General features: G+C 38.3%; 2 protein-coding genes across 2 annotated transcripts; one reads left to right on the top strand and one right to left on the bottom strand.

The window, feature by feature from the left end:
- Nucleotides 1-19,704: 19,704 nt before the first annotated feature.
- On the bottom strand, nt 19,705-33,553 carry LOC145623839 (vacuolar protein-sorting-associated protein 37 homolog 1-like). The gene is made up of 7 exons (XM_081676717.1): nt 33,383-33,553; nt 27,419-27,643; nt 26,719-26,806; nt 22,935-22,974; nt 22,791-22,837; nt 22,572-22,692; nt 19,705-20,244 (listed from the first exon to the last, which is right to left on the bottom strand). The coding sequence occupies exons 1-7, from the start codon at nt 33,397-33,399 to the stop codon at nt 20,090-20,092; spliced, it is 693 nt and encodes a 230-aa protein (XP_081532843.1). The 5' UTR covers nt 33,400-33,553; the 3' UTR covers nt 19,705-20,089.
- A 20,550-nt stretch (nt 33,554-54,103) lies between these two features.
- Nucleotides 54,104-55,570, top strand: LOC145624850 (uncharacterized). Its single transcript, XM_081677937.1, has 3 exons — nt 54,104-54,424; nt 54,566-54,907; nt 55,136-55,570. Exons 1-3 carry the CDS (start codon nt 54,104-54,106, stop codon nt 55,568-55,570), a joined length of 1,098 nt encoding a protein of 365 aa, XP_081534063.1.
- Nucleotides 55,571-72,089: the final 16,519 nt, after the last annotated feature.

A 72,089-nucleotide genomic window follows, 5' to 3' on the forward strand; every position in this document is an offset into this window, starting at 1 on the left:
GAATCATAATCGAATGAAACGAAAGTGTGGAAAGGTCTAGTGTTGCGGAAAGTTTTATTTCTTTTCTCTTCTCCCTGTTTTTGAAAACTTTATTTTAAGAAAACAGCCAATCCAATTTGGTTGGTCCATGATATGGGTCCAATAGTGGTTTAGTTGGATGGGGCTTGCAAAGACCTTTCCAACGATATATTATAAGCCCAATTCCGATGAATATTGAGGAAGTTATGGCCAATTTACTAAACTGGGCCCGGTTTGAGCTTTATGTACGGCCCAATGATCTAGGGGAGGGCCTAATATGATTTATCATTCCTAATGCAACTAGGAATGGTTTTGGTCTTCTAGAATCTTCTAGAAGGTTCTTTTTATTCCTAATTCAATTAGCATTGATAAGTTGACTTTGTTGACTTTTCAGAGTTTTAATCAAGATCAAATAGCATTTTCAAAGAAATTATATTATTTTATCTTTCAGTACGGTAAACTTATCGGATTTTCGAAAACGCGTTAGAATCAAGACTGGCGTCCAACCCCAGGCCTTGGCGCCTGGAACCAGGCTTGGCGCCAGGCGCTAGCCATTGGCGCCTGGCGCTAGCCACTGGTGCCTGGCGCCAGCTAGCCAGGGTTGGCGCCAGCTATCCAGGGTTGGCGCCAATCCTGTTTTGCGATCGTCAGACTCTATTTTGTTAAATTATCTTTTTTGGCTGATTTTCTCTATAAATATCGTATCAAAAACTCCGTTTTCATTCACCTACAATCTTCATCTACAATTCATTCATCATCTACATCTTTCATTCATCATTCTCAAGTATTCTTTAGCATTCAATTCTTTCTTGCTTTTTCATACAAAATTCCGCATTCACAAGATCTAGAAACACCTAGCCATATTCGAAGTTGCCTTCGCCCTAGACGTGAAAGGTTATAATTTCTGAGGGTTTGGTCCCACATCTCTTTTTCAATTATTTAATTTAATTGTTTTGATTATTATTTTTCCTTGAAGTTACTAACGTGTGTATTTTGTTATTAGAAAGAGGTACGAGGCATCAAAGTAAGTACTTTAATTGATTAATTGATCTATTATCTAGATATCATGTTTATATTGTTATTATGATATTCCTAGTATCATGTCTAGGGTATTTTTAATATTAAATATGATTGCTATGATGCCTTTTATTCTCTTCCTAATATTTATTCATGTTAGTATCATGTTAGGATTAAGGGTTTGATTTTTATCGCTTAGTGACATGCTAGGGTTTGTTATTAATCTTGTTAGTATCATGCCTAGGATCTTGCTATTTTTATTATGCTTTAATATTAACATGAACATGGTTATGAATATTATTGTTATAATTATTTTGATGATGATTATTTTATTCATGGTTGATGTTGATTATTTATTATGTTGCTTGATGCTTATTCTTTATTGCTTGATCACCTTTATTGCATGTTAAAGGGAATTTGTACTTGCAATCACGCTTAATAAGATAATTAATAATCTTGTTAGGGTAATTGTGATTATAATTCAAGTGATCGCCAATAATAGTTTATTTGTGCATTAAATTCAACCAACATAGATTAAACAGGTTTAGGGTTAAACCTATTGATTGCATGTTAGTCAGAAAGCGCACATGAATACAATCAGAATAAAGTAGAGGCCTATTATTAGGGCAGGTTCAATCTCTTTTAGGTTGAATTTGTACCTTCGTCCCCGAACCCTTATTTGGTTCTAGACCTTATGGAGTTGACGATCTCTTGGATCGTTAAGGGGTGTAACCTTCATCCTATGAACGGTTTACAAGTTCCTTAAAAACTTGTTGGCGACTCTTTTGCTCTATCTTCTTCCCTTTTGGACGCCACCGTACTTTAGTGTATGATCACAGTGGGGTTCGAGCTAGTGGGATTTTAAAAGCTTGAAATTATTCCCTACAGTTTTTGGTGACTCCACTGGGGAAGATTTCTATTTTAATTCCTGAATTTGTTTCGGCAATGATTTAGAATGAGTGGATGAGACTCGAAAAGTTCTAAGTATTTCATGTGCGTAATTTTAATTAACATTATTGTCATATGCATAAAAAGGTTCTCATTGGAAAGACCATCCGTAATGAGTCAAAAACATAGGATTTTACACGTACGAAATTTGAGAAATGTCTTTCACAACTAGGACTGAAATAACACCGCGCGAAACTGGAAAATTTTATCGAGCACAGAAAGCTGCTGAGGCATGTGGGAAGTAGCGTCAGAGGCCAGAGCTTGACGCCACACTTTTAGCCGTAGCGCCAGACGCCAGTATTGGCGCCAGGCGCTACAGTTAAAAGTTGGCGCCAGTCTCTGTTTGCTGGCGCCAATTTCCCCCAATACCGAGCCAGAAATATGCGTTCTAATTTCGACCGGTTTTTCGTATTGTTTGCTCGATCCTACTTCCTGATTGAATTTTTTCTCACTTTTCTAAAACCCATATGTGTTCTACATATGGACATAACCCTCTGGGAATTCATGCTCCATCTACCCAATTGAACGCACCTGGCAACAAAGGGTACATCCGAGATGTTGAATTCACCAAACCATGGAAGTGAGTTTTTTCTAAAACTCGCGGTGTCCCATCCACTCGCGCCAACCCTTCACGGTTAGGCTTCCGCGCGGTGCATCCGGACAATTAACCATGGACCCTCTATTGACTAAACCATATCCCGAACTTTAGAGAACTAGAGCCATGGTTAGGTTGCGAACTCATTGCATCATATTGTGCCTACTTGACTAATTGTGCATTATTTGTTGTGCATATATATTCTATGTCTCTCTTAACCGTTTGTTGATTTGTGTTGAGACTAAAATTAATGACTTAAAGAACTTTGCCTATTTAATTAATTAATTAATTAATTTGAGTCAATAAAGTCTTTTTTTTAATCGGAATTGACCTAGTACGACTTTAGGCATACCCCAGTTGACTAATAATACCGAAAACAGTCCCAGACCGAAGCTCCAATATTGGCGCCAAAGTCTGAGCTGTAGCGCCACATTATAGTGTGTAGCGCCAGGCATTAACTAAAATGTCTGGCGCCAACCACCATAGTGTGACGCCAGTTCTGTCGCTTGGCCGACAGTTCGGATTATTTGTCGATTCGTTACCTAAAGTATAATTAACCAGTTTACTAATTAATTTGGTTAATTTTCGCTGTCAATAACACCTTGTCAAGTCATTAATCGAGTCTTGGTCATATAGTCTATCCACATGGTCATAACACGAGTCTCAACATGTCACCTACACTCACTAGTCTTAGCACACACTTTGAGTACACATCACCATGGCCATGTCTTAGGTTCATGCATGAGTCGGTCTTTTCCGTCGTTTAAGTTGGGGGTACATTTTATTCCTAGTTCTTCATATCCCTCCATCTAAATCTTTCTTCACATTCTTCCATCTTTCTTCACCTCCTCCATCCATTGCATGTTGAATAAAGTTTGAGTCAAATAATTAACAATAAGTATCCCCAAATTCCTTTCCCACAGTACTTGGTCGAGGAGAGAAGGGCGATTAATCAAGGACAACCGCTTTATTCAAGTCTCGCTTTTTGATAAACCGATTCGTCAAAAGAGGAAGGCTAAGAAGATAATGGCAACTCAAGAAGAAGTCAATGATCTTAAGAATCAACTGGCTACTATGACTGAGAAACTTAAACTTCTCGCACTTAGGGTCGATGACCCCGTGAAGCAACAACAGATGAACCTCATGCAAGAGAGTCTAAGCAAGCTATCTAGTAACTATAAATTTCAGGGCATGAGTTCGCAAGGGGTCTCGCTGGACAAAGAACTTCTTCCGCATAAGTTCAACGCCACTGACATCCCTAAATTCAAGGCAACAGATAACCCTTACTTCCATCTAAGAGCTTTTGAAACTATAATGATCATTAAGGGTATCGATAAGAAGGTTTTCCCCTCTCTGTTCCCACTATCTCTCGAAACCGTTTGTCAACAATGGTTCTTTTCTCTCGAGAAAGAAAAAAACCTCTTCTTGGGAGTCGATAACAAACGCTTTCATAGATAGATATAAGTGCAACATCCAAGACGAGACAGACCACAGACAACTTGAGATGTTAAAACAAAAGGAAAACGAAGGGTTCACTTCTTTCTTCAATAAATGGAGGGAAACTTCTGCTAATATGGTCAAGGCTCCTACCGAAAAAGAATCTGTGAGGATGTTTATCAAGAATCTCCAAGGGAAGTATTCAAAGCACTTAAAGTACCAACACAACTTGAATACTTTCAAAGCTGTCTATAATATAGGCATTGACATTGAAGATGACCTTCTGAAAGATAATAGTGCGAGAGGAAAGAAGAGCGACCATCCTTCTTCTTCCTCTAGTGAGGTACATGCTACAAACACCTCTAAACCACGAATCCAAAGATAAAAAAGGGTGTTCACTCCACTTGGTATAAGTTATGAAACGGCTTTCGAGAAGCTACATCACAAAGGACTAGTCATGCCCATAGGGCCCATCAAAGATCCGGTTCCAGAAGCTAGGCCACCTAAGTGGGACCCTAATAAGCACTGCAAATATCATCAAGGAAAGGGTCACGACACCGAGGAGTGTTGGAAACTCAAAGAAGCCATTCAAGATCTGATCGATGACAATGAAACTTCCGAGATTCTAGCCATCAAAGATGACCAAGCATCCTTTGATCCATCACTTCTTATCACACCTGTAGGAGAGCCTATGATCGAGACAGCTTATATAACCTCTCTCGATGAAGTGGCCATAATTGAGGAGGATGAAAGTCTTTTCTTAGATAATACCAAGGAAGACTCGTCAAGTCTAAAAGAGGAAATTCGAAAGCTGCAAGATGGCATTGCCATGCTCTTGAATGTGGTAGAAGGATTAGCAAATCGGGTGATGGCCATCAAACAAAATTCTCGCCAAGAGTTTAATGAAGAACTCAATGCTCCTAAGCCACAAGCAAAACGGACCATTGTAGAATACACACCAATAGGAATGACTTACAATGAAGCTTTTGACTGTCTTCACGATCAAGGTCTTATTCACTCCATTGGTCCCAGTCAAGACCCTCCATCTGAAAAAAGTTCTCCTAACTGGGATCCAAATTCCTATTGTTGATACCATAAAGGTCGCGGTCACACTACTGAAAAGTGTCTCGCCCTCAAGGATCGTGTTCAAGACTTCATTGATTCAAATCTCCTTCATGTTCCTCCGCGCGACAAGAAGGCCAAGATTAGTAACAATGGTAACAGTGGCTGTAAAGGGAAGAAGAACGACTATCCTTCTTCTTCCGAAAACACCTACTCTAGTAATAGTGTTGGTACTTTCGACCTTAGTGATATCCTAGCCATGGGTAATCGAAAGCAACCAAAAAGGGAATTTACCCCTATTGGAACTAGCTACGATGATGCTTTCAATCGACTCCATGCCAAGGGAATCATTACTCCCATAGGACCTATTAAAGATCCCCCACTTAAAAAAAGATTGCCTGGTTGGAATCCAGACGAACACTGCAAGTACCACCAAGGTAGGGGTCATACTACTGAGAGCTGTTGGAAGCTAAAGGAGGCCATCCAGCATTTGATTGATAAAAACAAGCTTCCCATACCTCCAGTTAACAAGAAGAACGAGTGATGATAAGGGAAGCAACACAACACAAGAGACGAGCTTCAACGACAAGATTTTATGACCTCTTTTTCTATTTCTTTTTAATTTTACCCCTTCCCCAATAAGTCTAGCCACTGGTGCCTGGCGCCAGCTATCCAGGGTTGGCGCCAATCCTGTTTTGCGATCATCAGACTCTGTTTTGTTAAATTATCTTTTTTGGCTGATTTTCTCTATAAATATCGTATCAAAAACTCCGTTTTCATTCACCTACAATCTTCATCTACAATTCATTCATCATCTACATCTTTCATTCATCATTCTCAAGTATTCTTTAGCATTCAATTCTTTCTTGCTTTTTCATACAAAATTCCTCATTCACAAGATCTAGAAACACCTAGCCATATTCGAAGTTGCCTTCGCCCTAGACGTGAAAGGTTTTAATTTCTGAGGGTTTGGTCCCAAATCTCTCTTTCAATTATTTAATTTAATTGTTTTGATTATTATTTTTCCTTGAAGTTACTAACGTGTGTATTTTGTTATTAGAAAGAGGTACGAGGCATCAAAGTAAGTACTTTAATTGATTAATTGATTTATGATGTAGATATCATGTTTATATTGTTATTATGATATTCCTAGTATCATGTCTAGGGTATTTTTAATATTAAATATGATTGCTATGATGACTTTTATTCTCTTCCTAATATTTATTCATGTTAGTATCATGTTAGGATTAAAGGTTTGATTTTTATTGCTTAGTGACATGCTAGGGTTTGTTATTAATCTTGTTAGTATCATGCCTAGGATCTTGCTATTTTTATTATGCTTTAATATTAACATGAACATGGTTATGAATATTATTGTTATAATTATTTTGATGATGATTATTTTATTCATGGTTGATGTTGATTATTTATTATGTTGCTTGATGCTTATTCTTTATTGCTTGATCACCTTTATTGCATGTTAAAGGGAATTTGTACTTGCAATCACGCTTAATAAGATAATTAATAATCTTGTTAGGGTAATTGTGATTATAATTCAAGTGATCGCCAATAATAGTTTATTTGTGCATTAAATTCAACCAACATAGATTAAACAGGTTTAGGGTTAAACCTATTGATTGCATGTTAGTCAGAAAGCGCACATGAATACAATCAGAATAAAGTAGAGGCCTATTATTAGGGCAGGTTCAATCTCTTTTAGGTTGAATTTGTACCTTCGTCCCCGAACCCTTATTTGGTTCTAGACCTTATGGAGTTGACGATCTTTTGGATCGTTAAGGGGTGTAACCTTCATCCTATGAACGGTTTACAAGTTCCTTAAAAACTTGTTGGCGACTCTTTTGCTCTATCTTCTTCCCTTTTGGACGCCACCGTACTTTAGTGTATGATCAAAGTGGGGTTCGAGCTAGTGGGATTTAAGGCTTGAAATTATTCCCTACAAGACCAGATCTGGAAAGTGTTCGTGGATGGTAGTGCAACAGTTACTGGTTGTGGTGCAGGTGTCATATGTAAGTCTCCTGAGGGAGATAAGTTTGAGTACGCTCTAAGATTCCAATTTCAAGCCTCTAATAATGAGGCCGAGTACGAAGCCCTCCTGGCCGGCCTTAGAATGTGTAAGGCGGCAAGAGCAACAAAAATTGATGTAAGCTCGGACTACCTACTTAGTCGGCCAGGTGAATGGAGACTTTGAGGCGAGGGAGCTGGCTATGATGAAATATTTGAAGATTGTGAAGGAGGAGGCTAATATCCTAGATCATTTTACTCTACAACAGGTTCCTCGTTCGTCCAATCATCAGGCAGACGCCCTCTCTAAGTTAGCATCCTCAACATCATGTGATACTCCCTGGTCGGTATTTTGGGAAGTAAAAGAAAAGAGGAGTATTGATGCTGAGCCAGTACATATCATTGATAGAAGCTCCACTTGGATGGACGGGATCATATCTTACCTAAAGGACGGATTACTTCCGGCCGATCCTAGAGAGAGCTGGCTGATGAAAAAGAGAGCGGCCTGGTTTGAAATGAAGCAAGGACAGTTGTTTAAAAAGGCATTTGTGAAGCCGTACCTGAAGTGTATCACTCCTGAGAAAGGGCATGATGTCTTGGACGATCTTCACCGGGGGCAGTGCGGCTCTCATATTGGAGGACGGGCCTTGGCTGAAAAGTCTGCCCATCTGGGCTACTACTGGCCGAGTTTAAAGTCGGACGCCATGGAAATGGTAAAGAAGTGTGACAAGTGCCAGAGGTTTGCAACCTTGATCCACCGACCCGCCAACAGTCTTTCGGCCATCAGTAGTCTGCTCCCCTTTGCCAAATGGGGGATGGACATTTTAGGACCGTACACACCAGCGTCCGGTCAAAGGCGTTATGTGTTCGTAGCAGTAGACTACTTCACAAAGTGGGTAGAGGTCAAGGCTGTCCGGGGCATCAAGTGGACGGATGTTTCAGCTTTCATATGGAAGAGTATCATTACACGCTTTGGTGTTCCTCAGTCTATGGTGTTCGACAATGGACCCCAGTTCGAAACGCCTCAACTCAAAGAATGGTTGGAGGACCAAGGCATAGCTCATTGCTTTGCTTCAGTCGGCCGACCACAAGCCAATGGTCAGGTAGAGGCATACAACAAGTTAATCTCCAATGGAATTAAGCGCAAGCTTGAAAGGGCAGGTGGCTTATAGGCTGATGAGTTGGTTAATGTGCTATGGTCCATATGAACCACGGCCAAGAGTTCCACAGGAGAAACTCCATTCTTCTTGGTCTATGGTGCCAAGGCTGTCCTCCCAATTGAAATGTATGAGCCCACCCTTAGGGTGATGCTATATGATGAAGCGGCTAATTGGGAAGCCATGAAGACCGCCCTAGACTTCCTTCCTGAAGCTAGGGGCAACGCGGCGCTTAGACACGAAATCTATCGTCTACGGATGACAAGGGCATACAATCGCCGAGTGTCAAAGCGGCCGATAAAATTGGGAGATCTGGTCCTAAGGAAGATGGAGGCTGTGGGACGAGCAAATGAGGATGGGAAGCTGACCCCAAACTGGGAAGGGCCGTATCGAGTTAGGGAAGAGGTCCGAGATGGGACTTACCGTCTTGAAGCCATGAACAACCGACCTATTCCGCGTACATGGAACGCTGACAATTTGAAGAAATATTATGTTTAAGTAATTAGCCAAAAGTTGTATATACAGCTAGGTCTATTGACCGAGCAATGTAAGCCGTACGGCCACAACAATGTAATTTTGACAAATTAATGAAAAGTCAAACATTGTTATATTATTTTCCATTCAATTTATGCTTATTTGCACGGTCATAGTCTACATAGAAATGTCGCGTGAAATCTGTGAGTAGGTTGCTTGCAACACAGCAACCCGGTCGCAGAATAAAGTAAATTAAATAAAATAAAAACGAGCGACTTGACCCTGAGTCGCATGTATACGTCCGTCCCTCACTGAGGCGGACAGAAAAGGTAGGGTACCCGAGGAAACCCATCTAATGGGGCAAGGGCATACCTAGGCATTCCAGCCCAGCCAAACTTAAAAATTTTAGGTTGAGATCATACTTGAAATTTTCCGAGCGCGTCCGAACGATAGTTTCAACGGACAAACTCGCATAAAGCCAATCAAACGGCCAAATAATGTGTTGATTCGGCGTACCACCTAGTCCAAGGGCAATTATTACTATGATTTGATTGACTTGCTAGTAGTCATACCCCCCCAAGGTATAAATTCTACCAAGTCAATCAAACCGCTTAAAATATGGACTAGGCGAACGCCGAATAAAGGGGCATACCCCCCCCCCCCCAATTGTAAGTATGTACAGAAACGTAAAAAAAAAGAGACGCGTACGAAAAAGCAAAATTTGCAAAGTATAAAGCAAAATCTGAAAGCTGAATTAATAAAAAGACCGCTCAAAAGGTGGTAAAGTATCTTACATAAAACCGCTCGAAAAGGCGGCAGGAAAAGTAAAAAAAACATATACATAAATAGAACTTGAAGGCAGAAAAAGCTGAAAATCAGGGGGCGGCTGGGGTCGAAGCTGGATTCTGGACTGGGGTGGGATCCTGAGAAGCAGCAAGAGATGCGTCCTCAGCTGGCACCTCTTTGCTTTCCACTTCACCAACATTGTCGGCCGCCACTACTTCATTTTCCTCATCCTCTGAGGTTGTTGGTGTGGCGTCCAGCTCTGGAGAAGGTTGTCCAGCCTTCTTAGCTTCTTCCTTGAGGCAGACGAAGTTGAGGCGTTTAGTGAAGCGCTCTTGAAAATAGGCAGCCTCCCCTTCGTCCACCATGATCTCGAACGCCTCGAAGAAGTGGCTCTTTAGCCTGTCCTCAGCGTTCTGCTCAATACGGACGACCTCATCTGCGCTAGGGGCCCGAGGCATCTTCAGCTGAAGAGTCAGGTCCTCAACAGACTTCTTCAAAGTCTCCACCTCGGCCCTAAGTGCGTCCGCCTCGTCCAGGGACTCTTTCAAATGTTTCTGGGCCAAGGACACCTCAAATCTGAGCTTCTCTGAAGCCTCAAACCCTTCCTTCCAGCGCTGGCCATCCAAGAGGGTCTGATCCCTCTCCTGCCTCATAGTGTCCCTGGCTAAGGCCTCTTGTTCGAGGGCCTTACCCAGTTTCACCAGATCCTCCGCCTGCCGCGCTGCTTTGTCGGACAGCGCGTTGATCAGGGTATCAAAATATCGGCGTTGGACGGCCGTTTCCCCAGTAACAGCATCCTGGGCCTTCTGGAATTTTTCCCAGGCGCGCTTCAGCTTTTCGTTTTCTTTTTCCTTCCATTCAAGGAAAGCGGTCAGCCGCAAGAAAATCTGCGCACAAGAAAAATGGGTTAGTGGATCAGAAAACAAAGAAAGGTCCTCAGTTTGAGGGTTGAAAAAGTTACCTCAGCGCTGCAATTGATCATGGGGCCGAGGAAGCCCTCATGTATTCCCCGCAGCTTATCTCGCTGCTCAGCAGGGACGGCCCGGGCCATGGCCTCCCACATGGCCTTCCTGTCCGCCCCAGTAAGGGACTGGCCAGGCAGCTTCATCTATAGCTCCTCTGTAATATCTACACGCGGATGCAAAGAGTTTAATTTAAGCTCAGTAAAAAAAAACGAAGTAGAGAATTCAAAATTACTCGGACTGACTGTCAGAGAAGCTTGGAGGGGTAGGAAGGTTGAAAGTGAATGACGGGGGCGGCGCAGGCTCGTCACCCTCCTCCCCCGTCTGGCCAGGCTGATCACCGGCCGATTGAGAGGCTTCAAGCCAATTAGATTTGTTGACTCTTTGTACGGGCGGAGTCACTTCTGGCCTGGTCGGTTTTGCCGGGGTCGACTTACCCCTATCGTCCGACTTCTAGGACCTGTCATGATCCGGCATGGCAGCCGGATCGATGGACTTGGAGGCCCCGCTATCACTCAGCCGGGGTTGTTCTCCTTTGGACTGCTTAGAGGCAGTCCGCGACGTGGTCTTGGCCGCAGTAGTGGAAGTAGTCTTGGATGCGACCGTCTTCCTTTGCTTGGACGCCCTACCGTCCTTGTCCGTCTTGGATGCAGGGGACGACTGCTTCCTTTTGGACCTTGGGGTCGGAGTTGACAGCTGCAGAGGCAAAAGTTAGTGAAAAAAGATTAAGGTAAAAGTTGACCGTGTCAAGTTAGGAAGAAGATCTCTTCCGTAATGCATACACGGACGAAAAGAAGAAATGGAGATGGGTATACTTACTCCTTTAGATTGCTCGTACAGCTTCTGACGAGCCTTGTAGCGGGCCAAGTCAATCTCCGTCATGTTTACCTCCCCTTTCTGCTCTAGGTCAAGCATCTTGTACGCCTCAGCTGAAAAAGAAAAGGAAAAAGTGTTAGAAAACTCTTCAACGCTAAATAACCTATGTATGTGTAAAAATATGCATCCATGCGTCCACCTTGGGGCAAGTTCTAGTAGAGGCCATAGGCGGACATGAACGTGGGATCCCGCAGCCAACTGGATAAGGGGACCCAGTTGCTTGGAACGCGCTCAGTTTTGTCGTTCCTCTTCACCCTCTTGACTTTGAAGTATTCAAGCTGGTGCTCTTGTTTGGGGTGGACGGGTGGCTTATCAGGCTTAAGGTCCCCGCGTCCAAGCTGAATTGGTTCAGCATTGAACCGATTCATCCGCAGATTGAATTCAACATCTTTTGTCTTGATGCGGTAGAATCGGTGCTTCCAGTCACGCCATTTGGAGACGCGGTCGACCACCATCATGTAGTCCCTGTTGGTACTCAGAATAAGCCAGCCGTCCGTTTCAGCGTCCAGCTTGGTCAGTGAGTGCATCTCACAGAAAACTGCAAAGTCTGGATTGAAGCCTTTGCAGATGCACGTCACCAAGTACCCGAAAATATTTAACCAGTTGTTCGGCATCAGCTGGAAAAGAGTCCAGAACGGTGCGGACGAAGGGGTGAAGAGGAAAGCGCAGTCCGACATCTAGGGACGCCCTGTAAACGCTGAAAGATCTTTGGCGCGGCCTCTCTTCCTCCCAGGCAGCCACGGCATGTGACTTCCTTAGGGGCTGAATTTCAAACCCCTCCCCAAGGAAGAGGAACGCCTTGTATTCCTCAAAATTGTCATTTAGGTAGCCCAAGGCCGTGCTACCCACCTTACAGGCGTACGGGTCCTCAAAGTTGTCGGCGTTGGCGACGTCTTCCTCGGCCGCCGCCTCGCCCTAGGCCACTTTCTCGACCTCTTCCTCCTCCCGTTGAGGAGCGCTCCCAAACTCAGAGGACAGCACTATGTCCAGGTCGGCTGCCTCCGCTGAGCTGCGGCTCCTAGAGCTGTGGCCGCCCCTAGGGGAGATAATGTCTTTTAGGGGCCGTTTGCCTTTGTCTTTGGCATCGGCTGCCTGACTCCCAGTAGGAGGTGCTCTGCGAGGGGGCATGTCGGACGGTTCAGTAATTAAGACCCCAGTTCTTGGCCAGTCCGACCTGCCATATCGGAGATAGTGTTCTGAGGGAGTAGGGACGGACGGATCAGCGTCCGCCCGAGAAGAGGAAGGAGGTCCTTCACAGAGTAGCAACTCGGCCCTATCCATGACTGAGTTGGCATATTGGGGGAACCTTTACCCCGGAGTACGCCCGAACGTACCCCCTGCAGTAGAAGCGCCCTGAGTTCTTTGGCGCTCCTCGAAAGAGGAGGTTACTTCCACGGCCGAGCAGTGAGTGCCCGTGGAAGTGGTCGTAGGAGAAGAAGAAGGGGTCTCTAAGTTAGTGTTATTAGGGTCATAAGGAGGCCTAGGGTTCACCAGACTACCGTCTGGATTTCTGGCCTCATGACGACCGTACTTCTGCATCGTCCGTGCCATGTTCGACTGCAGGGACAGAGAATAATGGGTGGAAGTGAGTTGGTACGCACTAGAAATGGACCCACTCAATGAAGGAGACAACTCGTCTCCGTCCACTCTAGACTCCTCAGTCCCAGGCGAACGGCCGGCCTCATGAGGAGAAACGGACGAAGCCGAGTGTTGAGCCAGATTTTAAATGAAGAATAAAGAAATAAAAAATGCAAGGAAAAGAAAACAGGCGGCCTACCTCTGTACGTGTTGAAAACTTGGAAGTCTTGAAGGTTGACCGGAAAACTCAACGAATTTGCCTGGAAAACTCAAAAGCACGGCGGAGCTCTCGAAGATTCAAAGGAAAATACACTTTCTCTCTCTAGAATCTCTGACTTCTCTCTAGAAAATGTAAAGTTCCAAAGTGCGAAAATGAGGTCAAATCCCTTGTATATATAGGCAAAATTTATGGGGGTAAGACAGTAAATTCATCTCTCCCGCCTAACGAATTTGAACGGTTATAATTTGAAAATTTAACCTAGAATTTGGAGAGGCAAAGAGCAACGCCGTTAAAATAGGCGAAAAAGAAGATGACCTAATAAACGGCGCGTCCAAAAAAAAAAAAAAAAAAGTTAACGGAGCTAAAGTTCCCTCCGCAATGGCAAGACGGCCGCACATCCCAAAAGCGAGACGGCCTACCATTGTCCGCGCCATTCGTATAGATAGGCGTTCACTTTAAATTGTCAAGCAGACATAAATCTGTCAAAACCCTAATACACTTGTACGCCCCAAGGCTATTTGAGGTCAGAGGAGTCGGCCTGCAAGCGTACGAGCCACCCCCTCTAAAGGGCAAATGTTGAGGGAAAAAATACCTCGTATACGTGGACCAATCCCGTAGTGACACGTGGCCCAGTTATAGGGTGACACATGTCACCACGAGAAGATGCCACGCATTCAGCCCAAGAGCACCCAAGGTTGCAGGCCAATATCGTAGCGACACGTGGCCCAGTTAGAGGGTGACACGTGTCGCCACGAGAAGATGCCACGTGTTTAGGGCATATGTTCCCTTTAAATCAGCACGCTAAAGAGGCCTAACAACGTCAGGGCCCAAATCCCGAGAGATACCAATGAAAGCCGCAAAGCGGCGCACCCAAAGTAACACGTGGCATCTACTTATTGCGCAGCCAATCACGTCACGTAAATCTAGGGTACAAACCCTAGAAAGGGGCACAAATCCCACCCCTATAAATACCCCAATTATTTATGATGGGAGGGGTGGATTAAGACATTTACAAATAACAGAGCATTAAATAGCTCCAACTTCTCTCTACTTTCTCTCTCTAGCCTTTTCCGTTCCGATCACTAACTTGATCGTCGGAGGCGAATATTCCGTTTACCGGAATATTCGTTGTTTTGCAGGTTGGACCGTCTCGTTGCCAGAAGAGCGTGACCAGTATCCCGGAAATCCAAAAAATACCCGAAACAAATAGTTTCCTCATCATCAGAACCAACAACACTCACTACTTCATCATCAGAATCTACAATGTCTTCCTCATTCCCAATATGCAGGCCATGATCATTTTCATCCTCAACATCTGCTTCTGGTGTAGCCTTGGACAATCCCCCTAAACTCTTAGTAATCCTCTCTTCTATGTCATGATCTACAAATTCATTGAACAAATCATCATCCTCCTTGTCTTCTATGTCATGCTCACTTAAATCTGCCTTATCCTCCTTGTCTCCCTCATCTTCCCCATCAGGATCTCCCTCATCATCCCTAAGAAATGGAATAATCTGCAACCAATTTTGTTCTTCATTGGTTTCTAAGCTAGTTTCTTGCCTAATTTCTAGGCTGCCTTCTATGTTGGGTTGTGTTTGATACTGTGGGTTATTAGGGAGTTTTTGGACAGCTGAAGGTACTGTGTTTGTGGTGTTTGAAGTAGGAGGTGTTACTAAGTCAATGGTGGGTTGATTTTTTGTGGATGATTTAATGGGCAGCTTTGTTCTTGTACAATGATCTAGAGTTTCAATTGGGGGAACACTTTGAGAAGTAGAATCAGATCTAGGGTTTTCAGTTTGGTTAACATGCACCATGTATGTTAGTGGACCCCCCTTGACTTTATTTAATAAGTCACCAACCTTATTGCTTTCCATCTCACTCTCATTGCTCTCACTATATGTGTAAAAACAGACATCTGGGCCATAAAGATTTCTTCTCATATCCACCACTTGTTCTTCATGCAAAACATAAAGGTGATAAAATCCATCCTTTTCAGGCGCCTCAAGAAACTCAGCTATATCCTTATCACCCTCAATTTTGCCCTGCTAGTGTGTAATGAACAACCCTTCTTCCTAAACCAAATATCCCCCACCTCAGCAAATCCCAAGTCATTTTTAATCCAATACACAAAATCAAAATAGCACACCTCTTCAACATTCACACGCAATGCAATCCCCCACTTTGATGAATCTACATTTGGCTTCTTTTCATAAGTTGTCTTTTTTTCTTAGTCACAAAATGCCCACCATAATACATCCTAATATTAATCGAATCCATGAATTTAAACCAAGGTTCAAACACATTCACTCTACCATTAAACCTGACCATCAAATAAACCAATAAAAAGTTGCACAAAAACAACATATCAGGGACGAGTTTCAAGCAATCAAGTCAACAAATTGAACAATCATTCAATGTTTGTGGGTTTAGTATAAACAATTCAACAAAAATTCTCAAACAATTAGGTGAATCAGGTTAATTTTTCATTCAATTATTCTGCTAAACCCTAAAAATTTTACTACATTTATGCATTTTCAGTGCTTAATGGAAGAACATACATTGGTTTGTGCTTCAAAATGTAATTAGGGAACCTTGATTTGCGTCCAAACGTCCCTTTTCGTCCTCCTTTAGCCATGAAAAAGAAGAAGTTCGTAAGTTCAGAGTTTATAATAAAAAAGGCCCCAATTTTTTTTGCTATTTCAAGTAACATTATGGTGAATTTAATCTTACCTAACCTTAATTAATTGCATGCACCAGATGAGAGGGAGAAAGAAAGACAAACTGATGTGATTGATTTGCAGAGCTTTAATGGCAAACATAGAAGACAGAGAAAATAGAGTGGAGTTGGAGGGAAAATAAGAGGGAAAATAAAAAGGTGGAGTACAAATAAAAAAATTGTGGGTGCAAGTGGTGACAAAGGGGAGGTCAACGCCAGAATTGTGTAGTCAATGCCTGAAAAGTGAGGTTAGGTTTCATTAGACAAATATTTTGATCGTTGTGGTTTTTTTATCAAAAAATCGTTTAAAAGGTTTTCTCTTGCAAAATGAGGCTTTTAATATGCTTCAAGAAAAATTATAATTAGCCTATAATATTCACCTTCCACTTTGGAGATTATATTTTCTCCCTACACTATTACACACTCAAACGAAATATTTTTAAATGCAATATTTTACATTAAGTAATTTTGTTATAAAAATGAGCATAAATAAATAGTATATTATTAGGGTACTGTAATTCTTTTCCTTAGTATATAATTGTTAAATTAATGGTGTATTTAACTATATACGGAGTAATTTAGTAAAATATGTGCATTGCACGGGAATTTAATTAGTTTGTGATATACAAGAATGCTCAAACTTGAAAGGCAATGAGGATTGTTATGTAATTTGAAAAGTAATGCACGATAGTAATAATCATTTTTACATAATTAATTGTGATTTGAGGAACTCAGGCGGAATAACTCCCAATAAAACTATACAATCTAGTGAATATATGACTAAATACTTATTAAAAAAATGAAAATACTAATCAAACAACATAATATAATCTACAGTAAAACTATTAGAACAAAATATATGTAAATATATAAATTACAATTAATATATCACCTTATATCCAATAAAATAATTTCAATAGAATAAATAGTACTCGGATCATTAAAGACATCATTATAATCAACAATTATGCAACACTTGTTTGATACACACGAAGATGTCATTTGTCACTGCGTTCGATATGTCTTTTACTATGTATCTTATTTATAATGTCGAATGTAATAAATTTATCATCTCAATCCCATATTTCAGCAAAAGACTATAAGGTTTTTTTTTTTTTTTTTTTTTTTTTTTTTTTTTTTTTTTTTTTTTTTACGGGGAGACTATAAATTTTTTTGTATTTACTAAGATACAAATTTATTTAATTACGTATAACAAAAAATTGATTGATATATCACATTTTCCTAGATTAAGACATATTATTTAGTTGTTTTACACAACATTTATTATACAGTGTCATATGTAATACTCCATTAGTCTAAGAAACAAAATATTAGAGGTATTTGAAAAAAAAAAATAAAGCGATGTTTTAAAGCAATTTCTTTAATATCAATTATATGAATCAATTTTATGATTACTTTTAGGGAAAAATTTCAGTTGGCTATAATGATAGTATCATGTACAAGAAACAGTGGCTCACTTACACTATAATTAAAAAAGAGTTAAAATAATATTTTAGGTAAATGTATATGGAAGAATTAAGAACATGAAATAAAAAGAAATACATTTTATGTAAAGATAATATATAAAATTTGGAATATTATTTCAGTTGTATTATACAAATTTTCCAAAAATAAAAGTTTTTTTTTTTACTGAAAGGGAGTTTTGGAGGAAAAAAATTACCAAGAAGTGACACGTGTCATTCTAGTGTCTGTTTAAGTATTATGTTATTAATTTATTAAATATAATTATAAACAGGTGACACGTGTCATTCCTAGTAGAGCTGTCAATTCGGGTAAACAGGTCGGGTAAGAGTGGGTCGGGTCAACTCGGGTCGAGTCAATTCGGGTTAATGTCGTAACCTATGCGGGTTGGGTTCGGGTTAGGTCATGCTTGAGTCGGGTCACGTCGAGTCATACATCTTATCGGGTTTGGGTCGGGTTTAGGTCGGGTTAATAACAGGTCGGGTTACATTTGGGTCGGGTGAATAGTAGGTCGGGTTTAATTCGGGTGAACAGTAGGTCGAGTTTAATTCGAGTTTTCACGGGTTAAAACAGGTTAGGGAAATTCTCGGGTTCGAGTCGGGTTTGGTTCAAGTCAATAATTTCGGGTTAGAATCAGGTCACGAGTTTGATTCAAGTTAATAATTTGCGGGTTATAAACAGGTCGGGTCATTCTCGGGTTCAAGTCAGGTTCGGTTCGGTTCAAGTCAATAATTTGCAGGTTATATATAATCAAGTTAGGTCATTCTCGGGTTCAAGTTGGGTTATGTTCAAGTCAATAATTTGTGAGTTACAATCAGGTTGGGTCATTTCTAAGTCGGGTCATATTCGGATTCAAATAACTATAAATAAGCTAATTATTACCTTTGACTATAATATATATGGCAACATACTAGGGAACTATAGTTTATAATTTAGAAAGATAATTATTTTCTTTGACCATACAACAAATATATACTATATTTAACTCTTAAATTTGGGGGATGATGCTCCTTTCTTTTGATGGCCTGGACCGACTTGGTCTCCTTAGATAAAATGCTTTGATCAACAATAATAAGGTGGTCTAAATTGAATTTAAGGTGATTTGAAATCAGGTTAGGAACAATTTGGGTTGAATTTAGGTCTAGTGAATAACAAGTCGTGTTGATTTTCGAATCGAGTTAGTAACAGATCGGGTTGAATTTTTAGGTCGGGTAAAATTCGGGTCGGGTCAATAACGAGTCAGGTTGAATTTGAGTCGGGTCAATAACAAGTCGGGTTGATTTCGGGTTAGGTTTATAACAGGTCAGGTTAAATTCGGGTCGGGTTATAAACGGGTCGGGTTGAATTCGAGTCGGGTTAAGTTCGAGTTTTGACGGGTTAAAACAGGTTTGGGTCAATTTCGGTTCAAGTCGGGTTCAATTCAGGTCAATAATTTATGGGTTACATTCGGACCTAGTCATCTCCAGGTCGGTTTAGTATGCCTGGATTCCATGTAATAATTAAGAGGATAATATTTAATGGTGCTAAATTTATTGAGGGAATAAAACAGGGGGTAATATTTCATTTTTCATAGTTTGACAACAAAACTGTTGTAGTAATTATGGAAGAAATCAAGAATAAGCAACAACTATGAGTAGAGGAGAGAGAATATATAGATGAGAATAGAAGAAGATAAAAGCAAAAATGGAGATGAAAAAGATGAATAGGAGAGAAGACCATAGGAGGGAGATGGGAAGGAAGGCAGAAGAGGCACATGAGAGTAGTAGGTTGGAAAATTTTTTGGGGAGGAAAAAGTTACTCTAGGGGGGCCTAGGTAACACTTACCCCCATTTTCAAGAAAATTATTTACCCACTTTATTTGTTTCTCTAATGCCAAACCCATTTTTATTTCCAGAATAATTACTCTTGTATTTTTTCCTCCCCCATTCCACCCAATCCAGGCGACCCCTAAATAAGGAAATCTCTACCTTGAATTATGCAATTATGATTTATGGTTTTCAAAAAAAAAAAAAAAAAAAAAAAAAAAAAAAAAATCAAAAAATTTAAATAAGGTAAACTAATTATGCATTATTTTGTACTTTAATGTTAGATTCCAAATATTCATTTTTTTTTTTAAGTGATTGATTCTATTGGGACTAACATTATGAAACGGAGGGAGTATTATGTTATTGATTAGTTATTAGTCCATGACTAAGAATATACTTAAAAAGACAGGTGGTTTAGATTCAAGGAATTAGGTTGTATATATAATTTTCGGTGAAGCATCTAATGAAAGATTGGGAAAATTAATTGTCAAAATCACAACAATATTAGTTTATTTTGACCTTTTCCATATAAATGGCTAAGCTACTACGTTAAAGAATATTACAAAAGTATATAATTATAAATAATCGTTGAAGTTATGCATTTGCATACATGACTAAAATTATTACAATTAATCTGATACACACTATCCAAATTCCAAACCCAATCCGAATGTATGTAGAAGGTAAATAACATGAATGTATGTTTAAATAATTCAAACTCAATGAAAGTGATTGGGAATGATAAGGATTTCCACCCCTTTATGCCTATGGGGTATTTAAACCTAAGACTTCATGATGTCAAACCCTTACCATTAGACTAATCGGTGATATATGTCAAATACTACGTATGTATAAATTGTTAGGATACAATTACAAATAAAATCTGCACATGCAAATTATACCCAAATTCCACCTCCAATGTAATCTCATGGACTCATGATGTCTTGGCGGCAAGATGTGTCATTGCTCGCCGATGGTACAAAGATCGCAGTTTTTTGTGTTTCTGAACAAATGCTGCAAGCTCAATCTCCCTTTCTAGGAATTGGCTGTGAAGGTTATCAGAATCTTCATCTGTCTTGTTTGTTTCCTCTGCAATTTAATAGCATATAATAAGATAATAATACATTTATTAAAAAGCGGATAATAATTTTTCTGATTAACTTTCTATACAATAAACCCAGCACACTACAATTTCCCTGAAACCTGATACTTGATGCAAAATCATATAACCTTATCTAAGAAACAATGGCAGACTGAGTCTTCACCAATGATGCACGGGTACGCCAATGGAGTGCCGTTTTCCGTACCCGAAACGTATCAGGGACGGGTACGGTACGGGTACACTTAGGATACGTCCCCAAACCGTCCCCTTCAAAAGTGGTACGCCAAGGCAATTTGGGGACGTTTAGCATCTTGATCGAAAACATATCGGGTACGAAAAAACCCAAATTCCGACGTTTCCTATGAAACCCACCCATATTTTAAAACAAAAAAAAAAACAAAAAAAAAAAAAACCCAAATCAATATAATACCTACCTAACTATGGATTTCCCCCAATTCTCAAAAGCCCTAAAACTTTCGAACTCTGATTTTGTTCCTCCAATGGTCGGATCTGATTCAAGGCAGCAACTGGAGCATCGGGACGACGGCGCATTCGGTTTGTGGTGGTTCGCAATCTAGTTTGTGTTTTTATAAGCGAAATAATTTTCTATTTTATAAAGTTTTTTAGATTTAATTAAAGCTTCAAAGTCCATTTATGGAGAAAAATGAAGAAAGAAGTGAGTAGAAGGAAGGTCATTGACGGCTAACTTGATTTTTACAATAAAACAAAATGGTTGAGTGGTGGACCCCGCCCTTTTTATCTTTTCGTTTTACGGCTATTTCATCAAATGTCACTGAGAAATTTAAAAATTCACCAAATGCCATCGGATTTTTCAGAATTCACTAAATGCTACCTAGTTTTTCAAAAATTCACCGGGTTTCATTAATGACCAATGGCCGTTAACTCCGTTAGTCATTAGGGTTTAATCATGACACTTGTCATAATATGATCGGACCATTTATCTTAATTCATAAAAAAAAATTTTAAAAAAAGTTAAAAAAAATTAAAAAAAATTAAAAAAAAAAAAACAAAAAACAAAATTTTTTTAAAAAAAACCCCAAAATTTTCTCAGCCACCCCCACCACCACCAAACCCTAGCCCCTCCTCTCATCTCGTTGGAAAACGGCCGGTCACCACCTTAACCACCAACAGTCGGCCGGCCGACCCTTTAGCTCCCCATCTGACCCACTGCCGACCCCCAAAACCTCCCTCACAAACTACCCCAACCCCATGAAACCGCAAACACGAGCATCACCCACCCCTAAAACCACCCACACAGCCGCCCCGACCCCAAAAACCACCAGTAAAAAGCCCCTCCTCCCTTTTCCCACCGTCGAAACGACCGATTTTGAGGGTGGGGAAAGGGAGGAGGGGCTTTTTACTGGTGGTTTTTGGGCCAGGGCGGATGTGTGGGTGGTTTTTGGGGTCGGGGCGGGCAGCGTGGGTGGTTTTGGGGGTCGGCGGTGGGTCAGGTGGGGCGCTAAAGCATCGGCCGACCAATTTTTGGTGGTTAAGGTGGTGGCCGACAGTTTTCCGACGAGATAAGGGGAGGGGCTAAGGTTTGGCGGTGGTGGGGGTGGCTGGGATAATTTTAGGGTTTTTTTTTTTAATTTTTTGTTTTAATAATTTTTATGAATTAAGATAATGGTCCAATTATATCATGAAATGTGTCATGATTAACCCATAATTATTAACGGAGTTAACGGCCGTTGGTCATTAATGTCACCCGGTGAATTTTTAAAAAACTGGGTGGCATTTTGTGAATTCTGAAAAATCCGATGGCATTTGGTGAATTTTTTAATTGTTTAGTGGCATTTGGTGAAATAGCCGTTCTTTTTATTATTACTCCTAGTTTTACTCTATGTTGAGATTGTTGACTATGTACAGTTGTTTATCTTTTCTTTTTCTTTTTATTTTATATTTAGTGCCTGGTTTTTAGTTATGTGTTGATGGTAATGTACAGTTACCTTTTTACAAGTATTTATTTTTTGGTTAGATAGCTTATTTTTATGGAGTACTTTTCAATTAAAGTCTAATAAATTTAAAAGTTTAATAAAAAAGAAAAATCTAATTTTAAAGTTGTGTTGTATGGATTAATTTCTTTTTTTAAAAAAAACTTTTGTATGGATTTTATATATATTTTTTTTTTGTCGTATCCGAGCCGTACCCGTTTTTTGAAATTTTGATTTTGCCGTATCCCGTACCCGTATCCGTTTTTGTCCCCGTATCCGTATCAGTGCAACCTAGGTCTTCACTATCCACATCTTTCTAATTAGACTCGGATTTTAGCCAGGTATGGTGTGCTGATACTTACCTTGCAGTCTGTGCAGAAGAGATGCTGAAGAGTAGCACTTCAAGAGATCTTCCTTTTTCTTCTCCAAGTCATTTAGTTTCTCCAGGGCTGAAGCTAGCTCAGTTGTCCGAATGATTCTACACTGCAGCAATACAATAAAGATCAGAAAAGATATCAACTTTTCCAAAAACAAAAAAACACAAACTAGTCTTTTATAGTTATTATATGAGTGAAACTCACTTGATTTCTCAGCTCCACAATTTGTGGCTCTTTGTCCAAATTTGAACCTAACAGAACAAAAAATTTGTAAACATCACATCATTCACAACTCACAAGTCACTGACTCATTTTTAACAAAACCTGTATCAAAAATATTTGACTTACTGGCAAGATGGAGCATTTCCTTCTTTAATTCATCCCTAACCTGATCATAGCAAAATAGATTGGTCAGAAACATGAAAGCAACATCAAAAGCTTTATAGCAACAGAGGGTTGATCTATGAGACAAGGCACAATAAGGGATCGGTCCATGCGACATGACTATGATAGGGACTAATCCAAGATGCAAACTCAAAATAGAGAAAATTCCAAGAAACACGACATATCTATATCAAATACCAAATACAGTACATTATCTAAAGCAAACATCCAAAATCCCAGAAATTGATGATTAACTCTATAATCATCAAGTTTAACCCCACTACAAATCCTACACACTACTCAACATTTCCCGGACAAAAAAAAGTAAGCCACAGAAAATAAGCTCTACATTTTAACTTTGGGAGACGTTCACAGATATCTTTTATATGCTTCACATTCAAAAAAGCATTGTACAAGATATGTGTAAGTGGAATATGGAGAACTTTAGATCATCACAAATAATTGTTATTAGACATACAGGATTCACCAGAGAAGCAAACTGGATTTTTGAATCAGATTTCGATCAAATTATTTCGCATCAAGTTAAAATCTATTTTTTTCATAAGACCATCATCACTCATAGTATAAAAATTTATACCATCCCTCTCTCTCTCTGCCACTTTCTCACTCCTCCACATCATTTATACCACAATACAATATACTTTCTCCAAAAACCACCCCACCCATGGTATTAAAAAAGTTTACCACCACACTTTCTCTCTCCTATATGTATTAATTATACAATTAATTTAATTATAATTATATTTTATTTTATTATTGAAAATAACTAATTAATGTTTGTAAAGTTAATCAAATAAAATAAGCAATTTAGGTACTCCCTCCGTCCATGAAAAATGACCCATTTGGCCTAATTTTAGTCCCAAAAAGAATGACCCGTTTGTTTTTCCCAACATCTATTCATTTCCCTTCCTTTTAAAAGTGCCAGCTTGGCAATCTTGTGTATTTTAATTATATTGGTTGTTGTAAAACAATACTTTAATCTTATTGGCTAATAAAACATCACATGGATAATTATTTACTTTATAATTTTTTTCTTAAAATGCAATTGAAAAAAAAAATATATAAAAGATACATGATAACCAGGACCAGGTTGGTTTATGTTACGCCGAGACCAAAGCAAATGTTTACCATGCTATGGTATATACCATTCTATGGTATACTTTTACACCACCATTGTAGTAAAAATTATCATATTTTGGATAAATATTTACACCGTGGTATAAAATTATACCACGAGTGTTGATACTCTAAATTGTTTGGGTTTGCAAGAGTTCAGAATCTTTAGATCTAGCACTACTCCAGATTGGATTGGAACTAACCCCATATGTGTATAGGTATTATCGGTTCACATAAATTTTTGCTAAGCTAATTTTAAGACTGAGCTTTGATTCAGGCATGAGGTTCCATACCACTTTAACCAGATCAATGTCAATGTTTGATACAATCAGTTTCCAACAATAAAGGTCCTTAGGCATGATGACTTACAAGTTACAACTCCCTCATGACCCGTCCCTTTATTTCATTCTCAGAGAAACTGATTGATCGTGGAGCCAAAACTTTTACTATTAATTCTTACCAATATATTAATAAAAGAAAAACAATTATCAAATTTTGGGGAGGTGGAGGGAACGCATCATATTGACTTTTTACACTATTCACACACCCAATTTGACCATGTACCTAGGGGTGAATTATTGTAAAGATTATCAACATAATAAAATTTCTGGATCTTGTTTTGATAACTCATACTTCAATTTATTACTATGTACAATTTTATTTTAATTATTTTTATGGACAGTTCAAAATTTAGGCCAAAAAAATATCGGTCAACGGTTTGGATCCAAATAAGATTTTAGAATTTTGGTTTGGTTTGATCCAAACCAAATCCAACTTTGGTTTGGATTTGGATTGAAAATTCCAAAACTGAATTATTTCAGTTGGATTATTAACTTTTCAATAATTTTAAATCAAATCAAATATATAAATAGTCAAATTTTTGCATTGACAAGCACGTAAAGCCAAAGTGATGCAAGTAAACTAGGATAAAGGGAGCAAAACAAAAGCTTTCAATTTTAGGTGTGTTATAAGTAATGTGGCCCACCTTCCCCCTTGAGTTTCCAAATCCGGATTTCCTATGGGTTTAGAAATTAAAATGTTCATAAACCAACACTAATAATGGATTATATATATATATATATATATATATATATATATATATATATATATATATATATATATATATATATATTCTAAACTCATACCTTATACCAAATTTATTTGAATCAAACACTCTCTTAGGTTTTTAGGTCAGCGTTCATGAGTGAATTGTAATTCAAAGGATGTAATGGTTGCTAATAGTTGTTACTCCCTACATTCTTAGCGCTATTCATAAGATGAGATTAAAGATGGGCACGGGCCGTGCCCGTGCCGCCGCGGGCCGTGCCTGGCCGTGCCGGGGTGGTGCCCGTGCCGTGCCGTGCCGTGCCGGCTCCGCGGCGTGCCGTGCCGTGCCGTGCCTGGGATTGGCACACCCCAGCCCACGGCACGGCACGGCCCACGTGCCTAGCGGGCCGTGCCGTGCCGGGCCGCGGGCCAAACCGTGCCGTTTTTAATTTTTTTTTTTTTTTTTTTTTTTTTTTTCTTAAAAAAAAAAAATAAATGTTAAAAAAAACGAATTAAAAACAAAAATGCATATAATAAAAAAAAAATACTACGTGCCTGGCCGTGCCGGGCCGTGCCTAGCCGTGCCTGGCCGTGCCGGGCCGTGCCACGTGCCGTGCCGGCGGGTCGTGCCGGCGTGCCGGCCCACGTGCCGGCCACCGTGCCGTCCGCCGTGCCACGGGCCGTGCCCGTGCCGGTCCCAAAAAAGTTGTTCACGGCACGGCCCACGGCACGCCGGCGTGCCGCCGTGCCGTGCCGTGCCGGCCACCGTGCCCGTGCCGGGCCGTGCCGGAGTCGTGCCGGGCCCGTGCCGCCCGCGTGCCGGCACGGCCCGTGCCCATCTTTAGATGAGATAATATTCTATATTAAACTTAATGTATAAAACATAATATAGCCATTTTGGATTTTATTTGATTCATATCAATGAGTAGATAATTCAATTATTATATTTTTAATTAATATGGAACTTAAGATATTTATGGTCATAACATTACATTGTTAAACATTCAATCGAAATGGGAAGAACTTTTAGGAATAGAGGGAGTAATTGATTAATGAGTCAAGTATTTTGTCCTTGGGTATCGCACTAAATCTCATACTATGTTGTCTTTTATTTTTCCACCTTATATTTGTTCATTGTTTGTATTTAGCTAATCCTAACATCAACAACAGCAATATTTAGTATTTTCTTTTCCTTATTAAAAGAGAGTGAATTGCACCAATAGATGGTCAATTCCTTGTCTGTGGATCTTTTCCTCAAGTTGAATGAATTGTATCCCTATTCAGATGCTCTTTTGATGTTTAGACTTCTAACACCCTCTTAGAATGGACTGAATATACTACATCTGACATAGGACTTAAACAATTGATTCAATTATTAGGGTCTGCAAGACAACATACAACAGTAACTAAAAAATGAAGCAAGTAAAGAGATACACCTTGAAACTAAACATTGAGAAAGCTTGAAGTAAAAATTTGATGATACAAAGTTTTCAGAGTTGGTCACTAATAAAAAGAACGACCCATGAAGGTAAATAAAACTATAAAAGCATCCTGGATAACTCACATTATTTTGAGCCTTGACTTGATCAAGATCAAGTAAAAATTGGTTGTAGGCCTCTTTGTCAGTCAGAAGTTTCCGAAGCTCATCAGCACTGTAATATAGGACAGAAAAGGTTCCAAGCAAAAAAGGAAGTCAGCTAATGAGCAAGAAGACAAACATTAAAGGCCTACCAAGATCCCTGGGGTAATCTATCACTATAAATATTAGTTCTCTATGATTATCACAGCTTCCTCCTTCCTCATGCACATTTTGGCATGGGATTCACATGGACATCCTCAAATCCATAAGTCACTCTCCTGCTTTATTTGGAATATTTTTTAATATTATGCCTGTGACTCTGTGGCTGTGGTAGACATACACATATATAGGGGTCTTTTCATATTATTAAATTACAACATTTATTCAATTGCAGTTAGAAAACTAGGGACAGAGCTATATCAGTATTTACTTTGTGTTCAGCTATACAGTATACACATTCCACCACAAGCTAATTAACTAGATATTAGAAACAAATTGGATATTAGGATTACAAATATTCTCCATCACCAAGCCTTAACCCACCCAGTGGCTGAACCACTTGGGTAGATGGAAATTCAAAACATCACTCCACCAATACCAATTCAGTCCTTTTCCATTATATGCCACACTTACATGCTACAGCCAACGAGTATAAATAAACAAATCGACAGACAAAGATGATTACCTCTTGTCCTTCAATGATGAAATTATTCTAGCAGCTTCAGCAGGTGAGACATGCGAAGGAGACTGTGGTCGTTCAAAAGGTCTCTGTACATTATAGCTGTTAGGAGCATTGCTACCAGCAGTTGATGGCCGAGAATAACTTGAGGAATTGGCTACAAAGGGAGGGTACCATGATTGTGAAGGAGCATCTTGTGGACAAGATTGTGATTCTTGGTCCTGAGATCCCCTATAAGCAACAAACATGAAGGCCATTATGAAGTACTCCACATGGTAGATTGAATAGGGATGAGCAACTAATAAGAATCCAACTTAGACTATCAAATATTATATTGTGTAGGACATACTAAAAGTCACAACATGATGATGTATAGGTCAACTTATCAATTGGTTGTTCCATGTTTGTTAGAAAGCCACCGCAATGGCAATCAAAAGTCACCCCATGATTAAGTAAAATTCATCCTAAAACTAAGTAAAGGAGGAATCCTCCTTTAAAGTGAGCTTATAATTTCACTGATATTAGCAAGAAGATATGATTTTCATCTCTACAACAGAAAAACCTCAACAGGATTGATCAATTCATAAATAAAATAAATATATAAAAATAAATAAATACATACGAAATCTACAAACCCTGACATAACCTTTCCTATAATAAAATCTTATAGAACCAGACCTATAAGCTATGTTACATGGACTCGCATAGGAGTGTCGGGTAAGGGTAGAAATCCTAGAGTCCAATATGGCAATTCCAAAAAATTGGGACGCGGGGACTCCATCCGGGATTCGGATTCACGTATGGGGACACGGGCAAACGACAATTAATGTATAAGCTATGTTACATGGACAAGTGTCCAGTACGACAATTCCAAAAAATTTGGACATGGGGACTATTCGGGATTCGGACTCGGGTACAAGGACATAGACACACGACAATTAGTGTATCAAAATATAATTTAGATTTCATTATGTTAAGGAAGTCAAATAACAAAAACAATAACTAATCTTCTTTTTTACTATCAATAATTACACTGAAGAAAAAAAAAATTAAAAAAAAAGCCACTGTTAAATAAATACAAGAAGTTCTTCAAAATAAATAAATAAATAAATACAAGAAAACAAATTGTCCACTTGTCCAATTTCCATAATAATAAAGGGATTTTCTATTTGGTTTCATTGTACTTTGGACTTTTCCATTTGGAGTCCAATTTTTATTTTTATTCCACATGTTATCATTGTAATTTTGACTTATTCTCTATTCTACCGGTTAAATAAAAGGAAAATTTGACAATTAAAAACCTTTTAAAAGCACGATTTTGAAAAAAATAAGAAAAATAAATAAATAAAAATAAAAAACTTTTCAAAGCTTTATCGTAAAAGAAAACCTAATTGCGAATTTTTTTGGATTTGCCTCTAATTCACTTAAATAATCTCTAATTTATTTTAATTACCCTCTAACTCTCACTTAAATAATCTCTAATTTATTTGAGTTTGGATGGAAAGGATTTGACCATGAGTGAATGTTTTAAGTACCTAGGGTCGATCATCCAGAAGAATGGTGACATTGATCAAGACGTGACCCACAGGATTAAGTCAGGGTGGCTTAAATGGAGAGCGGCCACGGGAGTGCTATGCGACCGCAGCATTCCCTTAAAGTTGAAGGGAAAATTCTACAGGACTGCCATAAGACCAGTGTTGCTCTATGGTACAGAATGTTGGGCTTCTAAGAAAGAGCATATTAAAAAGATGGAGGTTACGGAAATGCGCATGTTAAGGTGGATGTGTGGAAACACTTTAAGAGATAGAATCAGAAATGAGGTTATTCGCAAGAAAGTAGGTGTGGCGGGCATTGTAGATAAATTAAGGGAAAATCGTCTGCGTTGGTTTGGACATGTAAGACGGAGACCCGAGGGTGCACCGGTGCGAAGAGTGGAAGAGTGGGACCATGGAGGGATTAAACGAGGAAGAGGGAGACCAAAGATGACTTGGTTGGAAGGAGTGAGGAAGGATATGAAGTGCATGGATTTACGTGAGGATGAAGTTTTGGATCGTAAGGGATGGAGGAGAAAGATTTATGTTGATGACTACACGGAATAATCAAATTTGGTTCATGTTAGCCGACCCCACTTTTGGGATTAAGGCTTTGATTGATTGATTGATTGATCTAACTCTCACTTAACCATTTAGTTAATTACAAATTAAAAATAAAAACCACCACCCCTTTCCCTGCAGTCGCCCCCACCCCAGTGACCCACCTCCACTACTGACGGACCCCTCTCCTTCTCACAACCCACTCAGAGTGAGATGTGGTTGTGAAAGGGTGGGTTGAATTGGTGTATAAGTGAGAATTGATTGGCACAATTGATGAAGGAATTAGGGTTTTGCAGGTTTAAAAATGGCGAAAAAGAGGGGAGAGAGAAAGAAGGGGGGGTTGTTTTATGGTGATGGAAGGGAGGGGGGAGGGGGGAGGGTTTAGGGAGGGGTGGAGGGGGTTGCCGGGGGTGGCGACAGCTCAATTGGGGAAGGGGGGTTGCTGCAAGGGGAGGGGGGGAAGGAAAGGGTTGGTGGTGGGGGTGGTAGTTTATATATATATATATATATATATATATATATATATATATATATATATATATATATATATATATATATATATATATATATATATATATATATATATATATCAATTTAATTATTTAATGGTTAAGTATTAAGAGAAATTAGAGGTTAATTAAGTGAATTAAAGGCATTATATTGTCTTTAACAAAAAAATTTCACAACCAGGTTTTCTTTTACAATAAAGCTTTTAAAGTTTCTTTTTTTGCGCAATATAGTGCTTTTAAAAGGCTTTTTTTTTATTTTTTTTTTACAAATTTTCCTATTTAAAGCATTAGTTTGGGGCATTTGTGGCCCATTTTACCAAATTCAACTTCAAAGTTTGATCCTTTACACTTTGTTTGGATTGAGAAAAAAGGAGGGAAAATAAAGGAAGGGAAATGGAGGGATTGATTATATTTCATTTGGATAACAAATGAGGAAGGAAAGGAATTGGAGGGGGGGGGGGGGGAGAAATGGACGGATAAAATTGTAAGAAACAAATCTCTCCAACAATTGAGAGATTTGGAAGCAAAACTCAGGTTTCTTCCTTCCCCTTCACCTCCCTCCCCTTCTTTTCTTTCTCATTTCTTTATCCAAAAACATCGTTAGTCATGTTGACCCTTAAAACTTTAACCATACATTTTTAATTGAAATATGCGAATCGAGACTTTTTTTTTTTACTTAAACCAAGACATTTTTGAACCTTTTTTTGCTAATTTTGAACTAATTTTGAACTAATCGTTAAAGATCCCCTTAAAATCTTAATCGAGCAATTTTTATGGCACCAAAATCAAAGAATACAAAACAAATTTGATGGAATGTTAGGGTAGAATGAATTAATTACAACTATATTGTACAATGTGGAATCCAAAAGGAAACTAAGTACCAAATGAAAAATCCGAGAGTACAGTGACAATGTCATCTCTCTCGGCCTCTCCTCACCCATTAGTTTCACCACCCACTTTTGAGGAAGTATAAAAGGAGGTTTGACATGTATTTATAAAAACATATCAAACAAGATTGTTAAAGCACGTGGAATAAAGAGAAAGGTTGAGAGTTAGATGGGTGGAGCCCACCTATATTTTGGCCAGATTGTCATCACATAATGGGGACCTATATAATACCATTAGTTATTCAGCAGTACTATATATTTAAATAGTAACACTGTATACATATATAGTACAACTACATGCATTTATGGTATCAATTTTATTATTTAATCATCCAATGATACTACTCTAAATTCAGGATATGAATTTGCCCATATATACATGTAATTACTCATATACATGTAATTACTCATATAACATACATAACAGTTATACTTCAGGAACTGCTCCACACCTTTTCAATCTCACTAGATTTCGTATTTACAAGTGTATTTCTTATTATTCTTTTTCTTTTTTCTGGTTCTCTCCAACAACTTTCGACCACCGGCAAGGATTATACTATCATGCAAGTCGCCTCACATGTGCGACCAAAAGCCCCAGTTTTTCATGTTTGGATGAGCCAATATTTAGATCTAGAGTTCGTAGTTTTGTACATCTACCAATTAGTGTCCGAGTCAATGTAGAAAAAGGCTCAAGACTCTTTTGAAGTGAGGCGCACAATGTAAAACAATAAACAAATTTGCCTATGTGCGCCTCATGGTGCACCTCATGTGCCTTAGGTGCGCATCTTTGAATGCACCTCACCTAGAGCAAAAAAGGCGTGGCGCTCTACTCTAATCGCCTAACGCCTTTTTATACACCGGTCCAATTGCATTCCGCTGAGTCGATACCGGATTTCATACCCGTGTCGATGTCGTGTTGTGTCGACAAGGGTATGTGATGAATTTTGCCAAGTCCATGTAATAGAGCCTATAAGTACTCAAGACAAGACTTCCTATTTAGGAGTATCTACTTTAGAGAAGCGCCATGAACCCTCAATAAACTAATAGCAATAGCAAAAAAAAAAAATTCATGCACGTCACGACTTACATAATCGAATAAATACATGGAAAACACTTAAAATAATACGAGAAATAAGAGCATGTTTGGTATAGAGTATTTAAGGGGTGAAAGGGAATTAATAAACCCCCCCCCCCCCCCCCCCCCCCCTAATCCCTATGATAACAAATTAACAAAATTGTTTCCCCCATTGATCTTCAATTAATCAATTCAATACAAGGAGTTCCTTTCCTTAGGTATACAATTACCCTTTTCTCTTCTTATTTTTCTTCACCCCGTTTTCTTTCCTAGACTCATACCAAAAATGCACCAAGTCAATATGCACCAAGTCAATAGCAAAATTATTTATTTCTATAATCCCACAAGAGAGTGAGGGATAGCACTAGTGGTTAGAGCTTCCCCCCCGATTTCAAGAGATCTTGGGATCGATTCTCACCACCGCCCTTGTGGCTCTCTAAACACCCAAAAAAAAATAATCCCATAACATAGATCTCCAATGGTTCTTTCTTTCCTGAAATCTCCAGATATAAACTCAAGTTTAATAGCACATCCAAAGTCAAAACATAAAGACAATAAAGATCGCTGCAGATTCCAATCCCAAATCTCACACAGTGTTTCACGGACAAAAGCCCAAATCCCCAAAGTGCAAGAAAATGATTTTCCATGAACTTACCACAGCTAAAGCACATAACTCAAACACTAAGACATGCTTAATACAAGGGGTACCAATTAAATATCTAATGCGAAAACTATTATGAAAGATAATACGAAATGTGAAACATTGCAGAACAGTAATAAATTACTCCCCAATGGGTAGTAAGACCCTATATCCCTCAGTAAGCATTCCCTCCCTCTAAAGTCCTTCCTCCACCAATTTCTAACAATCATCACTATATCACCACCACCTTATAATTCAATATAACCCTCGAATTCATTCCCATCATTCCAATTGTTGCCTAAGGACCGAACTCATTTGATAGGTAAATACACATATAGGCAATAAAATAGACCCTTTCAAATCACGCAGTCCAATCATAAGATTTAATTTACTAAACCCTTATATTCCAATCAAAACTAAATACAGAAAAATCAAAATTACGATTGTTCATACTTAGAAAACCCTTCAAATTGGGTAATCGAATTCAGAAACGTATGATCGTACTAAAACCATCAATAATTCAATATACTGTACCTCACAGGATATTCAGTAGAAATTTATGTTTTCTACCTGTCACAAAATCCAAAAAATTGATTAACATTCAAATTCATCTAATTCTAAGATTCTGATAATAATAAAATAAAACAAAATAAGCTTAAATTAATGAAATTCGTTGAGCAAGAATAAAGCAATCAAACAACATTCAAAATCCAAGCAAAGAAATTGAATTAATTGCATAAAGTAGGACAAAATCATATGAAATTACCAGAATTTGGTGAACATCGAGAATTGAAGCAACGAATTGCAATCGAGGTTTGGAAGAAATAAATAGCTAAAAAAACCAAAAAGGAAAGAAAATTGGAATGATACAAGAAGTTAGAATGATGAGTGATGAAAGAGAGAGGAAAAGTGAAGACGATAGAAATCGTCTACTTTCTCTTCTTTCTCCAAACCGAGTAATTTTGGAAAGGTTTTAACTCCGATTAAACTGTAGTAAAACCCGTTTTTTTTTTTTTTTTTTTTTTTTAATTAGAAAGCTGTTGAGTATCGATTTTATGAAGGATAGCTTTAATTACTTGAACTATCCCTCATTCTCTAAGGTTTACTTTATTGGTTTGATTAATTGTTTTTATCTATTTTTATTAAATTGAATTATTTTTATAAACTTAAACTTGTTAAATATGGAAGAGAAATATAGAGATGAGAGAAATATTTTTACGTTATGTATATTTGTCCATCTAGTACGGGATATATATACATGTATAATGTCTAGAGTTCCATTAACGAATAAAATCAAACACCCAACTCTAGAGTATTCTAGATGGTACATGGGATAATAGTCATCAACCTTTAGATATTTCGTAACACTCTCCCTTAGATGGTATATGGGACAATAGTCATCCACATTTAGATTTTTCATAACTTGTACAAAATAATACCCTCTAATGCGCATAAGATGTTGCCTCGTTAAAAACGTTACCAGGAAAACCCAGTGGGAAAAAACCATGGTTAAGGAAAAAAAAGTGAAGCGCGCATTAGCTCCCCCTCATGATTACATCACTTGAGATCTTTAAGACAACGCAATCCAATGCCATAAGCTAACTTCTTGAATGTGGCTATTGGGAGCGCCTTAGTAAACAAATCTGCCAAGTTTTCATGTGAGCGGATCTTAAGGACTTTTATATCGCCATATTTTTTAAGATCATGAGTGTAGAAGAATTTTGGTAAAATGTGCTACGTTTAATCACCTTTGATATACCCTTCCTTAAGCTGGATGTTGCATGTTGCATTATGCCACAATCTGTTTGTATATGTTGAATTACAGACCTTAACCATACACATTCACGACTAGCCTCATGGATTGCCAAAATTTCTGCATGGTTAGAAGAAGTAGCTGCAATTTTTTGTTTCATTGAACACCAAGAAATAGAAGTACCTCCACACATGAACACATAACCAGTTTGCGATCTAGCATTATGAGGATCGGACATGTACCCTGCATCTGCAAAACCAATCAAACCTTCTTTGCATAGGTTAGAAAAAAACAAACCCTTATCTTTCGTACCTTGAAGGTAACGAAGTATATGCTTAACTCCATTCCAATGCCTTCGGGTGGGGCATGAGCTAAATCTTGCTAACAAATTTACTAAAAATGATATGTCAGGTCGTGTATGACTAGCAAGATACATTAATGCCCCTATTGCACTTTAATATAGTACTTCAGGACCAAGAATTTCTTCGTCATTCTGCCGAGGACGAAAGGGATCCTTTTCCACATCAAGTGCTCTAACAACCATAGGGCTACTCAATGGATATGATATATCCATAGAAAATCTTTTAATAACATTTTCTATGTATGTCGAATGGTGCACAAGGATTCCATTCTTTAAGTGTTCAATTTGTAACCCTAAGCAAAGCTTAATTTTCCCAAGATATTTCATTTCAAATTCTTTCTTTAAGCACTCTACTGTTATTGAAATCTCTTCAGGGGTTCCACTCTACTGTTTGAATCCATATAGAGATCTATTCAATTTAATTGAGTATTGTTCTCGAGAACCTGAATTTGCTACTTTTGGCAGTTTAAATCATTCTGGGAGTTTCATGTAAATGTCATTATCCAGTGGGTCATACAAGTAAGCTGTGACTACATCCATCAAGCATAAATCAAGTCCTTCTCTTATTGCCGGGCTGATTAGAAATCTAAAAGTAGTTGCATCCACCACATGAGAGTATGTCTCCTCATAATCAATACCGGGTCTTTGTGAGAATCCTTGTGCAACTAATCGGGCCTTATATCTTACAATATCACCATTGTCATTTCTCTTTCGTACAAAGACCCATTTTATCCCAGTGGTATTACACCTTCAGGTTTACGGACTACAAGTCCAAATACTTCTCTTTTTTTAAGAGATTTCAATTCAGTTTCAATTGCTTCTTTCCATTTTGGCCAATAAATTCTTTGTCTACATTCATCAATGGATTTAGGCTCATGATCCTATCATCATTCATGACATCTAGTGCCACATTGCATGCAATAACATCATCGACGTCGACTTGGTTTCGGTTCCATGTAATTCCAGACATGATATAATTTGTTGAAATTTCTTCATTGTCAAGTACCTGAATATCTTTTTCCATCACGTTTAAGGTCTCTTAAGGAGATCCTTCAAAATTAATTGCTTCCTAGGTATGGCCATTATTAATTGTTGCTCCTTTTCTTTTCTGAGGATTTTTATCTTTGGAACCAATGGGTCTACCACGCTTTAGCCGTGCTTTAAAATCATTTGCAACTTGGGCTTGTCCTTCTGGGACATCAATCTTAATCGGAGCATTTTTAGCTGGTATATGTGACTTTGTCACTTTCTTTGGGCCAGTATATGAGTCTGGCAATTAATTTGCTAAGTTTTGCAAATGAATTATCTTTTGGACTTCCAATTGACATTGTTTAGTACGAGGATCTAGGGGAGATAATGATAATTCATTCCAACTAATTTCCTTTTCTAGCTGTTTGTTTTCTTCCTCTAATGTTGGAAAAACTGATTCATCAAAATGGCAATCTGCATAACGAGCCATAAATAAATCTCCTATAGTTGGCTCTAAGTACTTAATTATCAATGGAGATTCATATCCAACATATATCCCTAGTCTTCTTTGAGGGCCCATTTTAGTGCGTTGTGGTGGAGCAATTGGAACATATACTGCACATCCAAATATTCTCAAATGGAATACATTTGGTTCCTGACCAAAAACCAATTGTGTTGGAGAGAACTTATGATGACTAATCGGGCTGATGCGAATTAGTGCTGCTGCATGTAATATAGCATGCCCCCAAGCAGAAATTGGGAGCTTAGATTTCATAAGTAATGGTCTAGCAATCAATTTCAAATGTTTAATTAATGATTCCGCAAGACCATTTTGTGTGTAAACATGTGCTGCAGGATGTTCAACACTGATCCCAATTGATATGCAATATTCATCAAAGGCCTGGGATGTGAATTCATCAACATTATCAAGACAAATAGCCTTAATAGGAAAATCTAGAAAATGTGCTCGTAATCTGATCAACTGAGCAAGTAGTCTCGCAAACGCCAAGTTGCGAGTTGATAACAATGATACGTGTGACCATCTAGTTGATGCATCTATTAAAACCATGAAATATCTAAATGGCCCACATGGGGGATGAATTGGTCCACACATTTCCCCTTGTATATGCTCTAGAAAAGTAATTGATTCGAAATTTATTTTAGCTGGTAATGGCCGGAGTATTAACTTGCCTATTGAGCAAGCAACACATGAAAAATTATTATGAAGAATTTGTCGGCTCTTCAATGAGTGTCCAAATGAATTTTCAATTATTTTGCGCATCATTATTAAACCGGGATGGCCTAACCGGTCATGCCAAACTTTGAAGTCATCAGTAAACTTCTCGTTCACTATAGCATGTGATTCAATTGTATTGATTTTTGTATAGTACAAACTAGTGGATGTAGACACCCATTTGTGTCTCCCCAAAACCAAACCCGGTGATGAGTGTCTTTCGCGTCGAATCATAATCGAATGAAGCGAAAGTGTGGAAAGTCTAGTGTTGCGAATAGTTTTAATTTTCTTTTCTCTTCTCTCTGTTTTTGAAAACTTATTTTAAGAAAAATAGCCAATCCAGTTCGGTTGGTCCATGATATGGGTCCAATGTTAGTGTAGTTGGATGGGGCTTGACAAGAGCTTTTCAACGATATATTATAAGCCCAATTCTGATGAATATTGAGGAAGTTATGGCCAATTTACCAAACTAGGCCCGGTTTGAGCCTTATATGCGGCCCAATGATCTAGGGGAGAGCCTAATATGATTTATCATTCCTAATGCAATTAGGAATGATTTTAGTCTTCTAGATTCTTCTAGAAGGTTCTTTTCATTCCTAATTCAATTAGCATTGATAAATTGACTTTTGTTGACTTTTCAAAGTTTTAATTAAAATCAAAAAGCATTTTCGAGGAAAAGATACGATTTTATCCTCCAGTACGGCAAATTTATCTGATTTTCGAAAACGCATCAAAAACAGGACTAGCGCCTGACGCCAAGCATTGGCGCCTGGCACTAGGCCTGGCGCCTAGCGCTGGCATTGGCGCCTGGCGCCAATAGCCTAATGTTGGCGCAAGCTCTGTTTCACGTGCGCCAATACTCTGTTTTTTTAATTTTATCTTTTTGGCTGATTTTCTCTATAAATAATGTATTAAAAACTCCGTTTTCATTCATCAACAACCAGCTTTTCAATTATAATCACCTACAATCAGTTTTCAATTCTCTCTCATTCTCTTTAATCATTTGCTAATTCTCATAAAGATTTCCTTAATCATTCATTCATCTTTCATCTCTCTCTTTTTCTAAAACTTGCTTTTTACATACAAAATTCCGCATTCGCAAGATCTAGAAACACCTAGCCAAATTCGAAGTTGCCTTCGCCCTAGACGAGAAAGGTTTAATTTCTGAGGGTTTGGTCCCAAATGTCTCTTTCAATTATTTAATTTAATTGTTTTGATTTTATTATTTCCTTGAAGTTACTAACGTGTGTTTTTTGTTATTAGAAAGAGGTAAGAGGCATCAAAGTAAGTGTTTTAATGGTTTTTATTGATGTTATGATGTAGAAATCATGTTTAAATTGTTATTATGATCCCTAGTATCATGTCTAGGGTAATTTTAATGTTAAATATGATTGTTACGATGCTTCCTATGTTCTTTCTAATATTTGTGATCATTAGTATCATGTTAGGGCTAAAGATTTGATTTTTATTGCTTAGTGACATGCTAGGGTTTGTTATTAATCTTGTTAGTATCATGCCTAGGATCTTGCTATTTTTATTATGCTTTAATATTAACATGAACATGATTATGATTATAATTGTTATGATTTATGATGTTTATGAATATTATTATTATTATTTTATTTATGATGATTGTTATTATTATGATTATTATTTTGATTATTTATTATTATGATTTATTATGTTGCTTGATTATTTATTGTTATTGCTTGATCACGCCTTTTATGCATGTTTAAAGGGAATTTGGTACTTGTAATCACGCTTAATAAGATAATTAATAATCTTGTTAGGGTTAATGTGATTATAATTCAAGTGATCGCCAATAGTAGTTTATTTGTGCATTAATATTCAACCAACATAGATAAACAGGTTTAGGGTTAATCCTATTGATTGCATGTTAATTAAAAAGCGCACATGAATACGATCAGAATAAAGTAGAGGCCTATTATTAGGGCAGGTTCAATCTCTTTTAGGTTGGATTTGTACCTTCATCCTCGATCCCTTATTTGGTTCTAGACCTTATGGAGTTGACGATCTCTTGGATCGTTAAGGGGTGTAACCTTCACCCTGTGAACGGTTTACAAGTTCCTAAAACTTGTTGGCGACTCTTTTGCTCTATCTTCTTCCCTTTTGGACGCCACCGTACTTTAGTGTATGATCACAGTGGGGTTCAAGCTAGGGGTTAATGCTTGAAATATTCCCTACAGTTTTTGGCGACTCCGCTGGGGAGGATTTCTATTTTAATTCCTGAATTTGTTTCGACAATGATTTAGAATGAGTGGATGAGACTCGAAACGTTCTAAGTATTTCATGTGCGTAATTTTGATTAACATTATTGTCATATGCATAAAAAAGTTCTCATTGGAAAGAGCATCCGTAATGAGTTAAAAACATAAGATTTTACACGTAGGAAATTTGAGAAATATCGTTCACAACTAGGACCGAAATAACACCGCGCGAAACTGGAAAATTTTGTCGAGCACAGAAAGCTGCTGAGGCATGTGGGAAGTAGCGCCAGGGGCCAGAGCATTGGCGCCACAATTTTAACCATAGCGCCAGACGCCAGCATTGGCGCCAGGCGCTACAGATAAAATGTGGCGCCAGTCTCTGTTTGCTGGCGCCAACTTCCCCCAATACTGAGCCAGAAATATGCGTTCTAATTTCGACCGGTTTTTCGTATTGTTTGCTCGATCCTACTTCCTGATTAAATTTTTCTCACTTTTCTGAAACCCATATGTGTTCTACATATGGACATAACCCTCTGGGAATTCATGCTCCATCTACCTGATTGAACGCTCTGTGCAACAAAGGGTACATCCGAGAATGTTGAATTCACCAAACCATGGAAGCGAGTTTTTTCTAAAACTCGCGGTGTCCCATCCATTCGCGCCAACCCTTCACGGTTAGGCTTCCGCGCGGTGCATCCGGACAATTAACCATGGACCCTCTATTGACTAAACCATATCTCGAACCTTAGAGAACTAGAGCCATGGTTAGGTTGCAAACTCATTGCATCATATTGTGCCTACTTGACTAATTGTGCATTATTTGTTGTGCATATATTCTATGTTTCTCTTAACCATTTGTTTGACTTGTGTTGAGATTAAATAAATTAATGACTTAAAGAACTTTGCCTAATTAATTAATTAATTAATTCGAGTAAATAAAGTCTAATATTTTGATCAGAAATGACCTAGTACGACTTTAGGCATACCCCAGCTGATTAATAACACCGAAAACAGTCCCAGATTGAAGCTCCAGCATTGGCGCCAAAATCTGGACTGTAGCGCCACCCTGTGGAGTGTAGTGCCTGGCGACAGCTCTGTCGTCTGGCGCCAAGCTCCACAGTGTGACGCCAGTCCTGTCGTTTGGCCGACAGTTCGGATTATTGGTTGAGTCATCACCTAGAGTCTAATTAACTAGTTTGCTAATTAATTCGATTAATTTTCGTTGTCATTCATGCCTTGTCGAGTCATTAATTGAGTCTAGTCACATAGTCTAGCCACATGGTCATGACACGAGTCTTAACATATCACCTACACTCACTAGTCTTGGCACGCACTTTGAGTATATGTCACCATGACCATATCTTAGGTTCATGCATGAGTCGGTCTTTTCCGTCATTTGAGTTGGGGTACATTCTACTCCTAATTCTTCATATCCCTCCATCTACATCATTTTCCTTCACATTCTATTCCAATCTTTCTTCACCTCCTCCATCTATCATGTTGAATAAAGTTTGAGTCAAATAATTAACAATAAATATCCCTAATTTCCTTTTCCACAATACTTGGTCAAGGAGAGAAGGGCGATTAATCAAGGACAACCTCTTTATTCAGGTCTCGCTTTTTGATAAACCAATTCGTCAAAAGAGGAAGGCTAAAAAGATAATGGCAACTCAAGAAGAATTCAATGAGCTTAGGAACCAATTGGTTACCGTGACTAAGACACTGAAACTCCTCACACTCAAGATCGATGATCCCGTGAAGCAGCAACAAATGAGCCTCATGCAAGAAAGTTTGAGCAAGCTATCTAGTGACTATAAATTTCAGGGCATGAGTTCACAAGGGGTCTCGCTGGACAAGGAACTTCTTCCACATAAGTTCAACGCCACTGACATCCCTAAATTCAAGGCAACAAATAACCTTTACTTTCATCTAAGAGCTTTTGAAACTATAATGAACATTAAGGGTATCGATAAGAAGGTTTTCCCCTCTCTATTCTCACTATCTCTTGAGACCGTTTGCCAACAATGGTACTTCTCCCTTAACAAAGAGAAAACCTCTACTTGGGAATCGATAGTAAACGCTTTCATTGATGGGTACAAGTGCAATATTCAAGTTGAAACCGATCATAGACAACTTGAGATGCTAAGACAAAAATAGAATGAAGGTTTTACTTCTTTCTTTAATAAGTGGAGGGAAACTTCCGTTAAGATGATTGTGGTCCCCACCGAAAAGGAGTCTGTGAGGATGTTTATCAAGAATCTCCAAGAGAAGTATTCGAAGCATCTAAAATATCAACACAATCTGAATACTTTCAAAGCCGTTTATGACATCGGAATTGAAATCGAAGATGACCTCGCAAAGCAAAAGGCTACTAACAATAGTAACCACGGTGGCTGGAAAGGAAAAAAGAACGATAATCTTTCTTCTTCCGAAAACGCTCACTCTAGTAACAATGTTAGTACCTTTGATCTCAGTGAAGTTTTAGCCATGGATAACCAAGGATCTAAGAAGCGACTAAGGAAAGACTTCACCCCAATTGGGATGAGCTACGATACTGCCTTCGATCGACTCCATGCCAAAGGACTCATTACTCCCATTGGACCTATTCAAGATCCCGCACCTGAAAAGAGATTACCTAGTTGGAATCCAGACGAACCCTGCAAGTACCATCAAGGTAGGGGTCATACTACTGAGAGCTGTTGGAAGCTAAAGGAGGCTATCCAACATTTGATTGATAATAACAAGCTTCCCATGCCTCCAGTTAACAAGAAGAGCGAGTGATGATAAAGGAAACAACACAAGACAAGAGGCGAGCTTCAACGACATGATTTCGTGACTTTTTTTTCGTTTTCTTTTTTATTTTTTACCCTTTCTCCAATAAGTCTAGCATAGGCACCTTTTTATTCTCCTTAGATTTATTTTGTAGGATCATTATATATTTTCTTTTAATAAAATGAGCACTTATTTCCTTATATATGATCATTTCATTATATTGCATTTAAAAAAAAAAAAAAACCATTGTCGAATTAAGCACAAGGTATACCAATGATTTGAGGCACCCCTTGTAGCCACATTATATTACCTTTCACCCTTCAATTATACAATCCTTTCTTCATAAACCACTTTGAGCCTCGTCTAACGATAAACCTTTCTTTTTTCAACCTACATCTACCTAATCTTGGGATGGGATGGTGTGTAACTTATGCAATTCTAAAAAAAAAAGGCTTGAGTGATTTAAAAAAAATAGCAAAAAATAAGCCAAAAAAAATAAAAATAAATAAAGTGTACAAAAGGGTAAGTGTTCCAATGTCATTGACATGAACAATATCTTTGATAAGAACACGTCTCAGATTGCGTCTCTTATCGAGTGCTCGGTACCATGCCTGAGAAACATGAATGCCAAGTGAGTGATAGACCGCATGATCGGGATTGCCCACACTTATTAAAATAAAATAAATGCTAAAGCAAAAAGAGCTAAAAAAAGAGTAGAAACTCAAGCATAAAAAGAATCAAAAGCAAGGTTGAACACCTTGGGGGCTTATCTAAGGTCTTGAGCCTTTATCCCTTTCTTCTATAACCTTTAGCCTAACCACGTTACAACCCTTAAAAGACCTTTTTGAGGTATACACACTTGTGCGAGGTTCGGCTAGAGCTACGTTCGGCCTGTTCCTAACGGATACGTAGGCAACCTCACATCGAGGTACGACCGTAATAAACGTGCATTCATATTCACACACTTACACCATGATCATATTAAGGGATCTCCTATGCTTATCCCTATTCACTTAGAGCTATACTTGGGGGTTTGATCCCTATATCATTAGCTTACCTAGCCTAAGAGTCACCATCATTTGACTCTTCTAAAAATAATATTTTCGCCACACACTTAGCCTTTGCGGCCTAACTTTAGTGTCACTTTCACACACTGCACAGATACATGACCAAATATACTTCCCTTAGGAACCCTTTGTCATGAAATCTTAACATAACGATGAAGCATGCCTTGTCACATCACTCATCACTCATAATTGTCATTACATCGAAGTATGAAGTGCTTAGCCTCCGTGCCTAAGTTACCCAAATACTTTCATCATGGAGTCATGGAGTCAACAGTTGAGATATCCTAGGATGGATTAATCCTTGCACCTTGAGAGATAGTATCATTCAACATGCATCTTCAAACTTTCGATTCTTTTTTCGCGTCTTTCTTTTTCGGGAGAAAGTCGGTACCCTCCACAAAAATGACGGAAAATTTTTGCTTTTTTGCATTTTCGAGTCGCACGATCACATTATGATGCACACACCAGTCATGTACACATTGAGTCATGTCGTGTCATATCACCTTGATTTGAGTCTAACACATGTGTCAAACACTTTGAGTCGAGTCAACCTCGAGTCAATCACAGCGAGTCAAGTTTATACCTTGAGTCGTGTCGAGTCGATAAGTCAAGCGACCTTAAACCTTAGGTCAACCCTAAGATATTTAAAGAGATTGGCAGAGTTCTATAGTAAAAAATAAATACAGGTGCAGCAGAATAGGGAAGACCCTACTCCAGCGCCTGGCGCCAGAGATATTCCAGCAGCGACAAAACAGCAATTTCGGGTTCCTTGGTACGCCAGTTAGCCCCTATAAGCAATTTGACATGATTAAGTAGTATGTTCGATTACAATCGCAATAAGTGATCGACCTAATGAAAGATCGTCTCGCTTAGCTTAAAGCGCCTAAGAATTGGCTCATCACGGAGACACCGACATACTGGTTTTAGCGGAAGAAAAGTTCAAGTAAGATTTAAAGATCGACAAGTGTTGGTCTTTGGTAATTTTCTTCGGAATATTATCGCAACAACTGAGGATGACTTTAAGTAAAGTTATTTTCGACAGCATTCGCTAAGATTGTGGAGGTTGTCACTAAAGATTTGAGAAGATAGCACGAGATGGGCGGTCTTCGACAGCGTTCGCTAAGATTGTGGAAGTTGTCACCCAAGATTTGAGAAGATAGCACGAGATGGGCGGTCTTCGACGGCATTCACTAAGATTGTGGAGGTTGTCACCAAAGATTTGAGAAGATAGCACGAGATGGGCGATCTTCGACGGCATTCGCTAAGATTGTGGAGGTTGTCACCCAGGATTTGAGAAGATAGCACAAGATGGGCGGTCTTCGACGACGTTCGCTAAGATTGTGGAGGTTGTCACCAAGATATGAGAAGAGCGGTTCATGATGAGGCGGTCTTCGGCGACTTTTGCTATGATTGGAAAGGTTGTCACTATGATTCAAGAAAAGGCTCGAGATGTAGCAACATTGATCGACGGCGTTCCCTAGATTGCGGAAGATCGTCAAAACAAACAGCAAGATGGCGTTCCATAGATTGTGGAAAGTTGTCAAAAAAGCAACTGAAGGTGATTTCAAGAGAAATAATCTTCGATAGTATTCCCTTGGACGTGGAATATTATCAATGCGGATGAGGATTATTTCAAGAGAAGCAATCTTCGATGGTATTCCCTTGGACGTGGAATATTATCAAAGCGGAGGAGGATCGTTTCAGGCGAAGCAATCTTCCAAATTGGAAGCAGTTACGGGCGTAGCGGTTTTCAAGCGGGATGGCATTCTCTAGCTTGCAGGATGTCATCACAACAACAACAACAATACAACAAATCGGTTACTTTCAGAGACGTGTGCTCGACGGTGCAAGATACGCGTTTCTCAACTCTTTTATCTGTTTAACTAATGCTAGTTTTGCAAGTATCAGCATTACAAGAGTGATTTAGGATCGCAGAACGTTCTGAATCATTCTCCGTCCCTATCGATACTTTGACTTTTGTTTTCGAAACTTGCGTTTCTCCAAACTCAGTCAAAGTGGGGGCTTCTAAAGACACCCATTTGTGTCTCTCCAAAACCAAACCCGGTGATGAGTGCCTTTCGCGTCGAATCATAATCGAATGAAGCGAAAGTGTGGAAAGTCTAGTGTTGCGGATAGTTTTAATTTTCTTTTCTTTTCTCTCTGTTTTTGAAAACTTATTTTAATAAAAATAACCAATCCAGTTTGGTTGGTCCATGATATGGGTCCAATGGTAGTGTAGTTGGATGGGGCTTGACAAGAGCTTTTCAATGATATATTATAAGCCCAATTCCGATTAATATTGAGGAAGTTATGACCAATTTACCAAACTGGGCCCGATTTGAGCCTTATATGCGGCCCAATGATCTAGGGGAGGGCCTAATATGATTTATCATTCCTAATGCAATTAGGAATGGTTTTAGTCTTCTAGATTGTTCTAGAAGGTTCTTTTCATTCCTAATTCAATTAGCATTGATAAATTGAATTTTGTTGACTTTTCAGAGTTTTAATTAAAATCAAAAAACATTTTCGAGGAAAAGATACGATTTTATCCTCCAGTACGGCAAATTTATATGATTTTCGAAAACGCGTTAAAAACAGGACTAGGCTTGGCGCTGGCATTAGCGCCTGGCGCCAATAACCTAATGTTGGTGCCAGCTCTGTTTCACGTGCGCCAATACTCTGTTTTTTTAATTTTATCTTTTTGGCTGATTTTCTCTATAAATAATGTATTAAAAACTCCGTTTTCATTCATCAACAACCAGCTTTTCAATTATAATCACCTACAATCAGTTTTCAATTCTCTCTCATTCTCTTTAATCATTCGCTAATCCTCATCAAGATTTCCTTAATCATTCATTCATCTTTCATCTTTCTCTTTTTCTAAAACTTGCTTTTTACATACAAAATTCCGCATTCGCAAGATCTAGAAACACCTAGCCAAATTCGAAGTTGCCTTCGCCCTAGACGTGAAAGGTTTAATTTATAAGGGTTTGGTCCCAAATGTCTCTTTCAATTATTTAATTTAATTGTTTTGATTTTATTATTTTCCTTGAAATTACTAACGTGTGTTTTTTGTTATTAGAAAGAGGTACGAGGCATCAAAGTAAGTGTTTTAATGGTTTTTATTGATGTTATGATGTAGAAATCATGTTTAAATTGTTATTATGATCCCTAGTATCATGTCTAGGGTAATTTTAATGTTAAATATGATTGTTACGATGCTTCTTATGTTATTTCTAATATTTGTGATCATTAGTATCATGTTAGGGCTAAAGATTTGATTTTTTTTGCTTAGTGACATGCTAGGGTTTGTTATTAATCTTGTTAGTATCATGCCTAGGATCTTGCTATTTTTATTATGCTTTAATATTAACATGAACATGATTATGATTATAATTGTTATGATTTATGATGTTTATGAATATTATTATTATTATTATTATTATTATTATTATTATTATTATTATTATTATTATTATTATTATTATTATTATTATTATTTTGTTTATGATGATTGTTATTATTATGATTATTATTTTGATTATTGTTATTATTATGATTTATTATGTTGCTTGATTATTTATTGTTATTGCTTGATCACACTTTTTATGCATGTTTAAAGGGAATTTGGTACTTGTAATCACGCTTACTAAGATAATTAATAATCTTGTTAGGGTTAATGTGATTATAATTCAAGTGATAGCCAATAATAGTTTATTTGTGCATTAATATTCAACCAACATAGATAAACAGGTTTAGGGTTAATCCTATTGATTGCATGTTAATTAAAAAGCGCACATGAATACGATCAGAATAAAGTAGAGGCCTATTATTAGGGCAGGTTCAATCTCTTTTAGGTTGGATTTTTACCTTCATCCCCGAGCCCTTATTTGGTTCTAGACCTTATGGAGTTGACGATCTCTTAGATCGTTAAGGGGTGTAACCTTCACCCTGTGAACGGTTTACAAGTTCCTAAAACTTGTTGGCGACTCTTTTGCTCTATCTTCTTCCCTTTTGGACGCCACCGTACTTTAGTGTATGATCACAGTGGGGTTCAAGCAAGGGGTTAATGCTTGAAATATTCCATACAGTAGAGAATGTAGGTAATTTCTCCATAATAAGTTTATTGCCTTGAGTTACACTCATGATTTGAAGGAGTTCATTATTTCCTTCACTAATTGTGTCAATATGCATAGTATCCATTTTGTCGAATCTTTTTATAACTTGGTAAATTTCTTTTAGACTTAGGGGAGTATAATGCATCAATAATTTCCAATTTTGTTCCCCTTGGCAATTAAACATTTGCTCTTCCAGAGTATTCTATCATCTTTGTACTGCCTGACATGGTACTCACATTAAATTATATCAATTGCGAAAAAATATTTCTTATTCTTAAGAATAGTGTGAGTGGTAGCATTATCAACTAGACATAAATCTTCACCATTGGTAGATGATTGAGCTCCAAAGGAATTCATATTCTAATAGAATTAAAGGAACTAAAATAAGATTCACAAAATCAAATTAACAAATGCCTAATAATGATAATAATGAAATATTCGAAAACATAAAAATGTCAAAAACATAAAATTGTCGAAAAAGAAATGTCTAATAAAACATAAAGTCATAGTACTACGATAAAATCCCTACCTTATAAAAAGTGAAAAGTTGTTCTTATGAATAGTGGTTGGACCTTTATACCCTTAAATTTGTTTTTTTACCTTATTACCCCCTTCAGCTTTCTCTCTCCTCTCCATGTGTCTTCATCTCTTCTCTGCTCAAATTGCCGACCAGAAATAATAAGTGCTGAATATTAATTTCACAATTCTCCATTCAAGTGCTGAATTTTACAATTCTCAGTTTTAATTTTACATTTTCAATTCATTTCAAGAAAAAATGAACCAAACTGGCCAACAGAAGTTGATATGAGCTCCATTGAAGTGCTGAATTTAAATTAAACATTTTCAATTTTGTTGGGCAATTTGGTATCAATTTTTCATTTTCAATTCAAGAAAAATTGATACCAAATTGCCCAAGAAAATTTGATATAAGCTGCATTGAAATGGTCGTAGAAGGTGGAGAAGGTTGCGCGGTGGTCGCGCTGTGGCTGGTGGCTTAGGGCGGTAGTTTGGAGTGGCGATTGGTGTTGGCTGTAAGAAGAGGTGATGCAGTGTTGTTATTGTGGGTTGCGGATGGTTTAGTGGTGGGAATGCGAGGTGGCTTTGAGTTGCGATTTGACGGACGAACTTTATGGGAGGTGGGTCACCGGTGCCTCCGACAACTCTTTCTCTCTCCTCTCTATATAGTGCAAAAATACAAGGTTTGTACACCTACACTAACAAAATATTAGTTCTGAATTGTGGCCAAGAGTTGGTTTAGTATTGATTTATACTCACAATTTTGCCACCAATCAGAGATAATATATGTTCTTCTTTTGATAGTTTAGTATTGATTAAGAGTAATTAGTTCATAAATAATTAAATATGGATTTTTAATCGCATTGGTGTAATTATGTGTGATTTTTGGTTTATATGGACTGATTTTGACTTCCCCTTTCTCTCTTTCTCCGGTTATACATGTCTTGGCCATGATAATCTCTATGGTCAAGAGCAAATTGTGAACTACTCTTGGGATGCCATTTTTGAAAAAGGTGGGATAAGAAGCTCGTGGAACTTTAGCTCTAATGTCCCTTTAAATATCAGTAATTTGCTCTGATCTCTACTGTCTTGCATTTTGTTTCAACTTGAACTTTGATTTTTTTTTTTTTTTAAAATAAATAGGTTTTGATTATTAGCCATATGTGTTTTTTTTTCTTGGTCTTTAGATTTTAAAAAATTAAATTGTAGTTATGAAAAATCAAATCTATTAAAAAATTATGAGTTTTATTTGTAGTGTTTATTTTTCCCTTCATTCATAAATATGTTTAAAAAATATGTATTTGTGTTAGTTCATGAAAGAAGAGGAAACTATTTTTGTTGGAGTTGAGTATGAAATAAAATGTTATTTTTTCCAAAACTAAAAAAAGTAGCATGCCAAACGAGTTGCCAAATGCTTGTTATCCAATGTCTTCTCTCTCTATTTTCCTTTGCATAAACTTGATTGAATTGGAGGCATTTGTGGTCTTTGTATTATCTGTTGGTATTGAAGCACATCACTTGATTGATGCTTAGTTATACATATAGAAGCACATCACTTGATTGAAGAACTTGAGGGATTTTCTGACAGAGGCAAAGTTTGATATTGTTGTCAAGGTTAATTGAGTACTAAATTTATATCATCCCTTCATCAAGCTTCTGTCACTACGTGACGAAAATGTGTGATTTCAACTTATATATTGTCACGGCTTTTTTGCCTCTGTGATGCAGATTGGACTCCGCAAAGGATCTAGCTCTTTTGCTGAGGCACATGCTGTTGGGTTTAGTGAAGAGAATAACACTTTAGGTGAGATGTGGGAGACCATTTCCGAAAGTGATCTTTTGATGCTGTTGATTTCTCACTCTGCTCAGGTTTATGTCTCTCTGCAATCTTGCTCCTCTAGCGTGGAAGCTTTATTTTTCACATTTCTCAATTGCATATTTGAATTAGTTCTCTGTTAATTATGAACTTGTACTGTAAGTCGTATCCGTGGTTTTAGTTGAATGTTTTATGATGGTTAAATTAACTTTACCCTTTCCTTTGTCTACATTTCAGGCTGACAACTATGAGAAGATTTTCTCCCACATGAAACCAAACAACATTCTTGGGTTGTCTCATGGATTTCTTTTGGGGCATCTGTAGTCTTTGAGAAAGGACTTTCCCAAGAATTTCAGTGTGATTGCTGTATGCCCAAACGGAATGGGGCCTTCTCTAAGGAGGTTGTATGTCCAGGGTAAAGACGTCAATGGTGCTAGAATCAACTCTAGCTTTGACGTTCACCCGGTTTGGGTCTTTTCATTGATTCTTGCTAATGTATTGTTGGCAGTATGCCTTTTCTAATGCTTGAATTTGCACTCGATATAATTAGAATTTACCATTTCTTTGCTTGTAGGATGTTGATGGTAGGGCTACAAATGTAGCACTTGGCTGGTCATTTGTACTATTCTTTTCTATCAAAGAACATAAATTATATCTACAATTTTTCAGTTACTATTAATTTTAACTGCTATCTGTAATTGGTGACTCAGTTAAATGGATGAATTTGAAAGGTCTACCCAATTAATAAGTAATTAAATGAGAAATAGAATAAGTCAATGACAACATTAGTTACTCCCTACTAAAGAACCAAAAGGTTGTTGATGCAGGATTATGGTACAAAATAACTATGGTGAAAGGTGGAAGAAAGCAATTAGGGATTCAAGGGAATAATCAAAGGTTAAAACAAAGCAAGAAAGCAGGAGTAAAAATCGGAGCTATTTACAAGCAGCAGGTTCTTGAATTGATTCTCATTTTACTTGTCCAACAACTGAAATTTTAACTTCTATATGTGATGGGTAAGCATAATGTTTCTTTTACCCCATGAATTCCCTTTTTCTTAAAACCGAGAAACTTCACATTACTTAAATAAGGGTGTTTCATATTGTAGCAGATTTCCCAGAATATCCTACAACATCAAAGACAAGAATGAGTGCTCGACAACGGGCGATTTTGGGGATTCCAAAACCTAAACGCCAAAAGCAATCAAAGACAGGTGAATGTATCTAAATAATAAGCTATGCATTTCTCTGAGTTTTTAAAGAATTGTTTCGACTGAATGTTTATTTAAAACTGCTTATAGCCGGTGCTGCAATAAATGTCGGCCAATCGCTGCCTACTAAGCCCATGGAGTTGCCTGCCCCTCATTTTTGCAATAAGTATCGTGCAAAAAAGCTAGCCTTTGAGTCATTGCATTTTTGTTGCTGTGATGGTGAAGTTGAAATTGCTTCTAATGCTTTACCCCCTGAATTAGATAAACTTTATACTTCTAATGACGATGATTCGGATCATTTTCAGACATATTCTCGCCTTTACAATAACCTCTTTGCTTTTAGCTCAATTGGTGGATCAATGGATGGGGATATTCATAAAGGAATATATGCTTTAAAGGTTCATGGCCAAATTTATCATAATATTCCTGACCTGTTGCCTGATAATAAACCACCAAAATATTTACAACTTTACTTTTACGATGCTATGTTTGAGGAAGAAAATAGACATGGTCTTTTTCCAAACTTATGTCCGAGTATAGTTTCCTTGATCATGGCTATTATGCTTTTGAATCCATATGCCATGTTTTTCAAGTCTCTTCGGGAGATTGAAGTCACTGAAGAGACTGAAATCAGGCTCAATAAACACCCCGTTCTTGATCAACGTGTTTACAATGCTCCGACATCCGAAGAAGTAGCTGTGTTATGGAGTGAAGGTACTTCATCTAGCCAAAGCAATAGCCCACATATCATTGTTCATGGGAAATCAAACAAGAGCCATAGGATAGATCATTATTATGGCTGTTACGATCCTCTACAATACCCGCTTCTATTTCCTCGAGGTGACTGTGAGTGGCATCACGGTTTACTAAAAATGTCTCACGGAGGACGGTCCCAGGTGGAAGACCTTTCAAATATTGTCATTTCAGACAATGTTCAAGAGGCAGCTGATTTGGTAACTGAAGAAGGTTCTGGTAAGACAACAAATTGTAACTACTTACACCAAAAACATGTTATTTAATTTATGATATTCCCATATTAATCATGTAAATGTAACTATTTTTATAAAAACTAATGGAATTGCAGCTGCTGCTCGGGGGAAGAAGGGCAAGCTTATTTCTTGCAGGGAGTACTTGTAGGGAATATTTCAAGCATTACCCCTAGCTTGAACCCCATTGTGATCATACACTAAAGTACGGTGGCGTCCAAAGGGAAAGAAGATAGAGCAAAAGAGTCGCCAACAAGTTTTAGGAACTTGTAAACCGTTCACAGGGTGAAGGTTACACCCCTTAACGATCTAGGAGATCGTCAACTCCAATAGGTCTGGAACCATGACTGGTAGTTCGGGGATGAAGGTACAAATCCAACCTAAAAGAGATTGAACATGCCCTAATAATAGGCCTCTACTTTATTCTGATCGTATTCATGTGCGCTTTCTGACTAACATGCAATCAATAGGATTAACCCTAAACCTGTTTATCTATGTTGGTTGAATAATAATGCACAAATAAGTCTATTATTGGCGGTCACTTGAATTATAATCAAATTAACCCTAAACAAGATTATTAATTATCTTATTAAGCGTGATTACAAGTACAAATTACCTTTAAAGATGCATAAAAGGTGTGATCAAGCAATAACAATAAATATCAAGCAACATAATAATAATTATCAAAATAATAACAATCATAATAATAATCATCATAATAATAATTATAACAATTATAATAATAAATCATAAAAATAACCATAATAATGTTAAAGAATAATACTAGCAAGATCCTAGGCATGATACTAACAAGATTAATAACAAACCCTAGCATGTCACTAAACAATAAAAATCAAAGCTTTAACCCTAACATGATACTAACATGAATATGAGGAAATAAAATAGGAAGCATCACAGAAATCATAATAAGCATAATACTAGGAATCATTGTTGTCATTCAAAACATCAAGCATCCTAACATGATACTAGGAATCATAATAACAACCTAGACATGATTTCTATATCATAATATTAATGCAAGCAATTAAAGCACTTACTTGGATGCCTCGTATCTCTTTCTAATAACAAAATACACACATTAGTAACTTCAAGGAAAATAATAAAATCAAACAATTAAATTAAGTAAATGAAAGAGAGATTTGGGACCAAACCCTCATAAATCAAAACCTTTCACGTCTAGGGCGAAGGCAACTTCGAACAATGCTAGGTGTTTCTAGTGCTAATGTATGAGGAATTGTGTTTGTAAAAGGCTAGACTTAGAAAAAGAGAGAGAATCAAGAAATTCTTGATGAGAGTTGGTTATTGTTGATGAGAATTGATGATTGAAAACAGAATTTTAAGAGGCATTTTATAGAGAAAATCAGCCAAACGGATAGAAAAACAAATCAAAGTTTCAACGAGAATAAAACACGGTTAGCGCCAGACGCTGGTCATTAGCGCCAGGCGCTGAAGGTTAGCGCCAGGCGCCAAGCCTTAGCATCAGGCGCCAATGCTTGGCGTCAGGCGCTAATAATCAGTTTCACGCGTTTTGTTTTTATCATATCTTTTGATCCGGAAGTCCAAATAAGGCATATAATATGTCGTTGGAAAGTTCTTGAAGTCTAATTTCTAACCCAATTAGAATCAGATTAAAATATTTTGTAGATAAAAAGAAATGGCCGAAATAGTGGAAGGGTGTCAGTTTTGGATAGAGTTTCATATTCCATTCATATCTTTTTTTATTATAACTCAGAATTAATATCATAATATGTCATTGGAAAGATAATTTCAAGATCTATCCAACCATATAAAATTTTGATAAAAATTATGAGGCAAGAAAATAATATCTGAATATATTCCACTTCGTACAAAACAAGGATTCTAAAAAGGAGTAGTTTTATTCAATTTCAAACTCTTTGAAACATAATTATCAATCCTAACTCCATTAGGATTTAAAAGAACCTTCTAGAGTATTCTAGAAGACTATAATCAATCCTAATAGCTTTAGGAATGATAATTAATAATAGGCCCTCCTCTAGATCATTGGGCCGCATATAAAAACCAAACCGAACCCAGTTTAGTATTTTGGCCATAACTTCCTCATTATTCATCGGAATTGGGCTTATAATATATCGTTGTAAAGGTCTTTTCAAGACCTATCCAACTGCACCACTATTGGACCCATATCATGGACCAAACAAAGTGGATTGGCTGTTTTCTTAAAATAAGTTTTCAAAAACAGAGAGAAAAGAAAAGAAATTAAAACTATCCGCAACACTAGACTTTCCACACTTTCACTTCATTTGATTACGATTCGACGTGAAAGGTACTCATCACCGGGTTTGGTTTTGGGGAGACACAAATGGGTGTCTATAGTACTATGCATACAAGTTTCAAATGCGTGATGGAAATTTCATCCTACGGGCTGGGCGGCTGTTCTTGCAATATATTGTAGACATGTATGTGAAGATTGAGAATACTAGGCTGGATTTCTTTAGACAAAATCAGGCACAAATTAGAGCTGAGCTATATCAGGGTTTAGTAGATACACTTGAAGGCGGTGAAGCAAATGCATCGAATGTAGGTCAGTGTGTTATCCTCCCTCCTTCCTTTTTGGGGGGGCCTCGTGATATGCAACGACGTTATCTCAATGCTATTGCTCTTGTACAACGTTTTGGGAAACCGGACTTATTCATAACAATGACATGCAACCTAAATTGGCCAGAAATCAAAGCAGAGCTGTCACACGGGGAAAAAGCACAAAACCGACCCGATCTTGTAGCTCGTGTTTTTAGAGCAAAGCTTATAGCACTGAAAAAAAAATAAGAACAAGTGTTTGGAGAGGTGGCTGCGTTCATTTATGTAGTTGAGTTCCAAAAAAGTGGCTTGCTACATGTTCATATGCTCATTATTTTAAAGCTGGAATTTAAGATAAAGCATCCAGACTCATTTGACAAGTACGTGTCCGCTGAAATTCCTTCCCATGAAAACCCACACTTACGAAAAGTGGTCTTAAATCATATGATACATAACCCTGAATGCCCATGCATGAAGCATAGAGGAATGGAAGGGAAATGCAAATACGACTACCCTAAGTCTTTTTCTGATATTACAACAAGCCATGAAAGTGGGTATCCTGAATACAGACGCCGGGACACATGTGAGTCTATTGTGATTCGAAGGAAAAGGTTGGACAACCGTTGGGTCGTTCCATATAACCCTTATCTATCTGCCTTATTCTACTGTCACTTGAATGTGGAGGTATGTTCAACAATTCAAGCAGTTAAGTACCTTTACAAATACGTTTATAAAGGACATGATCGGGTATCATATAAAGTACAAGCTTCATCAGGCCCTGGAAATGAGATTGAGCAGTTTTAAGCAGGTCGTTGGGTATCCCCTTGTGAAGCCGCATGGAGAATATTTGGGTTTGACCTGTTTGAAATGAGCCCCCCAGTAGTAACATTGCAAATACACCTGCCTAATTAGCACAGTGTGAGGCTCTCTCCCAATGAACAACTAGCTTCTGTTGTTTCAGATAGGCGCCGAGCCCGTACTTCATTAACCGAGTTCTTCAGAATGAACACCACTGTCCCAAACATACCAAAATACACATATGCAGAATTTTATGAGCATTATGTGTGGAATCATGCTACAAAAACATGGTCTAAGCGGGCTAATTTGCGAACTGCAATAGGACGTCTGACTTTTGTGGCTCCATCCGAAGGGGAAAGATATTTTCTCAGTTTGCTACTAATCAATGTAAGGGGACCAAAATCCTTTGAAGATTTACGAACAGTCAATGGCCACCTTTGTGCAACATTTCAGGAAGCAGCCTTGAAACTTGGTCTTTTGGCAGAAGATGATGCCGTTGATAAATGTATGGCAAAGGCTGTTATTACATATATGCCTGTAGACACCTAAAAATGTCTCCCCAAAAACCAAACCCGATGATGAACAACCTTTCACCGCCACTATTGGTCGGGTTTAGTATTTAATCCCGAGAGTTCTTAAAAAATCGTATTTAATTAAATTCATATTTTTGAACGGTCCATGGATTGGTCTTGATGTTTGGTAAAAGCATAGTTTTTATTTCAGCCCAAACTTATTATTTAATTTTAGCCCAAACCCTTTTTTATTTTTGGCCCAAACCTTTTGTTTATTTTTATTTAATTATTTTCTTATTTTAGCCCAAATAATAATAAGTCAGAAAAGGCCCGAAATTATCAATCGGCAATTAAAATGCCGAATGAAATTAGGGTTAAAAATGTATTTAGACGGAAAAGTGGGCAGGAAATTCCCGCGCCACGGTAGACAGCCACCGTGTCACGGGAATCCTTCCCGTCTGACGGTGGGATTTCCCGTGTCACGGGAAGTCTTCCGTGACACGGGACATTCCGTGTCTTTTCCGCGTAAACCCTTAACGCGTTTTCTTTCCCGTTTTCTGAAAATTTCCCGCGTCACACTAAAAATGTACCGTGTCACGGGAAAGTTTGCCGTCTGACGGTGGGAATTCCCGTGTCACGGTACATTTTTCCGTGTCACGGGATACTTTTTTAGGGTTTTTATCCTTTTAGGGTTCCGTGTGCTCCCTCAGCACATTTTCCCTATAAATACCCCCTCATTTCTGCTGTACGGGGCATAAATTAATTCTCTGATTTATTTTTCTCTCTTCTATGCTTTAGCCTAAACACTAGCCTACCCTTTTCACTTCAAAATTCCTTCGTCAAGTACTCAAAGGAGTCCATACTTTACTCGTGGTTCTGTCCTTAAGCCAAGGCGTGAAAGGTAGAACTGTTTGAGGGTTTGGCCCCAAATCAACTCTACTTTATTTAATTTAATTTAATCATTGTTTTATTATTTCCTTGAAGTTATTAACTCGTTTATTATTTTGTAGTTGCAAACAAACAGAATCAAAGTAAGAATCATGTTCCTTTTATTTCTATTATTTTTCTAACGATTTTATGTTGTTGGAATTGTGATTAAATTGCTTCCAATATTAATGTTTATTCTATTGTTATTATTATCACCATATTGCATATTAAAGGGAATATGTAATTGAAAATCACACCTAATAAGATAATTTGGACAACCGGTTTAGGTTCCTTTTTAATCTTGTTGTTTAATCAAGTGATCACGATATTTTAGAATTATATGTTGGATTAATATTAAACCAATTTAGTTAAATAATAGTTTGGAGCGAATTGAATATTATGTTTGTATGCCTTTGAGATCGCAGGAATGCTTTTCAATATAAGAATCGAGGAGAGTCCAATACGGGCGAATGTGACTCCATGACTCACTTTCGTACCATCATCCCCGATCCTCCTTTCGTGGTTCCGAACCATGTGGAGTTAGTAATCTCATGGATTATGAATGGGGTGTAACCTTCACGGGTCAATCGTTGTTGCCTATCGTTGTCCCTTATCGTGGTTGCCTTTTTATGATCCGTGAACGGTTTACAAGTTCCTTAAAAACTTGTTGGCGGCTCCCTACTTTATTTGTCCCTAATCGTAATGTCAATTCCCACTTCCTATGAGTGCCAAGCATATTCACACATGCTTTAACGTAGGCGCACTTCGAGCGACGCCTACAATTTGGCGACTCCACTGGGGAGGATTCTTGATTATTTATCGATTTGAGTGATCGGTATTTAATTAAGATGAGTGGATGAGACTTGAAAGATTCTTGAAAAAAAATTCATGTGATTAATTTGGCATTTTTTGCATCTGCATAGACGTTTTAATGTCGCATTCAGGTCTGTCCCGTAGGAAAAGTTGGATAACTTGGTTGCGCGCGAAGGAAAACAGGGCACCAGTCAGATCTTCTGACTGCCGTGCCACGGCAAAATCTGCCGTGTCATGGTACAGTGCACCGTCTGACGGTGCACAGTACCGTGACACGAGAATTTTTGCCGTGTCACGGCAGTCCTAAAATCAGTCCGGTGGCTTATTTTCTTTCCTCACAGTGGACTTCCTTCGATTTTTCTGAAAAAACGTATGTGTTCTACATGCGTCTTAGCCCCGAGGGATTTAAGCTCTATCGACCCAAAAACGCTCATGGCAATAAGGGTTCATCCGAGTTATTAAATCCACCCAAACCATGGAGTCGAGTTCGATTTCATCACGAACTCGCGGAGCCGCCCGTTGGCATACACCCTCAAGGGAGGCTGCCTTGCTAACGCGTCCAAACTCTTAACCATGGTACCCTTTTGACACCCAAAGCTTGACCAATAGTTGAACATAGATCTTGACTCTAGGTTGCGAACTTTTTTTTTTTACATCATCGTGCCTAAATGCTATGTGGTTGTTTGGTGCTAACCTTCATGTGTTTACTCTTTTGTTTAACCCATGACCGAGGGTTTTTATTCTCACATAGTAATTAGTACGGACCTAAAATCGGTTAAAATCACAAAACTGACCTGGAACTGCGCACCGTGTCACGACATGTTCTGTCGCGCCACGGTGAACAGTGCCGTGACACGGGGCTCTTTACCGTCTGACGGTAGACTGCACCGTGTCACGACAGTCTGCACCGTGACACGGTGCCCAGGAAAAGTGTCCTGTTAGTCCTTTTTTCGATTTTTGTGCGTACGTATGTGGTTGTTGCGTCCAGTTTGGTGTCATGTCTAGCTGTACGATCAAAACACGCGTCCATAACTTCACTTAATCACTCACATATCGTGTTCACACACTTTTTTCTTTAAGTCATACATTACTTTTTGACCGTATTTTTAGGGTAGTCTTGTTTTTGTGTCGTTTTTTTTTTTCGGAGTAAGTCGAATGGTATCCTCCCATTTTTTTTTTTTAAAAAATAAATAAATAAATAAACAAGTAGAATTTCAAAATTATAGATTAATAAAAAAAAAAAAATTTCTTTTTATTCTTTTTAATCCGTATGGGTTAAGGTTAAGTTTGGTCATTAATGGTGTGTTTGTTTCGGTGTCACAGCACTTGGTCAAGAAGCAGGGGTAGATTGTTACGGTTCGAGTCCATACCTCAACAACCTCTTATACCAAAGAGACGTACAAGGAAACCGCCTCAATCATCTCCACAAGATCCATCTCCAGTTTACTTTCAACCAATGGCCACTAAGGAAGACATCGAGAACCTTAACAAGACAATTGAAAAATTGTCTGTCATGATGCAGACACTCACCACTAGAGTCAGCACAGTAGAACAAGACAATCAAAACAATGTCACTACCGCTGCAATGGACAAGATTAAGGAACAGATGAGCAAAATTTCTGAAGAATTCACTTATGTGGAACAGCCTGTCACCTCTTCGTCCATAAGAGACAAGCTTCTTGAGAAATTTTCCACTGCTGACATTCCCAAATTCAAGCCTACTGATAATCTGTTTTCCATTTGAAGGCTTTTTCAGCAACCATAACTCTTAAGGGAGTAGATGTGACACTCTTCCCTACGGTGTTCCCTCTTTCCTTGGAGCGTGCCTGTCAACAGTGGTTCTATTATTTGGAATCCAAACATGTCGCGACCTGGGAGGATGTTGCTGAAAGCTTTATGAATCGTTACAAATGTAACATTCAGGCCAAGACTTCTAAACGTGAACTCTCTATTCTCAAACAGAAAGAGAATGAAGGCTTCACCACTTACTTAAGCAGGTGGAGGGAAACAGCTGCGCTCCTGGTGGATCCCCCCAAGGAGAAAGAAATGGTTCGCTTGTTCATTGCCAATCTGACTCATAAGCACAAGCAACACTTTAAGTTTCTGCCTCTGAGTACCTTTGAAGCTGTATACGATATTGGAATCAATATCGAGGACGAACTAATGAAGTCTGTTGGTAGCAACAATAATAACAGCACTTGGAAAAACAAGAAGAACGACACTCCTTCTTCTTCGTCTTCTAAGCCCAATAATGCTACCAACAATATCAATATCAATGATGTGCTGGCCCTTAATGCTCCTCCTCAAAGATTCCAAAGGCAAAGGAGGGTTTACACGCCTTTGGGAATGACTTATGATGCTGCTTATGACCGTTTGCATGGTCAAGGACTGATTATGCCAATCGGACCATTTCCAGAACCTCGACTAGAGAATAGGACCGCTAGCTATGACCCCAATGCTTATTGCAAGTTTCATCAAGGCAAGGGTCATAACACTGAGAAGTGCTGGAGGTTGAAGGATACAATCCAAGACCTAATTGATGCTAATCAACTTCCCGTCCCTCTAGGGGGCAAGAAGCCTAACATTCAAACAGGTCCTCTTTCTGATGCTTTGGCTATCACGGGAGATGAAGTCTCCTTTGATCCGTCGATACTCATTCAACCTGTGAATGAACCTCTGCCAGAAGTTGTATTTGTCTCGAGTTCTGAAGAAGTGAATGGAATTTGGGATAGTGACGATGAAGACGTCTATATCAAAGATATAGCCTGCTCATCTCTTGGCACAAGTGAAGATGTTTGGGGGGACTTTGAGGTCAAGGTTCTAATTAGAAGTGGACGGTTGCAACAACCTAATTCACCTCCACCACAATCACATCCGATAGTTGATCCCATCGACCCTGTGAACAACGATGTGGTCAAACAACTGCAAAAGACCAAGGTGGAGATGAATGTATGGAAGCTTTTGGCCACTTCCCATGAGCATCGAAAGGCTTTGATGAATGCTCTGGTGAAAATAGGAGTTGATGATGACATGACTCCTCAAGGACTGGTCAACTTTCTCACTACTGAATTGCCAAGTACTAGCAATCTAATTTCATTTTCTGACAAGGATCTGCCCCCGGAAGGGGACCAACATAATAAGGCCTTACACCTCACTGTGGTGTGTAGGCAGATGAATGTTCCTATGAGCCTGGTTGATAATGGCTCTGCAATCAATGTGTGCCCACTCCGTACTGCAAAGAAGTTGGGCGTAAAGAATGAAGAATTGACTCCCTCCACTCAAGGGATTCGCGCTTATGACAATACTCGCCGTCAACCGTGGGTACTATCATACTAAACATAACAACTGGGGCCATTGAACGTCGCACTAAGTTTCAGGTGGTGGACATTAGGGCCTCTTTCAATCTGTTGTTAGGACGCCCTTGGCTTCATGAGCTAAAGGCGATTCCATCATCGCTGCACCAAAAAGTGAAAGCCATAGTTGGAGGGGTTCCAATTACCATTGATGCCTCTCCTATGCGCATTCAAGTTATCGACACTCCTATCGTCCATGTTGAACATGACGAAGAAGATGAAGATCTTTGGGGGTTTTCACTAGATGATGTTCTCGTGATTGAAGAGGAGGAAAAGTGCCATCTCGACTTCGATCCCTATTCAAACACCAATATCAATGCCATTCTGAAGAAGCAAGGTCATTTCCCTAGAATGACCCTTGGACTCAAGAAGAAAATGGTTGAATCTTGGGGCCATCCTGGTGCACTCAAGAAGGATACTTTTGGCTTGGGATTCAAGCCAACAAAAGAAGATGTGAAACAAGCTTTATCAAAGATGAAGGCTCGCAATAATGCTCAAATCACGAAGACGGAAATGGCCATGGATCCATATCCGTTCACCCTCAATGGCCAGTGCATCAAAGAAGGGGAAGACTACCCATGCTATGAATTCCCTGAACCATTTGTCCATGATGGGATCCGTGAACCAGGATTCGAGATGTTCCTCGATTGTGACTTTGTTGATAAAGATGAAGAGCTCTTCACAACCGATAAGCCAGCTAGCCCGAGTTCTGATGATCTAGGAATCAACCTCCTTTTCGGAATGGAGAAGAATAAGTCTAAGCCGGTCCGCAATGACAACTCCGAGCTCGTTCAAGCTGTCATAGTAAACAAGGATTTTGACCCCTCCGAGTTAATCGTCCAAGCTGACAACATTTCAAGGGGATGGCGCAAGACATTGAGGATCACTACGCCAAGTGGAGAGAAGTTGGAAATAACTGCTGGCGAGGGTCCTATGTTTGATGAGTCCGAGTCGTCTGGGTCCGAGTCCGAGTCTGAGATTAAGTCTGTAGACGAGTCCTTAGAGTCTGAGGCCAATCCTCTTTCTGCTATAGAGTTCAACCCCGAGTCTCTTGTTGAGTCCTCTCTTTCTAGTCCTAATAATTCCGGTGAGGTCGCAGCCGACCTTGCCCCTCTTGATGTATTAGCCAATGAATTCAATAAAATGAGTACCTTTGCTTACGATGCGTGTCATTCCCTTAGCCCTGATCAATATTGCTTTGCTAATGATAAAAATGACAAAGAAATAATAAAAGCAATGGAAGAACACGAAAATAAAACAGCAGTTATCGAAGATACATAAACAGTTAACATTTCCAATGATACGACTGTTAAAGAAGTAAAAATTGGATTAACACTAAGTCAAGATGAATGCAAAGAGCTAACTAACTTGCTTAGTGAATTTGTTGATGTATTTGCTTGGTCATACCAAGATATGCCAGGAATTGACAGGGATATAGCTTAGCATACGATACCACTCATTCCAGGTATGAAGCCTGTCAAACAAAAGCTGCGCCGTATGAAACCCGATGTGGCTCTCAAAATCAAGGAAGAAATCAGGAAGCAGTTGGCCGCAGGTTTCATCAGAGTATCCAAATATCCAGAATGGATAGCAAATGTGGTTCCGGTTCCAAAGAAGGATGGAAGGGTCAGAATGTGTGTTGATTATAGGGATCTCAATAAAGCAAGCCCAAAAGATGGGTTCCCTCTACCTCACATTGACATTCTGGTCGATAACACAGCAAACCATGCACTCCTATCGTTCATGGATGGTTACGCTGGATATAATCAGGTATTGATGGCCGAAGAAGACATGGAGAAAACCACATTCATCACGCAATCACTAGTAGAAAAAGGCTCATTTGCGTCGCCATATTTGCGTCACTCATTCTAAAGAACGAAGCAAATGTGTATTTTTACCCTCCTTTAAAGTTATTTGCGTCGCTTGTTATTAAAGAAGCGACGCAAAAAACAAGTGTATGTTAGCTTTCTATCATTTGCGTCGCTTCTATTTATTGAAGCGACGCAAATAATAAACTTATTTGCGTCACGCATTTACTGACAAGCGACGCAAATAAGGCAGTGAATAAATTGCGTCACTCCTTTAATAAATGAGCGACGCAAATAACAAATTTTCAGCATTTCAGATTTTGTTATTTGCGTCGCATTTTTATTATAAAGTGACGCAAATAACTCTGTTGCACTTTAGGTTATTCTTTTTGACCTTAGCTTTTCACGCCTACCTTTCACTAATTCACTAAACATAAAGAAAAAAACAGAGTTGCAACAAATTCAACATCCAAAATCGACCCTTCAATCCAACAAATTCGCCCATAAAACACCCACAAATTCGCCCAAAAAACTGCAATTCCCCAGCAAATTCAACATCCAAAATCGCAATCAAGTTCAACACCCATAATCGGCAGCAAATCCGAGCAATTTCGAGCAAAAATTTAGACCAAAAACCCTAATTAATTCGAATCCTTAAACCCCAAAAAAATTGATTATTTTCGACCAAAAATCCCCTATTTCGAGCAAAAAATGTACTCAATTCCATACGAATTCGAACCCTAGAAACCCCAAAAAATTCAATTAAAAATCCTGCTGAAAAAATTCGAGCAATAACTGAAATTTTTGAGTGGAAAAATCGCTAAATTTTCGCCCCCAAAAACCCGAGGAAGTTCAAGCAAATTACAGCAATGTTGAATTTTTGAATTTTCGAGTGGAAAAATCGCTTAATTTCGCCCCCAAAAATCGATTTCGGCTCGACGTTGTTGAATTTTTGAAATCAAGTTCACCTATGGTAAGATTGCTTCTATTTATGTTCAATCTTTTGATGGTAGATAGAATGTAACATTTAACTTGAACAATGACTTAGTTTAATTTCAAGTTTAGTGTTAGTTCACTAATTAGAAATTATATGGCAGATTTAATTGAATTTTTATAATTTCAATCATAATAATAATTATAATACACATAATAATAATTAAGAACACAATTACTAGGTCATCTGATAATGGAATACACATAATAATTCTTGGCTAATTGCATTGAAAATTGGAAATGTATGTACTTAAATTGACTGATAAATTGCCCAAGAGAACTTTCTTGGAATAATTATGGATGGGTGTACCCAGAATTCCGCTTTCGCCGTCTTTACATATGGTAGGATAATTTAATTACTATAACTCCGTTACTGCAATTTGAGCATATAGCCTGTTAAACACCCAAACAAGTGAAATAATTTTCAGTTACAAAATTCAATTTACAAAATACTAGAAATAATCATGCATGTAGATGTTGCATGTGATAGTAGTGTAGGAAAATTAATCAAAACTTGGTTGTTAATTATGGGTTTAATTATTTTAACTGGTGGGTATTTGAAGGGGCAGAGTTTTATATACTACCAAGTATGCCACAAATTTCAGTTTCAGAACTGATGCTTGTGAAAAGTGTGCTATGTTGGGTTGATAAAACAGTGGCTCTAAGCGTGGACAAATGGTTAGCTTTATATTTTCTCCATTACTTTATAAAAGACTAGGAACTATAAAGTGAAAAGAGGAAAAGGCGTTGGGTACGTGATATTGGAGTATCATCATCCATTTTAGTCCATCTAATTATTAGGAATCTTAAAAGATAAGCTGGTTGGATTTAGTCCATTGAATGCTAATGGAGTTATCTTAAAACTAGTTTCCAGTTTCCTTGACTGTTTTTCCAATCAAAGTTTTCTGTTTTGGCTACCTCTCTTAAAACTGGCAAATCTGATACTGATTTGTTAGTGAGTTGGTGCTTGGCAAGGCAGTAGGCAAACTCAGCTTATGTATTACTCCGTATGTGGTTCCTTATTTAACCGCTCTTGTTTGGCATATGATTGGTTTTTGAAGAAGGCATTATTAACCCTAGTTTTTGTAGGGACTGTTTTCCGTGAGCCAATCTTGTGTAAGAACATTCCTAGGATTGTTTATGGTATGTTTATTTGCCTTTCAAATCGTTCTTACCGTCATGCTCTTTTAAATCATAACACTGTCACTCATGTCCGTTGGCTTCTTTTGTATTGGCAGACATGCTTTTGGTGATCAATATCGAGCCACTGATACACTCATCCCAGGTCTTGGAAAGCTTAAATTGCTATTCGGTATGAATTTAGACCCTGTGGTTTCTTTAATTGTGTCTGCATTTTATAGTCAATTCTCAGTAGGAAAGCAGCACAGGTAAATCACTGTCTACAGAATATAATATAATCCTTGATAAGTGGATTTTATTATCATGCAGTCCCAGAAGATGGAAACTGGAAAGGATCATGATGTACACGACTTTAAAGGGCATGGAGTCGCATTGGCAATGTATAACATTGATTCGGTATGTCTTATTGCTCTAGCATTTATTTCACATGGCAGATTAAGTTGGACCTAGCATTTAACACTCGTTTCAGGTCTTCAAGTTTTACACCATGATTGGCTAATAAGCAATGCCGAATAACAACTTTTATGTCACATGGCAGATTAAGTTGAATCAATTATGTTGGTTTAATATATGTAATTTTTTATTGCAGATTCTTAATTATGCGGAAGTGAATTCCACAAGTTGCTCGAGGTTCTGGTTGTGGACAAACGATTAAGGCAGTAGTACGCATACGAGATTGTCTTCACTTGTGGTATATATATCTGAACCATTCTTTGCAATATTAACTTATTTGTTCTGGTTGGTATAATGATTGTGAATTGTATGAGATTTTTAATTGTGATATAATTGATTGGAATTGCAATAATACTTGCATCATTGGCTTAGATACCCGTTCAGGGCTTACTCATTAGGAGTAAGTCTTGAATAGTCCCCGGTTTGGGACTGTTCTTGAATGTTCTATCTCATTTAGGTGATAACTACTTGAATTGTTTTGGGTCTAAGAAGATCATGGCTCACTATTTCCCGATTTGGGACTGTTCTTCAAATGTGTAGTGCTTTCCGAAGTTTTAAGGCATTAAGTGGACAATCTAGGGGAAGTAAATTGACATGGCATTTGGGACAGGTTACCTTAATTTCTTACCCTAACTTTTAGTTTCTTAATAATTGAAGTATAGCAATTTAATTCAACTTACAAATATATTACATGTAGTGTCCTCAACAATTGGGTGGACGTGAGTGTGGCTACTACGTCATGCGTTATATGTACGAAATACTTGAACATCACCATAGCAGTGAAGATCTTATTCAGGTATGAGTTGTCAAATATTTCATTTTTGTTTGATAAATACAATTTGATGTTAGCTACAATCTTGAATTAAAACTTTCCTCTTGTATATTTGTTGTGTTGATAGGATTTTTCAAGAACTACACCGTACACCGAGGAGGAGATAAATGAGATCCGAGATATTTGGGCAGAGTATTTTATATGTAATGTTGAACTTTAGATTTACCACTTAGCGCATGTTTGACTCTTGTTTTGGATTATAGGCTTGAAATGAAGTAATTTGGTTAATTGGTGTTGGGATGATGAGTATAATGTCTATGATATTGAGATGTAAATTATTGGACAGGTTGTTAATATAATGCCGTCATTCCCAATTTTATGGGTAGGCCAAATTACAAAGGAGACTCTGCCGAAATTTACATTTGCATTATTCAATAATATTACATTTTAATTTTAATTATATTAGCGTTAGCATATTACTTTATACCTAGGAAAACAGGTACTACAAACATATACAAGGCAATTATTATATAATAATTAAAAAAAAAAATTCACCTCATTTGCGTCACTCATTAAACAAACAAGTGACGCAAATACAGCAGGTTTGTATTGTCTACTCAGTCATTTGCGTCACTCCTATATAAACAAGTGACACAAATAACAAAAAATAAGTTAATTGGAAGAGTCATATGCGTCGCTTGTTTATAAAGGAGCGACGCAAATAACAAAAAAAGTTTATCTGAAGAGTCATTTGCGTCGCTTGTTTATAAAGGAGAGACGCAAATGACTAAAAATAAGTTTATCAGAAAAGTCATTTGCGTCGCTCTTTTATAAAGGAGCGACGCAAATAACAAAAAAATAAGTTAATCAGAAAAGTCATTTGCGTCGCTCCTTTATAAAAGAGTGACGCAAATGACAAAAAATAAGTTTATCAGAAAAGTCATTTGCGTCGCTTATTTATAAAGGAGCGACGCAAATGACAAAAAATAAGTTTATCAAAAAATAAGTTTAACTCAAAAGTCATTTGCGTCGCGAGCAGTTGCGTCGCTCATAGAAGCGACGCAAATACACTATAAATGAGCGACGCAAATAAGCCTTTTTCTACTAGTGAATGGGGTACATATTGCTATACGGTAATGCCATTCGGGTTGAAAAACGCGGGTGCCACCTACCAAAGAGCAGCTACAACATTGTTACATGACATGATGCCCAAAGAGGTGGAGGTCTATGTCGATGATATGATCGTTAAGTCTAAAGATCGCCCAGGCCATATTATTGCACTTCGCAAGTTCTTTGAAAGACTCCGCAAGTACAACATGAGATTAAATCCAGCAAAATGTGCATTCGGAGTCACGTCAGGCAAATTACTTGGATACGTGATCAGTTCTCGAGGGATTGAAATAGATCCTACAAAAGTAAAGGCGATCATGGCCATGCCACCACCTAAAAATGAGAAGGAGATTCGAGGTTTCATTGGAAGGTTACAGTATATGAGTAGGTTCATATCAAAGCTCACAGCGATATGTGAACCTATATTCAAGAAGCTCAAGAAAAATGTCCCAGTCACATGGGATGACGATTGCCAAAAAGCTTTCGACAAAATCAAAGAGTACTTGGCAAACCCACCCGTGCTAGCGCCAACAATACCTGACTTTCCTCTTCGACTCTACCTTACGGTCACAAGAGAAATGATGGGGGCAATATTAGCGCAAGAGATCGAAAGCAAGGAGAATGCAATCTATTACTTGAGTAAGAAACTTCAAGGATATGAGACGCGATACACACCACTTGAGAAGTTGTGTCTCGCACTTGTATGGGCCGCACAGAAACTAAGACATTATATGCTCACTCATAAAGTGCATGTCGTGTCCAAGATGGATCCTCTCAAATACTTGTTTGAAAAAGCAACACTCAATGGCATATTATCAAGGTGGATAGTCAATCTTGCTCAGTTTGACTTGAGATTTGTGCCACAAAAAGCTATCAAAGGTTCTGCGGTTTCTGACTTCTTAGCAGACTTTCCGCTAGAAGAAGCTATAAAAGAAGAAGATGAGTACGATTTCCCTGACGAAGATTTACTCATGACTGAAGATGATAGCTGGACACTCTATTTCAATGGAGCTTCAAACCAAAAAGGATGTGGTGTAGGAGTCTTTCTTGTATCACCCAATGAAGAGCACATCCCAATTTCCATGAAGCTCGAATTTGATGTCACCAACAATGTCGCAGAATATGAAGCATGCATTTTGGGGTTAGAAACAGCTGTCGCCTTTGGGAATTAAGAAACTCAGAATCTATGGTGATTCTTCACTAATCATTAACCAAATCTCCAAGAGATGGAAAGTGAGAAGTAAAAGTCTCGCTACGTATCAAGCTCATTTAGAAACTCTCACGGAGCAACTAGATGAAGTGGAATATACGTATTTTCCAAGAGAAGAAAACCAATTCGCCGACGCACTAGCTAAATTAGCATCAATGGTGCGAATTCCAACTGATACAATCAGAATGCCACTGACCATAGAAAGAAGATATGAGCCGGCTTATGTTCACGCACTTGACGATGAACAAGAACCACAAGAAGAAGATGAAGAGCCATGGTATACATATATCCTTAATTATGTGACAAGAGGAGAATACCCTTCTAATACAGATAAAAGGGCACGGCGTGCTTTGAGGCTCCTGGCCTCATAGTATGTGCTCATCAGGGGAGAACTCCACAAGAGAACTGCAATGGGAAGAAATCTCTTATGCATAGACAAGAAAGAAGCACATAAAACCATGGAAAACCTGCATGCCGGTATATGTGGAACACACATGAATGCAAAGATGTTAGTCCAAAAGATTCAACGACAAGGTTACTATTGGACTACCATGGAGAGAGATTGTCACGAATACGTCAAGAAATGTATGAAGTGTCAAGTCTACGCAAATTTATAGCATGTTCCACCTTCGCTTCTCTACACATATACTTCTCCATGGCCTTTCTCCACATGGGGCATCGACATCATTGGAAAAATAACACCACCAGGACAAGGGGGGCATGAATTCATTCTCGTAGCAATCGACTATTTCACCAAATGGGTCGAAGCTGCCTCATATGCTAAGCTGACGGCGAAACATGTAGCTCAATTCATTGAGAAAAATATCATATGCTGCTATGGGGTACCACAAGAGATGATCAGTGATAATGGAACACATTTCCAAGCCGAATGCGCGGAATTATTACAGAAATATCATATCAAGCATCACAGATCATCACCTTACAGACCACAAACAAATTGTGCAGTCGAATCGGCCAACAAAAATGTGAAAACTATCATCGAAAAGATGACAGAAAATTATAAGGATTGGCCAAGTAAGCTACATTTCGCCCTTTGGGGTTATCAAACCTCTGTTCATACATCAACGGGGGCTACCCCTTTCTTTTTGGTCTATGGAGTTGAAGCTATACAACCAATCGAACTCGAAATCCCTTCTCTTCGAATCGCATTGGAAAGCCAACTAGATGAAGTCGACTAGATTAGAGCAAGATACGATGAACTGGTCTTACTTGATGAAAAACGCTTGGCAGCTTTGCATCATGTCCAAACCTACCAACAGCGTATGGCGCGACATTTTAATAAAAAAGTCAAGACCAGGAACATCAAAGAGGGTGACCTAGTGCTTAAGGCACTTCGTAAAAATATGTTAGATCCAATAGGAAAATTCAGACCGAATTGGTCAGGCCCGTACATTGTTAAAGCCATCTTGTCTGGCGGAGCGACACAATTGGTAGACATGGACGGTAACGGTTTCCACAATTTAACCAACTTGGATCAACTCAAGAAATTCTATGCCTAGCCGCATGGGTTCATGACCCAATAGAGCTACGTTCGGCCTGATTCCTTTTTAGGATACATAGGCAATCCCTCAAGGGGGGCTCGACCACTTTAAAAAATAAAAATCCTCCCTCTGTTGATCAAATATGCGCGTCAGTTCAGCATTGCGTCACGACAAAAAAAGGGGGTTTTGCCGCGACACGGGACATTCCACCGTGTCACGGTACAGTTCACCGTGGCGTGGTGGACCTGAGCGCAAAAAAAAAAAAAAAAAAAGGAATTGCCGTGACGCGGGAATTTGTAACGTGTCACGGGATTTTTCACCGTGACACGGTGGAATTTTAGGTTTTCCGTTTTTTTTAGTGACGCATTCGTTGCGAATTCATTGTTTGTACGAGTTTTTATTTTTTTTATTTTCGTTCTTCCATTGCGTCTGACTCCTTGACTCGGATAAATAAATAATAAATAAAAGTCATTGTAATTTTTTATTTTTAAGGCTGAAATAAATATGCTATTATTATTGAAATAAATGCGACTACAATTAATGGCATCATATGCCTTATTTTAAATAAAAATTATAAATCATAAAAAGCAAAGCACTATTGATCTAATCTCTCTTCACTTTAGGATCATCCTTCTCTTGGTCAATTAGGTCGGCCTTTACCATTAATGTGTCTTTCGTAGCCCGAACCGTCACACCCCTAGTCGAACTTTCACCCCTTTCACCTTTCTTGAAATTTTTCGGTTGCTTCTCCCTATAGACCATCTTTTCTATACCCTTCCTTTCACATAATTCTTCTTTCTCGGCATTATAGGAGACTTTAGGAGGGGCTTTCTTGTTTCCAAGACGACTCTTCACATCAGACTTGCGTGATCCGAATCGTTCCCTCCTACTTCTAGGGTTCAACCATGCCTTGTATGCACTAGATAAAGGAGGAGGAGCTTGGTCACTTGCAGAAACGGTCCACAAAGGTCTTCCAATCCAATAAGTCTCGTACTTGTGAACGTTACTTTCATGCAACGATACTTCACGAGGACTATCGTTATAGCGTGGAACTACTTGTTCAAGTCCATACTGCCGCATCAGTCGAGAAGGACAATAAAAGGTCAGTTTTGAGATACTAGGAACACGACAATATGGAGTATCATTCGTGCCAACCATCCTAGTAAGCCTCCACCAAGGCACCACCCAATGAATGGAAAATTCCCTCTTTGCAAAGAAATTTTTCCAATCTTCATACGACATGTTCGCAGAGTAATTCTTTTTCCTGCGGACTAGGTCGTTAGGGCCATATTTTTCAACATCGTCGGGGGCTTCAAATAGTTCTAATCGCTCCATCAACCAAATCTGCAAAAAAAAAAAAAAGTCAGTCGTTGATATAAAAAAAAAAAAAAAGGTACAGATCCCACCGTGTCACGGCAGACACTCACCGTGACACGGTGCCTGTTTTGTGTCACGGGGGCTACTCGGAGCGTATTTTTACCTGCAGCAGTACCAGAGAGCCATTCCTGATGGCTTTCCGGTCAGCTTTTGCTTCGTCAAGGCCACGAAATGTTTCTCCAAGACACGTCGGCATAGGAGATCTTCCAGATTCGACATGTTCAAGCACAGACGCTAGACAAGCATGTCCTACCCTACCGTTTGCAAATAAAAGCTTGCTAAACATGCAAAAAATATATGCCCTTCTACGATATACATGATAAGACTCAGAGATAGGGCGATTAAAATATAAATTTGCAAGTTTTTCTAAGTCTACCTCATTACCACACACAATTCTATTTAAATCTGGATCTGTTAGATTCAGATGGCGTTCAAAATCTTGGTAATAATATTCACGTAGGGTAGGCATGGCAATAAGGTTTCTAGCAGGAAATCCAAAGATTGCACCGAATTCCTCCGGCAGGGGACAAATTTCATCATAATCAAATTTAAAACAGTGTGTTTCTGGACTCCAATAATCTAATGCTGCCCTAAGAAAATCATGTTCAATAGCTACATGTCGTAGGTCTAGCAAACCCCTGACATGAAATAATTCTAACTCTCTTTTGTCAGCATTGGTCAAAGAATAAGACCAGTCGCGCAATATATTATCAAAATTCTGAGACATGATTATTGAAATATGAAATTCTAAATTATTTTGTGTTTTGTAATTATGCATATCATGAATATACTGGTCTTATTTTATAGCAAAAGCGCTCGAAACTGCTCAGAAATTATCTTTTCATACGCGTAAAACATACCGCTGAGGAATACGCTTACCGTGACACGGGAAGTCCCACCGTGTCACGGGAACTTTTGCCGCGGCACGACAATTTTTGCCGTGACACGGTGTACAGTGCCGTGTCATGGCACCTCGCGCGTTTTATTTTTTTCATCTTTTCCCGTATCTATCCGGATTTTTTTTAATATTTTATCTTCACCGTTTATTTTTCAATTTTCTGAGAGTTTTATTTCTAATAAAATTCTCAACTTATTATT

Source organism: Chenopodium album, chromosome 3, assembly GCF_948465745.1.
Source record: "Chenopodium album chromosome 3, dcCheAlbu1.1, whole genome shotgun sequence".
Taxonomy (NCBI): Eukaryota; Viridiplantae; Streptophyta; class Magnoliopsida; order Caryophyllales; family Amaranthaceae; genus Chenopodium; species Chenopodium album.

Excerpts from the sequence above, each read along its gene's own strand:
- LOC145624850 (XM_081677937.1), top strand. The coding sequence starts at position 54,104 with ATGTATGTGAAGATTGAGAATACTAGGCTGGATTTCTTTAGACAAAAT. Across the intron at positions 54,425-54,565 it reads CACAAAACCGACCCGATCTT|CTGGAATTTAAGATAAAGCA; the intron begins GTAGCTCGTGTT and ends ATTATTTTAAAG. Across the intron at positions 54,908-55,135 it reads ACTGTCACTTGAATGTGGAG|CACAGTGTGAGGCTCTCTCC; the intron begins GTATGTTCAACA and ends CTGCCTAATTAG.
- LOC145623839 (XM_081676717.1), bottom strand. Across the intron at positions 22,975-26,718 it reads AAGTCAAGGCTCAAAATAAT|GTTAGGGATGAATTAAAGAA; the intron begins GTGAGTTATCCA and ends TGCTATGATCAG. Across the intron at positions 22,838-22,934 it reads GGAAATGCTCCATCTTGCCA|GTTCAAATTTGGACAAAGAG; the intron begins GTAAGTCAAATA and ends TTGTTCTGTTAG.